Here is a 60,948-nt window from a genome sequence, read left to right as displayed (position 1 = left end):
GAGGGCTCCTCACAAGGAGAGGAGGGGACTTTCGCAGCCCCCTAAGTGGGAAGAGAGGCGTGGCATCCGGGGGTGATGCTGAGCCTGATGACCCTCTTTCCCAGAACAGACCCCATTTCAGGTATTCTGAGTGTTGATAAAGGGCAACCTGTGTTCAAGTGCCATTTCTGCGCATAAGAAGAGCCTCAAAAAGACCCCCAAGAGGGCTTCCCTGGTGGCGCAGTGGTTGAGAGTCCGCCTGCCGATGCAGGGGACACGGGTTCGTGCCCCGGTCCGGGAAGATCCCACATGCCGTGGAGCAGCTGGGCCCGTGAGCCATGGCCGCTGAGCCTGCGCGTCCGGAGCCTGTGCTCCGCAACGGGAGAGGCCACAACAGTGAGAGGCCCGCGTACCGCAAAAAAAAAAAAAAGAAGACCCCCAAGAAACACCCCCCAGATCCCTTACAACTTCTTTCCTTCCCACCATTTCAAGTCCCCAGGCCTTAGTCCACCCCCCAGGACCCCTGACTGAGGAAGCCCAGTCAGGCAGTCCCATAGCGTCTGGGAGGGCAGTGCTGCCTATCTAGGGAGTGCCAGTTGCAGCTCATGGGGAGACGATGGGTTGACACAGCCGGGGCAGTGCATCCATAGCTGAGCCCCGGGGTCCAGAAACCTTCCCCAGCTACCAGTGAGGAAGGGACATAAACTGCCCAGGGGCACCAGGCTCTGGCCCTCGGCACACCTGGGGCCAGGAGCAGCCAGAGGGATTCAGGTCGGACCCCAAAGGCAGCCTCTGCTACGCAGAGGGAAAAGGGTCATTGTTGGGGTAGGGGTGTAAACGGCTGTCAAGCCCAGTTTGGGGTCCCCCAGGTCCCTGCAGCCCCCTCCCAGCACGCCGGCAGCTCTGCCTCCTTCCCTCCCCCACTGGCGCTCAGCAGATCAATGCTGCCTTTGCTGACAGCTGAGAATCGAGCTCGCCTTCCCACCCCGTCCCCCGCCCCTCCCGCTCTGCTCCGTCCCCCGAGATCCTCCCGGAGGAACCGGGAAGAGTTTGCTGCGGAAGCGCTTCACCCTGGGGCAGGGCCTGCGGGGGGAGCGGCTGGTGTGGCCGAAGCTTTCGTCAGGGGACGAGGGAAGGAGGATCGGGAAACCCATATGACCACCGTGGGCTGGGCCAAGAGGGCTAAGGGGAACGAAAAGGCCTCCCCCAAAGCTAGAGAGAGTAGGTCAGGCACCAGGAACTTTCCGGCTGGAGAGGGAGTGCCGTGGGGGAAAGTCTCGCCGCTTTTGGGTGCGATTCTGTGAGCCTTTGGGGAGGAGGCTGTCCGGCCTCCGCGCTGGTTCAGAGCTCACCTCCCAACACCTGTGTGCCCTGAACCTTGCCCTGCCCTGGAAGCGAGGCAAGGGCACGCTTCAGACTGGGCTGTTGCGGAGCAGGCCCCTCTGATCAGAGGAGACTCTTCTCTGGGGCAGAGTGGCCTAAGCGGAGGCTCTTCCCTCATCCTGAAGAAGGGACGCTCAGAGGCGGGGGTGGGGTGGGCAGAAAAGAAGACACACCTGAGGCCCACGGTGCTGCACACACAGGCCTTTCAGGCATGAGCGCACCCCGCCCCACGCGCACGGGGCACGGCCAGACGGGGCACACCTCGCTGACGCCGCCACCGCCAGCGGCCCGGACCCTGCACGCCCATCCACACCGCACCTCCTCACTCAATCTCACCATCACAGCCACCCACTGCGCCCACACAGCAGGCACTTCTGCATCCACTCACACTTAAACTCCGCGGGACCCGCGTCCCATCCGCGACGGCGGCCGCGACTCCTCGCCCCACTCGCCACAACCGCACATGAGGCATCCCGCCCCCAGCCCGGCCTTCGGGTCCACGCAGCCCCGCGCAGCCCGGCGCTCCGCTCGCACCAGCCGGGGGCCGCCGCCACGCGGTCCGGTCCCCGCCCCGACTCCGCGGCCCGCGCGGCGGGGGCGTCCTCCCGCCGCCTCTCCGCACGTCCCCTCCCTCCGCCCGGCCTCGCCGGCTCGCTCGCTCCCTCCCGATTTGGGAAGGCTGCCGCGGGGCGGGCGGGGGCGGCGGGGGAGGGGCGGGGCGGGGGAGGCTGACATGTGAGCGGCGCGCCGGCGGCAGGTGGAAAGGCGAGCGGCATGGAGCGCGTAATAAGAGAGTTGGAGTCGGAAAGAGCCGCCCCAGTCGCCGGGGAAGAGGGCGGTCAGCGCGGGCTCCGGCGGCCCCCCGGCTCTGAGCGCCCGCCCCCGGCCCCGGAGCGGCCCCGGCCCGGCCCCTAGCCCCCGCCGACCGCGCCCGCCTCGGGCCGCCCCGCCGGCCCTGGGTCCGAGACATGCGCCGCTGAGCGCCCCTCGCGCGCCCCAGCCCCGGACCGGACCCGGGCCCCGGCCCCCCCGCCTGGCGCCGCCCATGGCCGAGGCCCCCCCGCGCCGCCTCGGCCTAGCCCCCCTGCCCGCGGACGCCCCCCGCGCCGAGCTGGTGGCGCTCACGGCGGTGCAGAGCGAGCGGGGCGAGGCGGGCGGGGGCGGCTCCCCGCGCCGCCTGGGCCTCCTGGGCAGCCCCCTGCCGCCGGGCGCGCCCCTCCCAGGGCCGGGCTCGGGCTCGGGCTCCGCCTGCGGCCAGCGCTCCTCGGTCGCGTACAAGCGCTACCGACGCCTGCAGAACTGGGTCTACAACGTGCTGGAGCGACCCCGCGGCTGGGCCTTCGTCTACCACGTCTTCATGTGAGTTTGCTACCCCGAGCTCCCGACCGTGCCCTCGCGCTGCCGCCCCGCGTGGCCCCTGCCGGAGCCTGGGCTCCCGGGGGACGTCTGCCCCGCCTTGGCTCCGCCTCCTGCCCCCCAGCCCCCCGGTCGGCCGACCCTCATCGCTCTGCCCCCAGGCCTGAACCCGATTTCCGATCCCCCCTCCCCCCACAGCCTGCCCCTAAACCCCCCCCCCCCCGCTCTCCAAGTCCTGACCCCAGCTTGACCTGGCTTCTGACCTCCCCCACCTCAACTCCTGATTTCCATCCTGATCTCCAACCCCTGCTTCTCTGTCCCCTGTACGCCCCACGTCCAGCTTCTTGTCCCCCATCTCTCTCCAATCGGCAGCCACTAAAGTGCGGCTCCCTTTTCCTCTTCCTCACTTCTGTCTCCCTGTGTCCCAGACACAGAGGGCCCTTTGGCCCCCGCACACTTTCTGTCACCTTCTCCCCAGCTCTGTAGCTACAGTGGCCTCCCACCTGGACTCCCCTCGGAGATGTCCCTCTCCAGGGACGATCTCCCCTGCAGCCGAGGGCTGGTCCCCAATTATAGGTGTTTGGGGTCCCCTTGAGCCACCAGAGTTCTGACACTGGCGTGTGCTGTCTGACTTTGAGTTTTCACTCAGTCTTGCCATCCACCCTCAACTTCCCAGTGGCAGCAGTGGGCCCTGCCGCCTGCCCTGCAGGCTTGGCCAGCTAGCCTGCCCAGCTTGCTGGCCGCTGCACCAGGCCTGGCTCTGGGCACCCTGGGGAAAAAGAAAGAGGAGAGGAGTAAGTTTGGAAACACTCACGCTGCGGGCCCCCTCCTCCCCCTTGCCAGGCTCCTACAACTTTCAAAAACACTGACCCTTCTTGGATGTAAAGAGCGAATTTTGGCAGCTCAGAGCTCAGTCTTGGGGGACGGCCTGGCCCAGCCGGGAACATGAGAGGCCCCGCAGATATCAGTTGAAGGGCTGGGCCTGGCTCTCGGACGCTCGAAGGTGCCCGGGAGAGAGACCTCTGGTCCCTGGGAAATGTGCCGATATTAATCCCTTATTGCTGCCCCCAGAGAGGGCCCTCTAGTCTTGGGGTCTCCTGGGTGGTCCCCTTGCCTGTTCACCTGACTGTCCCACAGTCCTTTTGCCTGTCTGGCTGTTCCTCTGCCGGAGTGAGTTTCTGCCGGTGTGTGAGTTGTCCTGTCTCTGTCTCTCCAGCTATCCAACAGTCTTTCTGCTTGTCTGTTTCCATCCCTCTGTTGGCCTGTCCAGTTATCTGGGTGCCTGTCTGTCCATCTGTCTATCCACCTGTCCACCTGAATCTTACTCTTCTACTCGTCTGCTTCCACCTGTCTTTTGGTCTGTCTTCCTGCCTGACCCTCTGCTGTCTGCTTGCCTGCCTCTGCCCCATCCTAGCTGGCCCACAGAATTTCAGAGCGGAGGGGAGGAAAATGCTGGCAAAGGAGCCCCCTGACCACAGGGAGGGTAGCGGAAGGGAACTCTTTCAGCCTGTTTGCTCCTGAAGGTAGCAGCCACGATTCGGTGCAGAGACCTCCTGTGGCGGGCCGGGGTGGGGCGGGGGCAGAGAGTTGAGATGCTCTGGACGTGAGGTCGCACTTAGGGTCAGGGTCAATGGTTAGGAGTAGCCCAACCCCCAATGCCCATTGGCAGGGCCTGGATGAATCTTTTTCTCTGCAGAGAGGGCTGCTGGAGTGCTGCGGGTTCTCTGCTGGGGTAGCAGGGACGGTGGAGTTGGGGATGCGGGGCAGGGGACTGCTAATGAAGAGCCGCTGCGTTGAGGCGCCCTTGCCCACCCTGCAGCCTGGGTGCCCGTGGAGGCTGAGACACTTCGCAGGGAGCAGCTGCATCCTCCGCGGGCTCCTCTTGGGAGATGACTTTTCCGAGGCAAGGCTGGGCCTGGGGAAGCAATAGAGCTCTGAGGTGGAGGTCCTTAGTCCCCAGGCCTGGCCTCTCAGCCCCTATGAGGGTGAAGGACTTGCCTCGTGTCCTCTGGCCAGCACTGTCTTCACCTCCTCTGGAGGGGCCTCTCCTTCCTCTCCAGGAGCTAAATCCGCTAGTACCTTTGCCCCACATCCTGCCCTTTCTGGATGCCAGGAATGCCCTGGCCAGGGACATGGTTGTTCTGACCACTTGTCACCAGCATCCCAGGGCTGAGGCATCTCTCAGGAACTCTGGGAGAGGAAATGTGGTGTGAAAACGTCCAGACATTTGGGGATCTCGGGTCATTCATCTTAGAGGTCAGAGTGGGCTGAGGGGTCAGGAACCCCACCTCTTGCATGCTGTGCGATCTTGGGTTGATCACTGCGCCTCTCTGAGCTTCAGATCTCTAGGCCATCCAAGTGGGTAGAAACCCCAGCCTCGCGGGCCTCCCTTTTGGACGAGGTAATGGGTGGGAAAGAACTCAGTGAGCCTCAAGGGCCTGTGGGAGTGTGAGGGGTTGGTGTTATGATTGGACCTGGGGGAGGGGGCCGCACAGGAGGCCTCTCCTGTTCGTGAGGAGCTCCAGATGTGGGGCTCTGCAGTCACTCACTGCAGGGTCTTGGGCGAGCCAGGAAGTTCTTCCTGCTGCTGGAATTCTAGCCTGATTATTGCACTTTTGGTCAAATCCTTCCCCAGCCCCAATGACTCTCACAGGCAGCCCAAGTGAGGGGAGTCCAGTGTGCACAGGTAGCTAGGACCCCCTTCCCAGAGACTCAGGCCCTGGTGGGAGGGGCCCCAGAAGAAAAGCCTGCCAGAGAAGGACTCAGCAAGGAGGGAATTGAGGTGAGCCGGGTCCATTCACCCCAGGGGACACCTCCCTCACACCTGCCAGCCATGTCCCTCTGAGCCCCACCCAGAACCTGCACCTTCTCTGGCCCTGAGGTGTGGAACATCACCCAGAGGACCAGCCCCAGTTCTAGCGTTTTTGCCAGCAGCCGCAGGCCTCTGGGAAGTGGGAACCGCTGACTCCTGTCTTCTTCTCATTGAGACCCAGAAGGAAGGATTGCTGTCCCCTCTCCAAACTCTCCCTCGTCTCTTTAGGCCCTTGGTCCTGTCACCAAGCCCCTACTACACCCCCTGTGCCCCAGTCCCTGATTTCAGCCCTCAGCCCTTCACAGTCCCTGCTCCCTGAATTTTGAGAAACACCACAGCACTGCCCATCCTGCTTCTGAGCCTTTGGAACGGATGTTCGCCTCCTTGCTGCACCCTGTCAAAGGCCACCCTGGCCTCCCTTTTGAAGTCAGAGGGCTGAAAGGGGCAGGTACAGACCAAAGCCCCACCTCCCCTCATCTTCCCCACTCCGCCTGCCGCTGCTGTGAGACTCTTGCAGCTCCCAGCCCCCAGCTGCCCGGAGAACTTTCTCTAAGTGAAGGTTTATGCTCTGTAAACATCCTTCGTCAGCCTTGTCCCTGGGGTCAGAAGCTGTGGGAATGGGGAGGGGAGGAGGTAGCAGCAGCTCCTGGGCCCCTCAGGCTCCCAACCCCGGTGCCTCCCACCAAGCTCCCACCCTGACTGTCAGAAAGAACATCACCTGCGTTGGAAATAATCCCAGCAAAAGGTGCCCAGAGCCCCCAGGCAGGCACCCCTGCTAGGTGGGTCCACACATTTTGACAGCCCCATTTTGTTTATGGGAAAACTGAGGCTCTGGAGACTAACATCACACAGTGGATCAGTGGCAGATGCAGGCTCAGGCCGGAGACTCCTGATTCTCTGTCCAGGGCCTCCCCACTGCTCCCTGAGGCTGCCTGGGTTGGCCCTTGGAGTTTGAACTGAAATTGCTGGTCACACGTGGAGCGTCAGCCATGTGCCGGGCACCGTGCTGATGCCCTTTATAAACCGCTCTCATTGTGTCCTGTAGCAGCCCGGTAAGGCGGGTGCTGGGGGCCTCCTCATTTGCAGGTGAGGAAACTGAGGCTCAAGAGAGGTCCCCCGGTCAGCGTGGAGGAGCCTCAGCCCAGAGCTGGTGCTGCCTCGGTGCTGTCTTCCTCTTGCACCTCAGCTCCAGCCGGCACCCCAGCCCTGGGCTGCTCAGGAGCCACAGTCCTGCGTCATTGTCCCCCTGTCCCCCCAGGACACGGGCTGTTGGGGGAGTGGGCAGCGGCAGAATTTTGTGGAATCGGGTGGAAACTGCCCAGCCTCACCCAGTGCAGTCACACTTCTGTTGTGCACGGCTTTGCACACACACATCCCTGCTACATGCCCGTTGGTCTGTCTCATGCACGCACTCCTGGCCACTTGGAAACACCTGCCCAGGGGTGTCACAAGCGCACACACAGCATACATCCAATGCAAAGAAATCTAATGCACAGCTGCTCCCACCTCTTCTCTGCCTTCACAGACGCACACCTGGGCCTGCGCCCCAGGCCAGACCTCAGGGACGGAGCTGAGTTGGCCCCACCTCTTGCGTTTTCTGCCTCCACCTGTTCACAGCTACAGGTCTGCCCTTATGGATCTGTGTGTGTTTGTGCATCCGCCTTGGAGGGCAGCCCTAGACCCTTGTGGGAGTGTGTGGCTGGCTTCCTAGGACTTTGCTGGCCTTTGCTTCTCCTGAAGCTCCCTCCGAGGTCCTCTGTCCAGCCTTGCGATGCACTGCTGGGTTCACCAAGGCACAGAAAGGGGGCAGATACTAGTCCGAGGTCACATCCGATGAGTCGGTGGTAGAACTATGCCAGTAACCCAGGCCTTCTGCCTCCCAGATCAGGCCTTTAGATAGTATTTTTCCTTGCCCAGCCAATAGGGGAGACTGCTCCAAGAACTTGGCTTTGCGATGGAGAAAGTCTTGGGGTGTGACCCAAATTTTTCGTGCCACTATTTTTCAGTCCTGGTCCTTCTGTTTGGTCTTTGTAAGAAGGGCATAATGGAGAGACCATCCTGCCGGGCTTCTAGCCCTTATTCTATCTCTCTCCCTACCCCTTACACCCCCTTTGCTCCCTCCTTTCCACGTTCTCCTTTGGGGTCACTGGAGCAGGTTGGATTTCTCACTGTCTGCTACCCCACCCCAACTCCATGGTACATTCATTCCTTCCATCGATGAAGCCCTGCTGGTTGTCTAACTTCAATCCCTATTGCTGCAGAAGCCTATATTCTCAGAATGCCGGAGCCAGGAGAGTTTCAAGCGGTGATTATTCTTGGGCTGATGGCAGCAGTTTGAATGGGTGATTAATTTAAGGTTCTCTGAGCCAGTCAGGGGAGCTGAAATTGTCTGGGGAACAAGGAGAGAGGAAGGCTCTGCAGAGCGGGCCAAGGCCGTGTCCCCAGAGGAGGCTGTGCAGGGAACTTCCCCAGACTTGGAGAAGCCAGCTGGAGGTTTTCTCATCCCCCTTCCTCGCCTGCACCCATGTGGGTCTTTGGCCAGGGCCGACCCTCTTGTGGGCTAGGGGGCCCAGCGGGGAATTCTGAGTGTCTGACCTGTAGGCGGCCCCTTTGTTAAAGGCCCCTGTATGGGAGTTGTGGGCTGAGGTGGAGGAAGAGGGGCTACTTTTCATTTCTCCAGAGGCTGCCCCGCAGGGGGTTAAGAGCATGCGATCTGAGTCTGACAGATGTGGGTTCATCTCTGGTTCCACTCTTAGCAGTTATGTGTCCTTGGGCAAGTTATTTAACCTCTCTGAGCTTCCATTTTCTCATCTGAAAAGTAGGACTAATAATACCTGCCTCTGGAATTGTCAGGGCCAAGTGAGCTAAAGCACCTGACACCATGCTGGGCGCAAATAGTAGCCGTTATCTTATCACCGTTATTACTATATCGTTATTATCGTCATCGTCCTCCTTCCTGGAGAGAGGTTTGACGGATGTCCTTGTCAGCACGGTGAGTGTGTCTGGGTGTACCTGGGAGTGACCAAGAGCTGCGTTCGCCTGGGTTACGGGGTGAGCGGCTCTGCACCGGGAGCCTGAGGACGCGTTTCTGTGGACATCCGAGGAGCGCCTAGGATGCGCCGTGCCCTGCCTCTTCCCGGCATTCTCTCACTTAACCCTCACAGCCATTACATCAGGTGGGCACATAATAGTGGCACATATCCTCATTTCACACTTGAGGAAAGTGGGGCTGCTGAGGGGACATCACCCACTTGCCCAAGGTCACACAGCGAGTGTAATGGTGGCACCGGGACGTCAGCCTGGGTGCCTAGGATCTCACTGACTGTTCCTTCCTTCACTTGACAAACAGAGTTAAAGAGCATCAACTCTGTACCAGGTCTGGGGAGGCAGAGGGAGAGACAGACCACGCCTGCGCTCCGCCGGGAGTGCGGGGGGTGGGGGGCGGGGGTTGCCCAGTGAGGAGGCTGTAGAGGCTGCCTGGACCACTGGGCTCTCCTGCCTCCTCTCCCAGGGACTCGCAGAGACGGAGCAGGTGTGAGCGTGTCTGTGTGTGTACAGGGAGGATGGCGTATGTGAGGGTGTTGCTGTACGGCTGAGATGTGGGCCTCGTTATCAAACTCTGCAGCTAGTCTGGCCCCAGGCAGGTGGAAGTGAAGCCGTGGTGCCCAGGGGGACAGCCAGGGACTCCTGGGAGGGGAGGGCCATCCCCCACTCTCTCCTGAGCTTGTCGTTCTGGGGAATAGGGACAGGGAATCCCAAAGGAGACTTAGAAGTCCCAGTCCCGACACTTACTGGGAAGGTGCCCACCCCTGCTCTACCCCAGTCCCTGAGCCTCACTCTCCTCCTCTGTAAAATGGGGCTGAGCAGGAAAGTGGATCCTAAGGGCTGCCTGGCACAGAGGGACTCTGGATGCATGGGAGGAGCCGCTGTCTCAGACCTTGAGTTTTGTAGGGTGGGGGTAGGGGTAGGGTGCGGGGTGGTGGCAGTTCTTCTCCAGTACCTTCTTCCTGAGCTCCTCAGAGGACTGGGCAGCACTTAGAAGGGCACCGGGAAGGCTGCCTGCCCCCAGCGGGGACTCTGAGGGGCCGGGGAGAGGGTGCTGGTCATACTTCTGGGGCATCCGTAAAGCACTCCCCCCAGGACTCTAGGCTTTCTGGGCAACTTGTCCCTAGGGCAGGATCTGCGTGCCCTGGGGGTTGGCACCTGGGGAGGTGAGACTGGGAGGGGCAGCCCCAGGCAGCAGACTAATTGGGCAGTGCCTGAGGGAGGGAGGCAAGGGAGCAGGGAGCTCAGCGATTACTTCCTCTCAGAGATTTGGGGAACAGTGGGTGGAGCAGGGTCTCCGGCCCAGGGGCCCTCCACAATCCCTGCAGGGAAGTCTGGGGAACGCTTTCTCCTGAGACTCCTCAGACTTCTAGGCCAGGCAGGTGAGACAGGGGGAGAGCAGCTTGCTGGAGATAAATGGGCCCACTGAAGCAGGCGAGATAGAGGTCAGACAGGAGGAAGGACTGACTGCCCCAAACCAGGAGGTAGAGTGAGATTCCCTGGGGTACTTTTTCCAAAACTTGGGAACCCATGTCTAGCTGGCCTGGACAAGATTTACTCTGCCCATTGTGCCTATCAAGCAGGTGGCACCCAACCCTCCCAGCGTGATGGAAGGAGAGTGGATGGAGCTGCTCCCTTTGAGCCCCTCTATTGGTGGGGGGGGGCAGGGGGGATCAGATCAGGCACCCTTTCACTTTTTGTGGGGCGTGTGGTCATCTCCTCCATCCTTGCTTCCCTGCCACTCCGCCCTGGGAGCCTCGGGCCCGTCCAGGTCACTGCCTTCGGGTTTATTTTTTGCCGGGCTCGGCTGTCCCCTTGGAGGGGAGGGGTAGGGAGAGAGGAGGGGAGAAGGAACAGCTGTGTCAGCACAATCCTGGCACCTCTGCTTCTGCCCTCCTTGGTCCGGCTGCCACCCTCTTCTGGAGGGACCAGTCCCTGGGGACAATGGGGACCCAGACCCCTGTGGGACCTCCTCCCCTGGGGCAGGACCAGTAGGTCTGGATTAGGTCTTTCTCCCCTCACCCTTCCTCCGTTCGTCCTGCCGCAGAGCATCAGAGGCGGAAGGGCCTCCGAGCTCAAGCAGAGTCATGGCTTTGTTTCCCACGTGGGGAAACTGAGGCCGAGAGGAAGGACACAGCACACCTGGGGCCTTCTCCACCTCCCTTCCGCGATAGATGAGACTGGTGCTGGAGCTGCCGAGGACCGAGGAAAGCTGCCTCCCATTCTGCCCTCTACTCTGAGGGAGGGGGGCAGCCCCTGATTTCATTCGCTCATCTAATCTTCTGGCCTCCGGGGACTGGTGCCAGTCTGGTGGGAGAGACCTAGGATGGGGGCCGGGGGAACATGTGACCCAAGCCTCCCTCCATGCCCTTTATCTTCCTTTTTGTCGAAAAGTAAATTAGCCCCAGGTTACACATAGGGAAATTAAGGCCCAAAGTCAACATAGCTGATAAGTTGTAGAGACAGGATTTGAACCCAGACTGTGGCTCCTGGGCTGCTGCTGGGCTGCCTCCTGAGGGGCCCTTCCTTGCTTGCACACACCCTTCCCTTGACTCTCCTCAACCCGCCCCTGGCTCTTCCCTGGGTTCTGTCAGCAGCTCTGCCCCCTCCTTCTCCCCTTGAATGTTGGGTCTCCTGGGGACTCTGTCCTGGGCCTTCCTCTCCATGCACAGTTTCCATGTGTGTGCACATACTCCTAGACTTTGGGGGGTCACCTCTGTGATGACAGCCTCCCCCTCTGCAGTTTCATCCCTGAGCTTCCTGTGGACGCCTCACCTGCTCATGCCCTGGGCACCTCAACCTCAGCATCTGTCTCCAAACGTATCCACCTCCCCCCAAGAGTGACTCCTTCACCGGCAGTGCCCAAGTCAGGAACCCCTCTCTCGAGCATCCTTTGCTCCTCGCCTAAGAAACAGCCTAGAGCGTCCCCAGGTGTGCTTTTAATACTCCGATGCTTTTCCTTCCACCCCACAGTCCGTCCCCTCTCCCGCCCACCCCATCATCTAGCGAACTCCTATTTATCCTTCAGATCCCAGTTTGAGCACCACCTCTTCTTGGAATCGCTCCCTGCGCCCCCCACCCCTGGCTTGACTGGGGGCCCTGTGGAGCCCCCTGATCTCTACTCACCCTCCCTTGTGTATTCTGCGCTCTTCTGTATGGTGGGGTTGAGCACAGTGCGTGGTTGGTAATTAGTGAATGTTTGCCGAGCCAGGGAATGAAGGTGACATTGAGGCGGGTTGTTAGGATGAGAAGGGTTTTGCCGACTAGAGAGAAGTGGAAAAATGACCCCTGGGTCCTCTGGGTGCAGACAGTGAGCTGGAAGCCCTTGTGATTTTTGTCCTGAGTGCGCTCCACGTGGAGGCCACAGCTAGAGCAAAGGCTTTGAGGCAGGACTCTGTTATTCTACTCTCTTTGCCCCAGGATCTGCAGAGTCTGGTGTGTTCAGAGGGTCTGGCTACAGAGGTGGGCTTTACCCTGTGGACGACGGGGAGCCATAGGCAGCGTCAGGACAGGGAGGCGCCGCTGGCTGGGAGCCTGGGCTTCATTGATCTCGTCTCAGAACCAGTGCTCTGCAAACTCTAGACCACTTAGCTCTCCAGGTACCACTGTGTGGCAGCACTATTCATGTTCCCATTTTGTAGATTGGAAACTGAGGCTCAGAAAGGGGAAATAACGTGCACCAAATGACACAACTTGCCCGTGGTGGAATCAGGATTCAAACCCATGTCTGTGTGACTCCCAAACCGAAGCTGCAAAATGGTTCTCACACGCGTCAGCAGACCTGGGCTTTCTTCAGTGGCCTAAGGCAAAACTGAGAGAAGTAAGGACAACGTGGTGACTTGGCCACAAAGCTAAATTTATTTCATTTAAAGGACTGTCTTTTAGCCTGAGATTATGTCCTTTCTTTTATGAAATGACGGGCCTGGGAATTTTTTAAAAATGTCCTTACTTGGCGAAATAAAAAGCTGACAACTTCATGCAGTCCCTAAATTGTTTTTGAAAATTTTACCGGTGCGTGAAATCCCTGAGTCTGGGCGCCATCCTGCCTTCTCCCTCCTGAGCTCTGGGGCCAGAGCTGGGAGGGGTCCAGGTGGGGATGAAAGGATTAGAGGGGCTGGGGCAGCCATCAGTCTCCCCGGTCTATTCCTCCTGGGCCTCAGGGCCTGCCTGCCCTGGAGTGTGGTGAGGACCAGCCCACGGCTCTTGCCAAGATTGTTCTCGGGGCAGGGGTTGGGGGTTAGGTCACCCAGAATCAGGGCTTACCCCGCAGTTAAAGGAACATTGAACCAGATGTCAGCAGGCCGGGGTTTGGCTCCCACCTCTGTTTCTTAAAGGCTGTGTAACCCCAGGCAGGCGACTCAACCTCTCTGAGGCTCCAGCTTCCATTCATGTAGAATGACAATTATCATCTCCACCTGCCCACCTCCCAGGGCTGCTGCCTGCATCAGGTGCTTCATGAACTACAAAGTGCTTTGACGAGAAGAGGGCCTGTTGTGCGTTTACTCTCCCTGCTCCCCGGCCCGTGCTTCTTCTCTTGGGTCCTGGACCCCTCATCTCGCCCTGGCCTGCACTGGTTTCAGCCCTGAGGAAGGGATATTGTGGGGGAGGGTGGTTGGTATACAGGTCCTGTAAGAGCATATCGGCCAGACTGGCATTTGCTTTCCTCAGGGGCCCCCTGCGCAGCAGCCGGGGCTCTGTGACCACCTTACTGGGGGCTCAGAAGCTCAAGGGTTCTAACGGTTTTCACATAGTAATAAGTTTCATAGTCTAACCTATACGGGGTATGGTGCCAGATCTGGGGTGTTTTCCACATGCTACTTCATCTAATCCTTCTCAGAACCCTAGGAGGTAGGCACTGTCATTACCCCATTTACAGAAGAGGACACTGAAGTTTAAATGGTCAGCATAAGCCCTGTCCTGCAGCCACTAAGCGGTGAATGTCCAGGAGGATGGAAGTGAAGCCTGAGTGTGCAGGGACTCCGTGGAGTGAGCGGGTGGGAGCAGGTTTGCCGGGCCACCGTGGGCGGGCTGGCGTGGGGGGCACTTATAGTGTATGTGGGGTGTGTGGGTTAGGGTGGGAAAGCAAGAGACACCTTCCTGCTGGGTGGCCTTGGGCAGTCACCTCCGTCTCGGACGCTCAGCGTCCCCCGCTGCTATGGCTTTCAATAATAATAAAACAATAACAGGGCTTCCCTGGTGGCGCAGTGGTTGAGAGTCCGCCTGCCGATGCAGGGGACACGGGTTCGTGCCCCGGTCCGGGAAGATCCCACATGCCGCGGAGCGGCTGGGCCCGTGAACCATGGCCGCTGAGCCTGCGTGTCCGGAGCCTGTGCTCCACGACGGGAGAGGCCACAGCAGTGAGAGGCACGCGTACCGCAAAAAAATAATAATAATAAAGACAATAACAGCCGATGCTTATAGAGTGCCTGCTGTACGCCAGATGCTGCTCTGAGGACTTGCCCTTTTTCTCTCACTTTTTCCTCTCAACAGCCAGAGGAGGTAGCTACTACGGTTGTGCCCATTTTTCAGATGAGGAGGCTGAGGCACAGAGAGGTTGAGTAATTTGCCTGGGTGTAGGTAGTGGGGCCAGGATTCAAACCCCAGAAGTCCAGCTCTGGAGGCTGTCATCTTTTCCACCATATTATGCCTAACTGGCCCTGATGGGCCTGCCTGCTGGGAGGCTGCTGTGAGGACCAGTTGAGCCTTAAAGTTCAGGTCCTATCTCCACCCCAGTTCTACACTGAGGATTCATTCCTTCTTTCTTCCTTTCTCATTTGGGAAGCCTTGACTGGCAGTCCCCGGGGGCCAGGGCCTATCCCATGTGCTGGGGACAGAGCAATGAATCAGACCCTGCTGTGCTCCCCGGGTGGGGCAGGGGAGATGCACCAGGAGGCTGGCAGCTGTCTGGGTGGAGTCCTGTGGGGGCCGGCCCAGTCCCAAACTGGCGGTGGCTGGGAAGGCTTCCCAGAGGAAGAGGTTTCAGCTGAGACCTGAAACGTGAGTAGGAGTCAAGGCAAACAGGAGGAGGGAATAGCATTCCGGGCAGAGGGACTAGCATGGGCAGAGCCCAGAGGTGGGTCTGAACATGACATTTGTAAAGAACTGAAAGATGGCAGGAGAGTGGGAACCTAGACGGGGCAGGAGGTGTGCAGAGAAGGGGCTGGAACGTGAGCAAGGCCAGGCTGAGAACTCCAGGCTGAGGAGCTGTGGCTTCCTGGAGGAGGCTAGAGTTCAGGAAGGAACTGAGGACGGGAGTGCCATGGGCAGATTGGTAATTTAGAAACACCTCTCTGGGTCTGGCAAGGAGGATGGTTGTGGGGAGGCTCTAGCAGGGTGCCCTGGGGATGCCAGCCATTTGGCCTCTTTCTCCCTCCGCCTTCCCCTCACGGCCCAGCCCCCTGAGCGTCTCCTCTGGAGCTGCCCACGAACCCTGCCAGGGCCTGGCCAGACCTGGCCTGAAGCCCTCGGATTTTGCCTATATGGAAAGTTCAGCTGCTTATGCAAAGGCTGGCTTGGGGGAAGGTGTGTGTGAATGAGCTGAGGGAGGCCTTGGAGGCAGAGGGGGTGGATGCAGGCCCTGAGGCTACCTGCAAAGGGGGTCTGGGGTCTAAGGGGGTCCCCAGAACAGTGACCTTAGAGCAGCCCCATGAAAGCACCGGGTTAGGCCCAGCTGATGGCGGGAGTGCCCTGGGGAGGGGGCAGAGCCCAGGAGGCCCAGCCTGCCAATCTCCTTGCTCTGTCCCTGTCTGCCAGCTCAATAGGGTGTGGAAATCACGGATCCCACCCGGCCCCCTCACTCTACCGACGGGGAAACTGAGGCCCAGAACAGGGCATAGACCAAACTTAGGTCAGTGGCAGAGCCTAGGCTCAGCCCAAGAGTCTCAATTGTCCCTAACAACAATAAATAACAGTGAAAACCTCTCTGCAGAGCTGGCCTGGGCTCAGGTCCCCTGTGTGTTGTCTTGGGTAGGTCTCTTCACATCCCTGAGCCTCAGCCTCTGGGTCCAAAATGCTGCCTCATACTGGGAAGAACATCGCCTCTCCCGCTTGATGCTTTAAGGCATACCTGGCCCATTGTGGGGCTTAATTAATGTTTACTCGATGAATCCCATTGAATTCTCATAACGCTGGAGGAAGATATTTATTACGCTATTTTATACTGGGGCTCAGAAAGGAGAAATGACTTGCCCAAGGGCATTCAGCTGAGAAGTGGCTGATATGGGACTGGAGCCCAGGTGTCTAGGCACCTGTCTAGGACCCCTGATGGACACAGCTCCTATTTTGAGCTCTCAGTGAAAAGCAGCTGGTGTCCCAAGCAGGATCCATCAGTCGGTTGGGCAGAGAGAGAGAGAGAGAGAGAGAGTGTGTGTGTGTGTGTGTGTGTTTTAGGCTGGGCTGGCCTGCAGGCTGGAACTCAGCTCACATCAACCCCTGTGCTTCCGTGCTTGGGCCAGGCTGCAGCTGCTGCCCCATGGGGAAGGGGACCTTTCCACTTGCCCTCCTGCACTGAGGTTTTTTTCTCTTGGCCTGGCTAGCTGGGGAGAGGAGCTGGTCGTGGGATGACCAACAGGCACCTGCCAGCCCCTCCCACGATGGAGTCTGGCCATCTAATGCCCTGCACATGACAGGCATGGCGTGGTCACTGGGCTGGGGAAAGGGATTTGCACTTTCCTAATCTGGGGGCTGCAGCCCTCCTCTGTCTTGGCCAGGGCCGTGGGAGAGGTTTGTCTCTGCCCCCGTGCCCAGTGGCCCCAGCTCAGATCCCTGGCACACACCCAGCTACTCTGCTTGGGGCCTTCCCTTGCCCTGTTCACGCTCCCGCCACCCTCCATCCCCCCACTGATTTAGGCAGAGTTGGGACTTATGGGACCAAATGCTGGGGCATTTGTGGCTGGTGGAGATGCAGTGCCATGCAGGATTTGGGGCTGAAGGATGGGGGCAATGTCAGGGAGGTTTGGGGCCCATGTTGGGGCAGAGTTAGGGGGAAGACCTCATAGGGGTACAGAGCTGGAGTGTTTGGGGCTAATGCTGGGCCACCCCTTCCTGGAGAAATTTGGCTACAAGTCAGGGAGGCAAATGTGTGGGCTATGCCCCCCCTCGCTGGGCGGTAAACACAGCCGTCGCCCAGGAGACGAGCCCAAACATCTCAGCCCCCCACGGTTATTTATACCAGGACTCCCTCTCCTTCTTGGGCCTGGTCTGGCCTCTCAATCCACTCCTGAGCTGAGCGTCCCGAGTGGAGGGTCCAGCCCCCGTCAAGGCAGGAGTCCCCAGCAGCAGGCCTGCTTAAACCCCACTAGGGACTGGGCACTCACCACCTCCCAATGGCATGTCCATTGGAGGCACTGGGTCTTACTGATCAGAAATGTGCCCACGGAGGCCAGGGCCTGGCCAGGAAGCGGGAGCCCTGGGATCGAGCACTGGATTTGCTCTAAACTGCTGCATGACTGTGGTCCCTGTAACCTCAGCTTCCCCATTGTTCAGTAGGAGGGAAGGGTCCTGACTGCTGTTTTGCAAGCTTTTAAGCAGTAGATCTGGTTCTTTAAATGAAACGTGACACAGGAGCACAGGAGTGACACAGTATATAAAATACATTAAAGCAGGGCTGCTCTAGGTGAGTCAAAGGTGGGGTTCCAGAATTCTGCCCACTCACTCTATGGCCCTGCATACCACCAACCTGGAGCCTGTGCGCGGCCCTCCTTGTTCTAGAACACCTTCCAGGGGACCCTGGAGTTCCCACCCCATGGCTTGCACAGACCTCTTTGATGGTTCGCCATCCCAAGGGCCACTGTTGTGTGAGTGCTCCTAGGTCGAAGGGCAGCTGTTTGCAGCCAATGTGGATGAGAGCAGGCTGGGGGCAGCCACAGGAATGTAGCCAAGGCCCCCTCTGGTGAGGGATGATCCCAGTGTGGGAAGAGAAGAGGGCACACCATGGGCCAGAGACTGGAGGGTAGCAGGGGCTGGCTGTCCCCTCCCTGCCAGATTCCAACATGGGACTCCAAGGGATCCAAGATTTTAAATTCAGGCCTAGCCTTCCAGATCCTTATGAAGCTGTATGTGTCAGGAAGGGTAGGTCATATTTTATTTAACAGCTTGTTAGCTTGATTTAAGCTTTTAAATATTCAGACTTATAGTGTGTGCGTCTCCATTTGTCCTCTTTCCCAGCCCCACCAGGTAGGCTTGCATTGGCCCTCCCTCCACCCACCCACCCACCCACCCACCTCTGTAGCAACCCCAAGATGCCCTTGCTGAGAACTCTTGGGCTTCAGAGGACAGTGGGACATTCCTGACTCACTGATGCTTAAGGCCCTGGAGACCTGGACCTTCTTGTTGCCTCCCAGATACTGTCTGAGCATGTACTGGCCAGCCCGCGGGAAGTGGAGGAGTCAGAACTGGCTTTGCCTTTGATGGATGGATCCTAATGAGCTGGTGGGGGGTGGGGAGTGGACAGAGGTAGGAACTGTCTCAGCACAGAGAGGTCCTGGGGTGCCCAGAGGGGGCCAGGAATCCCAGCCAGGGGCTGGGGGAGCACTTCTCCTCAAAGCAGATCAGGGATTCTTGGGGAGGAAGGGGGAACATCCCAAGGAGAGGAGAGAGCACAAAAGTCACCAGGGTGGAAATAGACGGAGTATGGAGGGGTGGAGTGTGGCTGATGCCTAGTGTGTGCACAGCCTCAAGCTCTGGGCTGAGGACCTCAGGTTGTGAACCATGAGAAGCCACTGTAGGATTGTAAATGGGGGAGGGGTGCACAGACTGCAAGGTAAGTGGGCTGCGGGTGAGAATGAGGATGGTGCTGGAATCGTGGTGGTCAGTGAAGAGGTGCTGGAGGGAGGAGGAATGGGGCGAGTGCTTGACCGGGCAGGAGTGGGGGGCTGGGAAGAAAGAGCTGATCCCAACTTTGCCTTCTGGAGCCTCTTCGCTATCTCCTCCTTCGCTCTGTCTTGGTTCCTGCCTCTGTCTCCCACCATTCTGCTGCCCTGGGTCTCCATGCTGGGGAGAGGAGTTCCTCTTCCCAAACCCCCCTCCCCAACTAGATGGGGAGTGTGAGGCCACTGTATAAGCTGTATAAGAGGGGACCAGCTCATTCATTCATTCACTCAACAAATATTTATCGATAATCTGCTCTTGCACCAAGCCCTGTTTCAGGTGTAGGAGGGATAGTGGTGAACAAGATAGATAAGTCACTGCATTCATGGAGCTTACATTATGGGGGGCCAGGGGCCCAGAAACTGTATCTTTCCCTGGTGTCCACCCTCAGGCCCATACCTCTGGATACCCGGGAGCAGGGACTCTCTCTGATACCCACTCGTTCATCCCAGCTGCCCTGGTATCAGCACCCATCTTCAGAACATTGAGGAAGGGGGTCCAGTGCTCAGGGTCCCAACCCCAGGGACCACCCATCTCCATAAGACGAGCCCGGGGTGGGGGCAGGACCTGGGCTCAGGCCCTAGCCCTTTTCATTTCCATGTGACTCTGAGCCCCTTACAAGAACCTTCCTGGCCTCAGTTTCTTTATCTGTCAAGTGGGGCTTTGGGGAAGCCCAGAGGAAGTGAGGGGAGGGAAAGACCTGTCAACTCCAGTATTCCCCATTGGTGGACAGCTCCTTTGGCTGTGGGTGGAGGTGGAGGTGTGCCCAGGGCTCAATATCATCGTCATTATCAACCCAAGATAATAATAGCTACTATCCATTGTGTTCACTGTGGCCAGCCTCATGCATCTTCTCATTTAATTTATTCCCCACAACCAGCTCTGTGTGGTCGCTGTATCTTCCCTCCCCATATGCCAGGTGAGGAAACTGAGTCTCAGTAAGGTGAAATGACTTGTTTGAGTTCACATGCGAACCTACCTGACTCTGGGAGCCCTTAAGGACTGTGCAATGAGGGTGTTGCCTGGCACCTGCCCCTCCTGGGCACTCAGCCTCGAGAGTAGTAACCCAGCCCTAGTGCCTCCCCCCCGCCTCCCTCGGGGGCTGGCACCACCCCGAGTCTGGGCACTGGGTCCTACAACACTGGCCAGGGCAGTACCAGGGGCCGGATCAGGCCAGGACCCGATTTAGGGCCCTTGGCACCTCTGGGTCCGGGAGCGCTCAGTCCCCAGCACGCAGCGTTGATGGGTGGGCGAGCCGCGGGCAGTCGGGGTGTCGCGCCCCCATCTCCGCCCCCGTCCTCGGGGACGCGGCGGCACCTTCACACTTTCCGCTTGGCCCGCTGCTCGCCTTTCAGGCCGCCGCGTTTTCAATTGTTAATTTGGAAACGGAAAAAGAAGCCGGCGGGGCGGGGGAGGCAGCAGGGAGGTAACTGGAGCCGCAGCGCCGCCCGCGCCCCTCCCGCGAGCGGTGCCGGGTGTCGGCGACGCTCCGCCCCTCCCAGGGACAGCCCGGGGCCCCGCCCACCACCGCGTCCCGCCCCTTCCAGTATGTCCCTCCCCTTGCTGACAAGGCGGGGTCAGCCCCGAGGACCCCTGAGCGGGAAGGGGCAGAGGCCGTGCTGGGGGAGGAGTCCCCCAGGAGCCCTCCTCCCCAGGAACGTTTCCCTCTCCCCGAGGAACCCCGCCTGGTGTACACCTCCTCTGCGTCCCGAAGTGAACCCAAGCCTTTCTGCAACCCCTCAGCTCGGGGTTCATCGGGGCCAGACCCCTGCCTCCAGGCTGCCGCACTAGGGATCATTGGCCCCATTGGACAGATGGAGAAACTGAGTCCCAGAGAGGGACAGTTCCCTTGCTCAAGGTCATGCAGCCAAGGCTGAATTCTTGAGCCTGGCAGGGGTCAGGATTGGAGCTGAATTCAAGCCCTGTTCTTTTCGCTCTCAAACGTGTAGGGTTCTGTCTTCCTCAGAAGAGGAGGGGGCGTCAGGACCAGAGGTGCAATTTGTCCCCTTCCCCCGACCTCCAGCACTGTTTCTGTGGTTAATGAGCTATTGGAAGTCCCTCTTTGGTCTACCCTGACTCCTCCTTGCTATGATTATTCAATTATAGGGGAGTTTTGGAGGTAGAAGGAGGTCTCTCTAGACTTTCCACGCACAGGAGTGCCATGCCAATGAAATGTAAAAGACCTTCCACCTCCGGGAGACCCTAGAAGTCCCTCAGGACTGGCAGCTTCAGGAGCTGCCTCCTTCATTTCCCATTGGGAAGTCAAAATCATCAGTCCCAGATGGATCAGCAAAACATGGGGCTCTTGGAGACCCTTACTCAACCCCTTCCTCTCCCTGAGAAGTAAACTGTAACTCAGGGACAGCTTTCCAACCCCTCCTGAGTGGTGGCAGAGTCAGGATAGAGAGCCTGTTGATCCAGGTTCCTAGCTGTGTCCACATCCTGTGCCTCCCCGTCTGCTGCCCCCAACCCTGACACCTTTCTCAGAGCCACGAAGCAGGGCCTTGCCTTTCAAGGGACTCTGAATCAGGCGGAACCTCTCCCCCTAAAGGCCGAGGAAACTTGCGGGCGGAGATGTCTGCAGATGTGCTTCCAGCTTCCAGCCTAAGACCCTCCTCACCACCCCTCCACCTTGGCTGTGGAGCAGGCCAAGGTCACTCAGCAAGCCTTTCCCAGCTGTCAGGGCCCATTGGAGACAGTCTTGCTGAATTCAGTCTGGCTGGTCCTGGATTTGGGATTCCCATGGTGAGCAATGCTCTCAGGGCAGCTGTAGCCAACTGCCCCAGGTGTGGCCTGTGAGTTTGCATGATGCTTTGCTTGTTAATAGCAAATGCATCCAAACGCTCCTCCCCTGTCAATCCCCCTAAACCTCCCCCTGGGTGAGATCCTCCATGGCTGAGTCTGCAGGACTCCCAGGTGTCCTCCCTAGGGGGCCCGGCCCTCCCCAAGCTCCTGTTCCACCCTGCCAGCTCTTGGTGCCCTCTCTGCTCTGGGAGAACCAAGCTCTTTCCCCTCTTTTGACTCTTCCCTCCCTTCCCCCTTCCCCCTTTGCACAAGTTCTGCTGATTCAGAGGACAGAAGGCTTCTAAGAGGTGACCCTGACCCCTGCCAGGCTCAAGTAGCTGGAGGCCTGGGTAATCCTCGAACCCAGTGCCACCCTGACACATACAGCGAGAAGGGCAGGGGCGGGCCCCATTCTGCCGCCAGGATGAAGGAATTTTCAAGGTGGGCATGAGGGACAGGTGCCTGGGTCCTTCTACAGAAAGAGAAGTCAAAAAACATTACCTTAGGAATAGGGAAATCTGGGTGTCAGTCCCAGCTCTGCCACTGATCTCCTGTATCATCACAGGTAGGTCATGCCCCTCTCTGGGACTCAGTTTCCCAACCATAAAGAGAGGATTCATTGACCCTAAGGGACCTTTCAGTGCCAAAATATAGTCAGTATCTGCTCACCTCTTGCCACCTCTATTCCCGTTGTGCAAGTCACCATCACCTGTCGCTTGGATTAACCATTAGCGTGTCAACTCAAGACAGGGGTGAATGCCACTGCTTTCCCCATCCCCCCTCCGTGCCATAGTCTGTTCTCCACTCAACCTCCTGTGTGATCTTCTGCAAACATAAGTCGGATCCTGTTACTTTCTGCTCAAAACTCCCCATCTCACTTGGACTAAAAGCCCAAATCTTCACGCTAGCCAGTAGATGCTCTGCTTCCCACCTCCCTCCACTGCCTACTACTCTCCCCCTTCCTCACTCCGCTCTGGGAGCACTCCTTTGTTTGTTTGTTTGTTTTTTGTTTGTTTGTTTTTGCGGTACTGGGTCTCTCACTGCTGTGGCCTCTCCCGCCGCCGCGGAGCACAGGCTCCGGACACACAGGCCCAGCGGCCATGGCTCACGGGCCCAGCCGCTCTGCGGCATGTGGGACCCTCCCGGACTGGGGCACGAACCCGCGTCCCCTGCATCAGCAGGCGGACTCCCAACCACTGCGCCACCAGGGAAGCCCCGAGCACTCCTTTCTTGCTGGTTCTGGAATACACCAGGCACCCTCTGGCTCAGGTCTCAGGCACCTCTCTCATACCTCATTTCCTTCTGCCCAAATGTCACTTTCTCAATGCTGCTTTCCCTGACCACCCTCTATAGAATAGCTCCCGACTCCCATACCAGTGTTCTTTGTTCCCTTTTCCTGCTTTATTTTTCTCCATCATCATCTGACATTTTGAACATTGTCTTATTTATTGTCCATCTCCCCCCATGAGAACGTCAGCTCCATGAAGGCAGGGATGTTGTCGGTCTTTGTGCCTGGCTCACGGTGAGCACTCAGTAAATACGTACTTACTGAATGAGTGAGTGAATGCTCTGTGGCTCTGGACTGTGGGGTTCCTGGGTGTTGCTGCCCACCCCAGTTCCCTCATAATCCCGTCTGCTGCGGGGAGGGTTGAGGTGTGGAGCTGGGAGCGGCCAGCAGGGTGTGGGCACCCTGGGTACCAGTACCAGTCAGAGGTCCAGTGCTGGGTCGTCCCCTCTTTCAGGAAACTTTTACCCAGCTCCCATCCTGAGTTGGGAACAGGGCATTCCAGGTGAAAAGGACAGGACCTCAACGAGCTCTTGGTCTGGGGGAGGAGACTGGTACTCAAACAGTGCTTTTCACATGTTGAGGCAAATGCCATGATGGAGGTGAGTGTAGAGCTGGAGATGGGGGATTAAGGGAGCATAGAGTGGGGGCTCCCACCTAACCCAGCCGTATTGGAGGAGGGGCAGATACAGCATGAGCAAAGGTGAGGAGCAAAAAACAGAGCAAAAAAGCTCTGTTTGCTTTTTTTGGGGGGAACAGAGCTGTGACAATGGAGTATTTTGTGCCAGGTGGGGCACTGAGTGGTGGAGAGTCAGGTGGCGGGGTGAGTAAGGGCCTGCCTTGCAACCATGCTTAAGGTGCTTGGGCCTGAGCCTGCAAGTCTGTGGATTTCACACTTTAAACAAACAAACAAAAAGCAGCAAAGCTCTTTGTTCAAATGAAATCTTATGCCAAGCTCAGCATGTAAAACTGAGTCACCCAAATCCACACAAGCTGCTCAGGTAGAACCAGGGGGAAGTTTCCATTGGCCATCTTGTTTCAGTCTCCAGAATTCAGGCTGCCTGAATTCCACCCCTTAGTTTGCTTTCACTTTGCTGGCCTCCTGCTTGGGAGGGCACGCTCCCTGTTTATTTGAGGAGTCAGCGCTGCCTGGACAGCCCTGGACAGATGGATAGCCCCTGCCCCCTCCTCGTTGCCACCCTTGACATGTTGTTCGGCCCACTTACCTGGTGCACCAGGTAGTCTAGCTGTCATGGTACAGGGAAGCAGCAAGAACAAGTAGGAGGGTTTGGAGCTGGTTCAGGTGGGAGAGGACGAGGCTGTGACTCATAAAGCACCTTGCCGAGAAGACACCGCCTTCCACACCACACTGGGACCAAGACCATTCACACGGGCTCAAGAAAAATGGGCATGTGGAGGTGGAGAACACCTACCGGAAGGAGAGGGAAGAATTTGTAAGGCTTCATAGCAGGAAGCACATCTGGGCTTTGTGGAGTCGAGAGGGGGAGATGAGATTCTGGAGTGACAGTCTCATCTCCACTTCTCTCTGCACCTCCGCCAACGTGCTTCTATGGTTCTTTTTTTTTCCCTAAGTCATACATAATCTTTTATTCTTTTTTTCATTCATTCATGTATTATTTCTTTAAAAAAATTTTTTTTAACTTAAAAAAAAATTTATTTATTTTTATTTATTTATTTTCGGCCGTGTTGGGTCCTCGTTGCTACGTGCAGGCTTTCTCTAGTTGCGGCGAGCGGGGGCCACTCTTCGTTGCGGTGCGGGGGCTTCTCATTGCGGTGGCTTCTCTTGTTGCGGAGCACGGGCTCTAGGCATGAGGGCTTCAGTAGTTGTGGCTCGTGGGCTCCAGAGCGTAGGCTCAGTAGTTGTGCCGTGCGGGCTTAGTTGCTCCACGGACCGTGGGATCTTCCCAGACCAGGGCTTGAACCTGTGTCCCCTGCACTGGCAGGCAGATTCTTAACCACTGCGCCCCCAGGGAAGCCCTAAAAATTTTTAGTGGCATCTAGTTGATTTACAATGCTGTGTTAGTTTCAGGTACACAGCAAAAGGAATCAGTTATACACCTACAGATATCCACTCTTCTTTAGATTCTTTCCCTATATAGGCCATTACAGAATATTGAGTAGGCCTCTGTGGTAGGCCTTAATTCCATGCCTAAGACAAAGAATCTGATTGTCTCAGCCCAACCTATGTGTGTGTGGGGGTGCTTTCTTGGGTCAGCGTCCATCTCCCGGCAGCCAGGAGAGGGGCGCGGAGACACGTGGTACCACAAGGGGTTGGCCCTTCCAGGGCTGTGCTGGCTGTCAGGGCCATCTCCAGGGCCGCCCCATGTCCTGTGTGCCCTGTATGATGCAAAGGGCTGGGCCGAGAGGGTGAGTGGTGCCAAATGCAGCCTGTGCTTGAGGGTGGGTCAGGCCAGGGCAAGGGTTACCTGGTTCTAATGGGGTCATTTGGAAGGGTCAGTTTCTATCATTTTTCATGCTAAAGGGAATGCCTTTTCTAATTGGTCCTCCAGGAGGGTGCATTTTTTTCATAGTTTGTACTATGTACTGGCAGCTGCTGTCCCTCCAGGGACATCCTCAAAGAATCTGGAACTGAGCTGAAGGCCAGCCCTTTCCCTTCTGCCCCACGGCTGGAGAGCTGTAAGGCTAAAGGGACTTTAGCTGTTGCTGAGTTGTCCCCTACCTTCATGTTGCAGATGGGGAAACTGGGACTCCACTGAGATCTCACTCCTAGCCCTGAGCCCCAGCACAGGCCTCTGGCCCAGAGAAACGGCGGCCGCAGCAGCAGCCCTGGTGCGGGACCCTGGGTCACGTGCTTTTGCTCCCTTTGCCATATTTAGAATCGCTGGATCAGGGGAAACTTCTCGTCTCAGCCCCTGAGGATTCTTGGAAAGAGCCTCACTCTGAGGCCTGGCTGAGTGCCCCTACCCTTTATCCCCCTGCAAGAGAAAGTTCGAGCCTGTTCTCCCCAGAGGAGCCTGGGACCCTCTGGGCCACACCGCACCTCTGTCAGGAAGTGCCTCTCAGGTCTAGTTGAAGTTCCTTCGTCAGTATCAGCTCGGGTTTGGGGTTTAAGAAGCCCTTTTCTGCTGGAAGGTGGTGGGGGTCATGGCCTCTGTCCTCCAGGAACCTTGGCTGGATGGGGACAGACTGGCCCCAGGGTTCCATAGCCAAGGGAAGATAGAACCTTGCGTTTGGGGTCCTGGTCTGGGAGGCACGAAAGAGTCACTCTCCCAAGGCCAGATGCAGAAATGAGAGAGCCGGCTGGTGGCCAGGCCGGGGGCAGACCCTGGCAGGGCTCAGTGTGGGAGGAGGGACACTGGAGAGAAGGAAGGAAGGAAGGAGACCCAGTGGGAAGGAAGGGGCAGGGCCTGGAACTGCATTTACTTTGGCCTTGTGGGGAGCGGGGAGGTCCCCTCATCCCACACAGGCTCCTTCCTCCCTCAGAATCATCATGCTTTAAAAAGTAAAAAAAGCCAAACCAAAAATGCGTGTGTGGAGCACCTGCGATGTTCTAGGTCTTTTCTCCCATCCTCCCCTATGGGGATAACGGTCCTGTGTTCCCATTGGACCCCTCTCCAGGGCCTGGTCAGCTCACTTTCCCATTCTCCACACCTGCGGTTTCAAACCTCTTCAGACCCCCACCCACTCTGCTCCCTACTGCAAAGTAGATCTGGCCTCCTCTTCCCAGAGAAAGTCAAGTCCCCTGATGGGGACTCTCTAGGCTTCTCCCATCTGTCCCCCCAACTCCTCTCCCACCTGGTCTCTCCCTCTTCCCGCCTGTCACCATGGAAACTGCCGGGGTCCTCTCTGCTCAGCACCAGCCCTTCCCCTGCTCTGGATCCCAGCCTCCCAGCTGCCCTGGGGACTTCACTCCACTGATCACTCTGTCTCTCTCTCACATCTTCAACTTCTCCTTCTCTCCTGGCTCCTTCCACTCTGGCTCTCTCATCTTAAAACAACCACCACAACCACAAAAAGAACAATGGCTTATTCCCTGTGCTCCGTATCCTTCTCCAGCTACGGATCTCAGCCTCTACACTTTAAACTTCTTTAAATAGTTATACCTCCACTCAACTGTCTCCAGTTCCTCACGGCCCCTCTCCCTTTCTCATCCCATCTAGACCTGCTCCAGCCCCCGCCCCCCCCCCCCCGTGGCTGGCCTTGCCAAGGTACCCAGTGACCAACGTGTCACCAAATCCAGTGGACATTTTTCAGGCCTTGCTTGACCTCTCGGCAGCATTTGACACTGTCGTCCACACTCCCTCCTTGAAACACTTTCTGCTCCTGGCCTGGCACCTCTCTCTTCTGGTTTCTATCCCATCTCACTGGCTGCTCCTTCCCAGTCTGTGTAGAGGGTCTCTCCACCCTCTGCACCTCTGGGGTTCCATTGGTTCCTCCTCTAAATTTGCCTCATGCTCTCTGGACTGTCTCAGGCGCACCCATGGCCTCAGTCACCACCTCTCCCTCGATGTCCCCCAGATCCACATTTCCGGCTCAGGTTTCTATCTTCATACCCAGAGTGTTTGCCCAGCCCTCTCCATCTCAACACGTCCAAAACGGAGCTCATCACCCCCACACCCGCTCCTCCCCTGGGCTCTCCCATCTCAGTTCAGTCATGGCACCTTCATCCATCCAGTCCCCACACCAGAAATATGAGTTATTTTCTCTCATTGTCCCCATTTCCAATTAACCATCAAGTCCTACTTCCTAACACTTTCTAACACTTTCTCCAGTCCATTCACTTCTCTTTCGCGTTGCACTGTCATCTCTCATCTGAACTATTGTGGAGCTTCCTACTTGCTTTTCCTGATCAGTCTCTAATCCATGGTCCCCACTGCCCCTGAGTTGTGGTCGTGAAACACAAATCAGACCATATCATTCCCTCTGTTAAAACTCTTCAATGGCTCTCCATTGCCTTTAGGTAACGTTCTTAAGGTCTGAGGGTGCCTGATCTGGCCGTCTCTGGTTTCTCCTCTGCCCCTTCATTTTAGGCCCACACTTGCTAGAACTACCGGCTGCCCTGTGCTGCCTCCAGGCTCCCACATCTCTGTTGCTTGCACACACATCCTGCTTCCTCTGCTTGGGGCACCCCACCCCTGTCCTCGTCACCTCCACCTCTTCACTGATCCCTCTACTTTGACTCTGCTAAAGCCATCTTGGGGTTCCCCCCAGCCTCTGGGTACACTGTTATCACTTCATCCATCATATCACCACTGTGTTACACTTGTTAGTTTCTTGGGGACCTGTATGATTAATTGCTGGCTTTACAATAAAACTGGCTGAGTGTGGATGGCAATGAACAATTTCTTTTTTTATTATTATTATTTATTTATTTTTGGCTGTGTTGGGTCTTCACTGCTGCCCACGGGCTTTCTCTAGTTGCGGTGAGTGGGGGCCACTCTTCCTTGTGGTGTGCGGGCGTCTCATTGCGGTGGCTTCTATTGTTGTGGAGCACGGGTGCTATGCACGCCGGCTTCAGTAGTTGTGGCGTGTGGGCTCAGTAGTTGTGGCTCGCGGGCTCTAGAGCACAGGCTCAGTAGTTGTGGCACATGGGCTTAGTTGTTCCGCGGTATGTGGGATCTTCCCGGGCCAGGGATCGAACCCGTACCCCCTGCATTGGCAGGCGGATTCTCAACCACTGCGCCACCAGGGAAGTCCCTGCAATGAACATTTCTTAAGTGAATGTGGGTCAGAGAGGTTAGGCGATAACCTCTTTTCTGCTGCCTAATCCACCCTACCCCAGCCCTCTTGTCTTTCATATCCCCATCTCTCCAGCCTTCAAGCATCTGTCTCTCCAGGGACATCCCCAAAGAGTGTGGAGCTGAGCTCATGGCTCACCCTTCCCTTCTACCCCACTGCTGGGTAGTCGTAAGGCTGACACTCCCCACCTCATATTGCAGACAGGGAAACCTGAGGCCCAGAGAGGCACTATGCCTTGGTGGTCCAGGTGGACTTGGGTTCAGGTCCTGGCCCTATGGCTTTGGACAACCTAGTATGCCTTTCTTTCTATCTTTTTTTATTCCGTTTTTTTTTTTTTTTTTTTTTTTTTTGCGGTACGCAGGCCTCTCACTGTTGTGGCCTCTCCCGTTGCGGAGCACAGGCTCCGGACTCGCAGCCCCAGCGGCCATGGCTCACGGGCCCAGCCGCTCCACGGCATGTGGGATCTTCCCGGACCGGGGCACGAACCCGTGTCCCCTGCATCGGCAGGCGAACTCTCAACCACGGCGCCACCAGGGAAGCCCTGGAGTGATTTTAGAGGGCCCAAGCCAGCCAGCTCCTGTGTACCATCTATACTTTGTAGATGGGGAAACTGAAGCCTCAGAAGGGGCCAGAGACAATCCTTAGACAATCCTTATTTGTTGTATGAATGAAGTCACACACTGGTTCTGGCAGACATGACCAGATCCCAGCTCAGGGCTCCTTCTCCCTGTCCCCTCCATCCCTAAGCTCCAGACATGATCTCTCTCTGCTGTCCCAAGAACGGGTGTCTGTGTGAGGACCTCTCAGGAGGGCCAAGGCAGCTTGGGCCCTAGCTCTGCCATGGATTCACTGAGTGATCTGCAGCAAGTCTGCCCCTCCCTGGGCCCATTTCCTCAACTGGAAGATGGGGATAATTATTCAGCTGCCTGGAACACAAGATGTTCTCTGACAAACTAAGTATATCTTTCAGCTGTATTGAGCATCTAACCCCTAGCCCGTGTATGAAGGCTGGAGGAGGCGAAGTTCAGGCGTTTTTTAAAGTGTCTACCAAATAGAGCTGGTCAGGGTTGGAGACTTGCCTTCTCTTCACTTCTCAGGAAGGCTGCTGGGGGGCCCAACGGGTCAGGGATGGATGTGCTTGGAACTTTGGGAGCCTCTGCAGTGCGTACAAACTGGGGGCTTTGGTGACATGATGTTTTGAGGTTTGTTTAAGGTGAATTTCTGCTGTTCGTTTACTCAGTCTATGAAAAAATAAATAAAGCAGATTCAGGGGAGAGAGAGCGGGGATGGGGCCATTACTTTGGAGAGGGGGTGGCTGGGGAAGGCCTCTCCAAGGAAGTGATGTTTGAACAGAGTTCTGGATGAGTACGGGAGCAAAAAATAGGCAGAGGAAACAGCAAAGCAAGTGCAAAGCCTGGAGATGGAAAAACTTTTGATGTGTTCCAGGAATGGCAGGGAGGTAGAATGGCTGGAGCACAATGATGGAGGGGCTGGAGAGAAGCAGATCAAGTTCAAGGGCTGGGTGGGACCGGATCTCACAGGGCCTTGCTGGACATGCTGAGGAATTTGACTGCCGCTCTCTAAGTGCCATAGGAAATCAGAGGAGAGTTCTGTGGAGAGTCCTGGTTTCCAGGTTTGCTTTGTAGGAAAATCACACTGATTGCTTTGAAGAGGGTTCCTGTTGGGCCAGAGTGGAGGCAGGGAGACCAGTCGGGGTGAGATCATGGGGGTTAGTCTGTCCAGGGCTACATTCTGTAGTTAGAGCCAATAGAAATTGCTAAGGGACGGGATGTGGAGGGGGAGGGAAAGGAAGAGTCGAGGGTCACTCTTAGATACTTGGCCTGAGCCCCTGGATGGAAGGGGGCGCCATTCCTGAGATGGGGCAACCGGAGAGGAGAGAGATTTTAGGGCAAATTGAGAGTTTGTTTTCGGACACGTTGGGTTTGAGGGGCCCCTGGACAACTGAGAAGAGATGTTGAGCAGGCCGTTGACAGGTGAACTGGACTCGGGGAGAGGCTGCCACACCCTCACACCTGCTAAATGGCCAAGGCTGGGGGCGTCCCTGGTGGCACAGTGGTTAAGAATCCGCCTGCCAATGCAGGGGACATGGGTTCGATCCCTGGTCCGGGAAGATCCCACATGCCATGGAGCAACTAAGCCCGTACGCCACAACTACTGAGCCCATGTGCCACAACTACTGAAGCCCATGTGCCTAGAGCCCGTCCTCCGCAACAAGAGAAGCCACTGCAATGAGAAGCCTGTGCACCGCAATGAAGAGTAGCCCCCGCTCACCGCAACTAGAGAAAGCCTGCACACAGCAACAAAGACCCAACGCAGCTAAAAATAAATAAATAAATAAACAAATAAATAAATAAATAAATTTATTTTAAAAAAGTGGCCAGGGCTCTTGTGGTAAAGGGGTGGGGACAGAATTTAAAGGTTCCCCCCCCCGTTTGTATTTTTAAGGAAATACATTTTAAAATTGATGTTAGTTTGTTATTACCCAAGCAGCACATGTTTATTCTTTAAAAATACTAAGAAATGAGCTTCCCTGGTGGCGCAGTGGTTGAGAGTCTGCCTGCCGATGCAGGGGACACGGGTTCGTGCCCCGGTCCGGGAAGATCCCACATGCCGCGGAGCGGCTGGGCCCGTGAGCCATGGCCGCTGAGCCTGCACATCCGGAGCCTGTGCTCCGCAACGGGAGAGGCCACAACAGTGAGAGGCCCGCGTACCGAAAAAAAAACCCAAAAAACTAAGAAATGAAGATAAGCAAAAAGCAAAACAAATGCCAAATCATTCTTAATTTTGCTACCCAGAGATCAGCCCTGCTGACTCTTGGTATGTGTACACAAAAAATCTATATTTTAAAAGTTGGAATCACATTGCTTTAAGGTTTCATAATCTGCTTTTTTCACGTAACCTATTGTGAAGTGGACATTTTAGAGATGTGTACCTATCGACATGGAAAGAATAGTGGTGAGAAAAAAAAAATCTTGAAACACTCAGCAGGAAGCCCCAAACGTGACCCATTTCCCTGAGGTTCTGAGGTCAGCTGAGCAGTGGGATTAAAGGGTTTCTGTCCAGGGCTGGGGTGAAGGCCCATCAGAATTTGGCTGCAGGCCTCCCAGAGGAGGGGGCCGGATGGAATAACCTCAGGAGTACCCTTCCGCCCCGAGCCCTGTGTCGGTGGTGGTCCCCATTCCTGGTGGATGCGGCACTGGGTTTGCTGCGTTTGCTGTGGTTAATTATTGAACATGAGGAGCTGGTGTTCTCCCCAACCTCTCCCTGTGCCTTACGTCTTTGCTGACTCAGCTCCTGCCTGGAACTGGCACAGGAGGCCTCCTCTTCCTCACTCATTCAACCAAAACTTTTTACTGACATTTACCACCTACGTCCTCCCCCCGCCTGGGGCATGTGCTGGGCTGCAGCCCTATACCTGCCCTCCACGCAGGCTGGGAGCCCTGTCCAGGGAGGTGTAAGTGGGCCAGGGTGGAGCCACGCCCTTCCCATGTCCCACCCCATCCCCCCGTCAGCCCCCACTTTACGGATGCCGAGACTGGCTCAGAGAAGGTAGGTGACTTTTCCAGGGTCACACACACAGCAGGGCCGGAATTTGAACCCGGGTCTCTCTGACTCGGAGCCCATGCCCCTGCCGCGATGAAATGTGAACACAAATAAAGCGCCATAGACAGTGACTTGGGAGGCGAGCACTGGGAGGGGCGTTCTGAGGGAACAGTGGGATGGGGACATCCCAGCAGGAGCGCTGGGGAGAGGGGAGCGTGAACAGCATCTCATCAGGCTCCAGTGGTGAGTCGTTTCAGGCAGAATGCAGTGTCAACAGTCCCAGGTGGGGACACTCTGGGAACACTTTGGAGAGGCTGTAGGTCTGTGCGTTTCCGGAGAAGCCCATGCCCTCTGGAGTCTCTTCCAGGAGCAACACCCCCATCAAAAGGAGGAGTGCTTCCGGGAGGCCAGCATCGTTCCCTTTTGCCGCATCTGCAGCCTGTGCCCCACATCCTGTCTTCCCTCACATATTCACATTCTCCCTGAGTCCAGCAGCTTCTCTCCTCACGCCCTTTCCCCTCTTCCCATCCACTGGGGAGTTGGAAACCCTGGCTCTAATCTCACCCCTGTCCTGGACATCCTGGGTGACCTTGGGTGAATCCCTTTCCTCCTCTGGGCCTCAGTTTCCTCATGTGTGCAATTAGGGTTGAGGGGAGTATCAGATGAGTTGGTTTCTAAAGTTCCTTCCATTTCTAACCATCTGGTTCTGAGCCACTCAGTAGCTTTCCACTGCCCTCCGGGAAGTTCCAGGGAAGTTCCAGGCCTCGATGGGCATGGCTCCCTGCTGCCTGATTGCCCTCCCACACCCTCTCCCCCTCTGCATGTTCCCTCCCTATCTGTCTTCTCCAATCCCCTTTCCTTCCCTAGCTGTCTCAGTATTTAATTCCATGAGAACTCACGAAGGCAGAGGCGATTGTCCTCATTCTGCAGGTGAAACCATGCTTCTGCCATCTTGGAATTCATAGGGAAGGGGGGATTCCTGGGTCCCTCCCTCGGCCAGCCCAGACAGACCTACCACCCACAGCTCAGTGACCACCTCTGTGAGCGGCAGCTGCCTCAAGGGCAACTGAGAGGGCTGTAAGGTGTCTGTGAGCTCAGCAGCCTCCTGGAGCTCGGGGGCTTCTCCCTTTGGTGTCCAGCACCAAGCCACAGCTCCAGGGAACTCTGATTCTTAGTCTGCTTTCCAGATTATTCTTCCCAAATGAAGCTTCCCTCCTCCTCCTTCTCCTCTGACTCTGCAGCCCCCTGCCAGAGGCTCCTTGGCTGCCCTGTCCATCCAGCAGTCTAACCCTCTCCTTCATGCTGCTATTGCAGATTTTTGCTGGTCTTCAGCTGCCTGGTGCTGTCCGTGCTGTCCACTATCCCGGAGCACCAGGAAATTGCCAACGAGTGTCTCCTTATCTTGGTGAGTGCTGGAGTCTGGGTCTGAGGGAGGCTGTGTCGGGGTGGCACCTCTGGTCTGAGGGTGAAGGTGGAGTGAGGCTTCTCATACCATGGCTCAGAGAGTGGCTTGCTGTGCTGTGTTCTCTGACCTGGTGGCTGCCCCTCTCTGGGCTTCATCCCTTGCTTTATAGCAGGTGTTGGGAGAGCTCCCGCCTCTATGCCAGGGCTTATGATGGGCCCAGAGGAGAGCCACTCCTTCTCAGGATCAAAACTGCTAACACCACCCCTGGTGTGATGGGGGTTTTCCCCCTAACGGGAAGCACCTTGGAGGGTCACAGTGACAGACCACCAACCACCTCTATGTCACCTGGTCAGGGTTACAGAGGCTGGGATGGCTGGGAGGGGGAGGGTGGGATGAGGAGAAGAAAAACCCAGACAGCTCATGGGGACAGCAAGGGAGGATAAATTTGGGCTTTCAGTCTCTTTGGAAGACATGGAAGAAGCCACTTCCTTCTGGAATCCTCCTCAGGTCCATCCAGGTGTAAGAACCTCCAGGAGAGGTGGTCTGAGGAAATCCTAGTACCCCTAACCCAGGGACTCCGGGCTGGGTGGGTGCCGTGTGACCTAGACCCCGGTCCTGAAGAGTGGGGACCAGAACTCAGGCCCCTGGTCCCACAGGAATTCGTGATGATCGTGGTGTTTGGTCTGGAGTACATCATCCGCATCTGGTCCGCGGGATGCTGCTGCCGCTACCGAGGATGGCAGGGCCGTTTCCGCTTTGCCAGAAAACCCTTCTGTGTCATCGGTAATGGGCCTACCCAGCCCCGCCTGACTCTTGACCCCCAAGCCCCAGGGTTAACACCCTGACCCCAGGACCCTGGCTGCTGACACAGACTCAACAGACCTTCCCAATCGCCCCCTCGGCCCCAGGAACCCCCAACCTCGGGTCCAGGCACAGGGTAGGTTGGCTCCCCGGCGCTGGCCATGACCTCGCCCGCTCTCCGCCCCTGCAGACTTCATCGTGTTCGTGGCCTCGGTGGCCGTCATCGCCGCCGGCACGCAGGGCAACATCTTTGCCACGTCTGCGTTGCGGAGCATGCGCTTCCTGCAGATCCTGCGCATGGTGCGCATGGACCGCCGCGGCGGCACCTGGAAGCTGCTGGGCTCGGTGGTTCTCGCTCACAGCAAGGTGAGGCCGGGCGTGTCCGGGGGCGCGTCCGGGGCGGAGCTGGTGCGGCAGCTGGAGGGGCGGGGCCGAGCGGAGGCGGGGCCGTGGTAGGGGAGACCAGGGACCCAGCGCGGGCGAGGCCACAGGGGCTACCTCGGGGGGCGGGGCAAGGGCGGGGTCTGGAGGGGAGGTCAGGACCAGGCCAGGAGGCGGGGCCTGAAGGGCAGGGCTTGAGAGTCTCAATTGGAAGCTTCCGGGTTTGGGGGTCTACGCTTACAGGGAAGTGGGGAGCTGGAGCGGGGTCTGAGGGTGGGGCTGGGGCGGGACAGGATGTGGGGCGGGATGGAAGCCTGAAAGTGGGGCTTGGGGGGCGGTGCAAGATGGGCTTGTGGGCGGAGGTCTGAGCGTGGAACCTGGAGGGTCAAGGGCAGGGCCGGGGCGTGCTCTGAGGTTTTGTGAGGGCCTCGCTCTTCCTTGAAGGCGGGGCAGGGTCTCCTTGAAGGGAGTTGCTGAGAAAGAAAGGCAGGCAGAGCCACCTCCAGGGACTTCCGAGAGGTGGGTACTCTTATCCCCTTTCAGAACGCCTCCCATAGGCCATTCTGGGAGCCGTCCACCTCCCCACCTGTGCCAGGTGTATGGTCTCATCCCTTGCTGACCCCACAGGAGCTGATCACCGCCTGGTACATCGGGTTTCTGGTGCTCATCTTCGCCTCCTTCCTGGTCTATCTGGCTGAGAAGGACGCCAACTCCGACTTCTCCTCCTACGCCGACTCGCTCTGGTGGGGGACGGTGCGTGAGGGTCTGTGCAGGGCCGCCCTTCTCCCTGGGACCCTCCCCGGCCTGATCATCGTGACCCCGACCTAGGGGCCTGTCCCGGTCCTCTCGACTAAGGCTGGGACCTTCGTGACCAGCCTCTGTGTTAATCCTCCAGTGGACCACCATGTGACCCCATCTAGTTCCCTACATCAAGCCCTTGTGACCTGTACCCCTCTCCTCCACCAGCACGGGGGTGGCGGAGAATCCACTTATGCCTCTAACCAGCCCCTGTGACAAGTCCTTGTGACCAGTCCCTGTGGGCAACCATGGAGGCCCCCTCCCTTGTGATCAGGCTCCCACCTGCCTGGGACCCAACAAGCTCCTGTGGGTGGCCCCCGTAACCAGCCCTGCAGGTAACCTGTTTGCGTTCCCAGATTACACTGACGACCATTGGCTATGGTGACAAGACACCACACACGTGGCTGGGCAGGGTCCTGGCTGCTGGCTTCGCCTTACTAGGCGTCTCCTTCTTTGCCTTGCCTGCCGTGAGTCCCCCTCCACTTAGGATGGCCCAGCCCTGGGCGGGGGCGTCCTGGGGACAGATCCTGCTTAAGCCCCGTCCAGCATTTGCATGAGTGGTGGTGGGCACCTCAGATGGGCAGAGGTGGGGGCACCTTTGCTGCCTTTTGTTGTCCCCACCATCACCATATTCCGCGAACCATGCCTATCCTCCTAGGGCATCCTTGGCTCCGGCTTTGCCCTGAAGGTGCAGGAGCAGCACCGGCAGAAGCACTTTGAGAAGCGGAGGATGCCAGCAGCCAACCTCATCCAGGTACAGGACGCCCAGGAAGCCCCTGAACTGAATTGGTGTGTCAGCTCTGTATGATGACCCTCGTGTCCCAGCTTCACAACTATGACTCCACTTTGAAGCTCAGAGAGATGTGACTTTTCTGGGGTCACATGCCAAGTCAGGGACAGAGCTAGGACGCTGGCTAAGATTTTCAGAAATTTCTCCCTGCACCACATGCCCAGTTCAGGGCTAGCCAGAGCTGTCCCACTGACCCACTGCAACCCCAACTCTACATGGCCTGAAGTGGAGTGGAGACTGGACAAGAGGCCCTAGGTCCCTAGTGGAAACCCAGTCCTGCCACCCATCAGCTGTGCAGTCATCAGTAAGCCTGTTCTACTCCCGACACCTTAATTCACCCCGCAAGCACTCCCACAAGTGAATGTTGTAGCTACAAACCGAGAGAAACACGTTGAAAGAAAGAAATGGTTCTCTGAAGAGCGTTTTACAGGGGACCTGGCCTGATCTGACCTTAAAGGGGAACTCAGGGATGACTACACTGGGAAACTGACACTTGAGCAGAGAGCTGGAGGATGGGTAGGAGTTAACTAGGTGAAGAGGTGAAGGGGGAAGCCTTCGAGGTAAGGGAACAGCGTGTGCAACGGTCCCGTGGTGAAAGGGAGCAGGGTGTGTTTGATGAACAGGAAGGAAGCTAGTTGAGACGGGAACAGAAAGCTCAAGTGGAAGGGTTTGGATAAGTGGGCGAGGCCTAGACCTGAGGGCCAGAGAGAGGAATTTAACAGTTTCCTAAGAACAATGAGGATCCATTAACAGGTACGGGGCAGGAGGAGGGGGTGACATGATCAGATATGTGTTCTGAAAGGTGGTGAGTGGATTGGAGGGTGACCTGCGTGTGTGGAGGGAGCAGATAAGAGGCTCTGGGAACAGTCTGGGTGAGGCGGGGTGGCGGGTGACTTGGACTAGGGTAGCAACAGATGAGATGGAAGGAAATAGGCAGATGCTACGTATTTAGGAGGTGAAATTGGTGACATCAGGAGTGAGGGAGAGGGAGATGGCAGGGTGACTGGCTTGCCTGACTGGATGGTGGAGGACCCTCCTCACTGGAGGGGGACCAGACTTGGGGACATGAAGAGTGTGAGTTTGGCTGGGGCACGCAGAGTCTGAGGGGCCTCTGAGCCCCCGAGGGGGGATGTTGAGGAGGTCACTGATGTACTGGTGTGCAGCCGAGGTGAGGAATGTGCTGGGCCTTGTGTGCGGATGGTAGTGAAGTGCTTGCCCAGTGGGGAGAGGACAGAAGGAGAAGAGAAGATGGTCCAGAGCTGGGCTTTAAGGAACCTCAGCACTTCGTGGCTGGGTGGTCAGAGTTGAGCCAGCCAAGGAGGCAGAGGAGGAACAGCCAGACGGGTGGGAAAAAAGCAGGAGTGTGTGGGCTCAGTTTCCCCCACTGTCTGAGGCATTCCGACAGGGCACGGGCTGAGGCAAGACTCTGATTTTTTTGTGACTCCGTGACTCAGCCTTGTGCAAGAGGAACCTCGGCGAGAAATAGTTCAGGGCACCTATGCACAGCCTGCCTCGGCCTGCTCCCCAGCTGGCCATGCTCTGACCCCCCAGCCCAGGTCTGACTCAAGGCCCCCCTTATCTTTCCTCCCCAGGGTGGAACCCCCCCTCCCATCTCTACTATCTCCGGCCACCAGCCCAACCTTTCCTTCTTAGCATCCCTTGGGGCACAATGGCTGCTGTTCCCTGGGAGCTGGCCTTCCGAGGGGCATTGTAGGGGCAGGCGGCTGGCACTGGCCGGGCCGAGAGACAGCTGGTATTGTGGTGCCCATAATTAATGAGACAGCTCTGGCAGCTGCTCCCCAGCCCAAGCCAGGGGCCTAGGCAAGCAGGAAGTAAAAATATTCCTGTCTTGGGAGGGTGCCTGGCCAGTGAGGTCAGCAGTGGGCCGTCCCTTAAGGACAAGAGGCACCCGAAGAAGGGACCAGTTCTGCTTCCTCCTGCCCAGCACCTCCCGAGCCTTCTTGCCCTCACCGATTACCCCACTCACAGTCCCTACCTGGCTCTTCTCTTTACCTGGGGGGAGAGGGACTGTCCTTCCTCTTGTCTGATCGTCATCCCTCCTGCCGCAGAGGAAACCCTGCAACTTCATGGGTGCTGAGGGGTTGGTAGGTGATGCTGTTTCCTCCCCTCGTCAATCCCATGGGCAGTGACAGGCAGCTGGGAAGGAGGGGGTGGGGTTATTATTAGTAACAACGGTTTATTCAGTCAGTGTTCATTCCCCAGACACTTGCAGTGCACCCATCAGGTGCCAGAGGATACAGTGCTGACCAAGACACAGCTTACAGTCTAAGGAGAGAGAAAGACATTAATCAAATACACAATGAATAGATATTTATCAGCTGTGGTAACAGGATAACAGGAGTGTTTAAAGGGGGAACTTGGTCACTTTGTTATAAAGCAGAAACTGGAACTTGGTCACTTTGTTATAAAGCAGAAACTAACACACCATTGTGAAGCAATTATACTCCAATAAAGATGTTTAAAAAAAGGGGGGGAACTATGTATTAAGTGCCTGCTATGTGCCATGCACTGCGCTTGGCATTTAATATACATTTGCCCATTTAGTCCTCACAACACTCTGTTAGGTAAGTAGTATTATGTCCGTTTCACAGATGAGGAACCTGAGGCTCTGCACATTTACTTAATTTGCCCACATGAGTAGGTGGCAAAGCTGGGATTGGAAACCCACTTCTACCTGATGACAAAACCGCAGCTCTTAACTCCCACGCTCCAAGGCCTCTGGCTCTGATGCTGACTGTGCGTCACCTTGGGGCAGTCTTTTCTCTCCAGGCCTCCTTCTAGCCCTGCTGGTGGCTATGGAGTTGGAACTGGCCTCTGGCTCTGAGTACCCTTCAACTGGCCTGAGGACTGGGTTCTTTTAGGGGCAGAGGGCTGGTGGGGGGCTGAGAGGCCTCTCTGATGCCTTGTGCCCCACCACCTCCTTCCCGTTTCTTCCACACCACCAGGCTGCATGGCGCCTGTACTCCACCGACACGAGCCGGGCCTACCTGACAGCCACTTGGTACTACTATGACAGCATCCTCCCGTCCTTCAAGTAGGTCCTACTGCAGGGGGAAGGGGAGGTGGGTGGCTGGTAGTAATGCCCCTTGGGGACAAATGGCTGGGACTCAACCCTGGTGGGGGGGCAAAGGGGTGACAGCTCCCATGGGAGCATCTGGGGCTGGCCCTGTAGATCTTATGTCACCCAGAGCCTGGAACGTCCTCTCTCCCACTCTGCTATGCCAGGGAATGCGGTGACACTGGACACAGGGCATGGGGTGGAACCCTGCACTGCTGGCTGAGCCCTGGGTCCTGGGGTGTTAGCAGGCCACATGCTTACCCAGAGTTGTTGCCACTCAGGGCAGTGGCCCAGGCAGCTCACTCCCCACGGTCTGAGTTGGGGGCAGTGTTAGCGCTCGCCAGCCTGGCGTATTGCAGCTGGGTAGGGACAGCGTGGCGTGGGCAAGAACGTGTGTGCCATGTTGGGTACAAGCACCCACCCCAGCACCCCCATGCGTAACTGATTTTACTGTCCCAGGCAGCAGCCTTAGGGCCCAGAAGTGGGTTCGCCCCACTGGCCCAGGCTGGGGTAAGACTGCATGGGGGTGGCTCCACACAGGGGATCATTAATAGCATCACCAAGGTTCGTGTGGCCAGGTGCCTGGCCAGGCCCTGAGGCAGGAATGAAGACCTTGGAGAGCGGCTCAGTCCCGTGGGCAGGCGGGCAGTGAGCAAGGCGGGGCCAGGCTGCTGCGCTCAGCGTTTCTGCCGGTGCCTTTTTTGCCTCATTAGTTCTCCAAGAGCAGCTGTTGCGTGATCCCACTCACCCCTACACCTGGCTGCCCCCATCCCCGCTCCCTCTCAGCCCCAGGGGCCTTCCAGGGGAGGAGCAGGAGAGAAGGGGCTGGGAAGGAAGGGCTCCCAGAATCACACTGGTTCCCCCCATCTCTCCACCTGGCAGAGGCAAGCTCCCACCTTAGAGACAGGGATGCTGGTTAGATTAGAAGGAGTCATCCTTTCTAGAAGCAGTCCTAAGGACTCAAGGCCAGGCCTTGGGGAGTGGGACAGGGGCTGGTTTGTTAGAAATATGATGTGTGTGATGGGGAGGAAAGATTTGGGAAGGTGGTCTTGGGTCCTCTGGAAAGAGGAACAGAGCTTGGTTTGGAAATTCTGGGTCCACTGATCCTCCTTTTCCCTGGACCTCGGTTTCCTCATCCATACAATAGACAAAGAGGACAAAGAGAGGAGATATAATTCTTGGGTTATAGAAACAAGAAAGTTTGTTATAGAAACAAGAAAGCCTGAGAGTTAAGAAGAAGCTGAGCCCTCAATCTGGTCTCCAAGAGCCCAGTGGCAAGAGTGAATGCTGCAGGAGGAGGAAGCTGGGCTGCACTATCAAGTCTCCCTCCTCAGCCTCAGTTTCCCCCTAAAATCCAGTCGCATCTGGAGGGCGAGGATTTCAGGGCTGCCGCTGGCCTCCGGGTGGGCACAGCTCCACGTCCAGGAGCTCGGCTTGCTGAGCAGAGAGTGAGGTGGATTTGAGCTCCCACCTGCCCCCTTGGGAGGGCGCCCTCGAGTGGCGCCCACCCTGCACTGTCATACTTGGCACCCTTGAGGGTTTCCCGGGAGCTGAGTATAGAGAGAGAGGGGGGAAGGCTAGTCTCCCACCCCCACCCCTGCCCACGCGGGCCTGGGGTGTTTGCCGAGCACCTCCAGAGAGGCAGGGCCTGGCAAGATCTGTCAGGAGCTCAGTGCCCTTGGGTGAGGGGGCGGTGCCAAGGCCCTGCCTGCTGCTGACGGTGCCCTGTCCTGCAGAGAGCTGGCCCTCTTGTTTGAGCACGTGCAACGGGCCCGCAACGGGGGCCTACGGCCCCTGGAGGTGCGGCGGGCGCCAGTACCCGACGGAGCGCCCTCCCGTTACCCGCCCGTTGCCACCTGCCACCGGCCGGGCAGCACCTACTTCTGCCCTGGGGAAAGGTAGGGGCCCCCCGGGGCTGCCACCTCCTCTTGCTTTTCCTCCTCTTCTTCCATTCTTTGTCTCATCCTCTCTCAGACCTGCCTCCAGCCACTATGTGGGTGTCTGGGCCTGTGCTGGGGACTCCCAGGCCTTGTCATGAGGCCTGGACCAGTTGTCATCAGAGGGTCAGACAGGTACAGAACGAGGGTCTCTCTGGAGAGGCCAGAGTGGACTCATCGTTTTGTCACCTTGGGTTCCAAGGGTCTGAGTGGGGGAGATGTCCACACCATCCTTTCCCATCACCTCCTCCATTCATTCCATTGTCCTCTTTCTTTCTCTGTTTCCACGTCCCCCTCACTCTTCCATCCCTGCACTCCCATCCCTCCCGGGAAGCTGGAGAGAGGAGGAGGCCGCTGGCCACAGGTGCTTACAGCTCAGGTAATCGTGGACACCATACTGGGGTGTGAGGGCAGGGGCCCCCCCCTCCCCCAGCATGTTCCTCTAGAAGGGGCTTGACGCTGAACTCGCCTCTCGGGAACGAGATGCCACCTGGAAAGAGAGCTCTGTGACTAAGAACTGCTGTAGGGCCTATGTAAACTCAACCAATGACTAATGCTCTTGTCTTGTGCAAGCCTTGTCCACAGCTTTGCTAATCCCAGAGGGTCCTCCTGGGATTCTCCCACAACGTCTTTCTTCCTTACAGAGGGACATTTTGCTGTCCCAACAGTCTCTTTCCCCTTGACCTGCCTCTCCTGGAGCTTTTGCATCTTGAAAGAAGAACAAAGAAAGAACAATGCTTACCCTCACGTAAATGTTCATAAATAGTGGAATTTCAGGCATATTTGGGTAAGGGAGGCCCACTAACTCACAATATGGGAAAGCGGCTTCTCCTGTAGAGGTGTAGTTTTGAGGTCAAGGATTCAATCCCCCCGCCACCACAATCACCCCGTTGCCTACCCATCTCTTTGTTTTGTCTCATCTTTACATATCATCCCTGAATCAGCCAGGTGGACATCTGGTCCTTGAGCCTCAGGTGTGATTCTGAGTCCCAGGCCCAGAACAAGGGAGGGGAGAAGAGGTGAGCCACTCGGGGATCAGAAGGCGGAGGTGCCCTGAAAGCCTCCGCCGCCTGGTGCCGCGTGTCCTTGAGAAAGTCATCAAGCTACTCTGAGCCTCTGGGTTCTGGGCAGAAAACCAGCAGTTTTTAGGCTGATCAGGGGCTCTGGGTTTCTGGGCTAAAAGGGCCTGGGGAACAGGGAGGAGGGGGTTCTGGTGCAGAGGATGCTGGGAGCAGAATTCCTTTTCCGGTCTCAGTGAGGGCACTTCTGGCCAGGGGCTGAACAGGAAGTGGGTAGAGAGGGAGAGCCCCTCCAGGTCTCTGGGAGGAAGGGAAGCATGATTGGCCAGGGTAGGCTGGGAGTTCACTGGAAGAGGGTCCACGGTGCAGCCCCACTTGTATCCTTTGTCACTATCTGAATGTCCTACAGTGTTATCCCCACACCCACCCAACCGCAGCTGACAGGTAGAAACTCAGAAGTTTTGGCATTTGAGCACCACGGCCCACGCCCTGCGCCAGGGCTCTCTGTAGCTTCAGTTCGCTCTCGTCTCACTCTGCCTGAGTAGGAAGACACTGAAAATGGAGATTATCCTGGACTCCAGTACTGGTACCACCCCCCGCAGCTGCTCTGGGTCTCTGGCCCCTCGAGGCCTAGGAACAGATGACTGCTGAGAGTTCGGCCATCACTAACTTCCGGCCTGTGTCTGTCTGCCCTGCAGTGTCTGTGTGGCTGGGGCTTATGGTGCTGGTGCTGGAGTGTCCCTTCTTCCCAGGGACGCCAGGGGGCTGAGCTGGGACTTCTAGGAGATCAGGCACCAGCCTCAGGCCAAATGGCCATATCCTTAATCTTGGCTCTCTGGGCCCTGTGGGGTGGGTGCGCAAGACAGGACCCCCTTCCCCAACACACACACACCCCTGGTTGGCCACACCTTTAGTGGTGCTTGTGGGTGGATCCAGGCTGAGTACATTCCCAGGGCTACACGGAGCAGGACTTCCTGAGGGGTGGCATTGCAGGGCCAGCACCTCTCTCTATGGGTTTTGTGATGAGGTGCTAAGACAGTGGTTCTCAAAGCATGGTCTACTGACTCCCTGCGTCTGCATCCCATGGGACATTTGTTCAAAATGCAGAGATACTGGACCTCTCCCCAAGCCCACGGAATGAGCATCTCTGGAGAAGAGGCACAGAATTCTGCATATTTAACGTGCTCCCCATGAGATCCTTATGCAAAGCTGGAGAACCTCTGCATTCTGGGCACGTGGGCTGAAGGATGATTTGAGCTGGGGGGTCCTTCTCTCCCACCAGCCACGGGAGGCCAGCCCCATCCTGGCAGCTCCCCATGCTGTGCCCACCTGCCTCCTTCCCACTAACCTCTGTTTGTGTCTTGTTCTCAACTTTCCAGCCAGATGTTTAGTAATAAACGGAGTTTCTTTCGGATCCACGCCAGCTGGAGACCGAGGTACCCCCTCGCCTTCTCCTGTTGCCGTTCCTCCTTGCCCCACCCAGTTCTGGGGCTGGAGAGGCGGACAGGATGGGCCAGAGACAAGGTGCATGTGCCTGCCGCCTGCCATCTGCCTTGGGGCCCTGATGAGCCCCTCGCTTTCCTGGGGATGCCTCTGCCAGGTCTGGTGCCCAGTCTTCCAGGGCCTGGTGCCCAGTCTGCCAGGTCTGGTGCCCAGTCTGCCAGGAGGGACACGTACAGGAGCCTTGGGATGAGTTCTGGCTCTGCCGCTGACCCCCCTGCGTGATCTTGGCCGAATTGCTTCCCTTCTCTGGACCTCAGTTTCCCATCTATGGAATGGGCAGATTGCACTAGAGGCTCTCTGAGGGTCCTTCCCACTCTGACCTTTGCCGGGCCTTTAGCTCCCTGGCTCCCCGCTGAGCACCTAGATCCTAGCAGACGCCTGAAGGAGCTGGGATTGGCACCTCCTTCGCTAACTCCAGAGCCCATTTCTTTAGCTGCCTCATTTAGCCACTACATCCCTTGGTACCTGCCCTGTGCCAGCCCTGCACTAGGAACACAATGATGAATAAAACATTGTGCCTAGAGAGTTGCAAAGAGTAACTGCTCTTCGGTGTGATGAGCACAACTAAAGGCAGAAGCAGGGGGCTTGTGGAGCTTGGGTCAGGCATTTCACCCGGAGAAGGCCCCCAAAGGAGTGGGTGTGAGGGAGGGCCTTCCAGGCCAAGGAAGCGACGCGCACCAAGGGGAGAGGGTGAGAGAGAGCGCGGCTTTGGCAAAGAACAGGCAGCCCAGCGTGGCGGTCGGGAGCCGAGGCTGGGTCACGAAGAAGCCAAGGGCCCCGTGTGAGCTTTATACTGTTGGCACTGCCTGGCAGCTTGGGCTTACTGAGTCCTGGGTTTCCCAAAGTGCATCAGGAGCCTTGTGGGTCAGGGCACCCATGAGGAGGAGATGGGTGACGGAGCTCCTGGCTGCTCTACCAAGAAGCAGTGTTTCTTAGAAACATGGGTCCTGGATCGGAGCCTGACTAGGGGACCTCGGGCCTAAGCCCTCTGTGCCTCCATTTCCTCCCATGTAAAATGCGGACGATCGTAGGGTCTGCTTCCGTTCAGACTGTGCCTGGCTCAGAGGAAGTGCTATATAAATGTCGGCCTCATGCAGTTTGGTATGTTATGATATGAGCTTGGAAACCATGGCTGTAGGACACGGGCACGTGCTGGAGGATAAAGCCGAGGAGTCTCTGGGGCAGATCTGCCCCTTTGCAAGATTCCTCGGGATGTGTGGGTGTGGTGGGCAGGAAGGGCGAGGCCAGCCACGTGCTGTTTCCCAGTCCTGAAGAGGGGCTGTATGCAGCACCAGTAGGGGTAGGCTGCCTCCCGCCACGGCTCCACCGCTGAGCTTGGCCTTCGGCAGGCAGATGGAGTCCTTAAAGAAATCCCTGTGGGAGTGAGCACAGGGGTTGGGTCCAGCAGAGCAGTCAGAGGGTAGCCAGTGCCCCGAGGTTACCCTCTCGCACAGGGAAGCCCCAGTCAAGCCCACACATCTATCCCCCCAACACCAACAGACGCTGCAATCAGTTTCTCACTGGCGCCATTGATGTCTTGGGTCAGAAAATTCTTTATTGTTGGGGGCTGTCACATGCATTGTTCAGCATGTGCGTTCCTGGCCTCTACCTGGATGCTAGGAGCACCCCCCCAGAGTGACGACCAAAAATGTCTCCAGCCAAATGTCCCCTGGTGAGCAAAACAGCCCCCACCTGAGCATCACTGCCCGAGACCCTATCCTGGCGGCTTGCCCCAGGGAAAGAACACAGTCTCTGCGGTCACAGAAAACTGGGTTCCAGGCCTCGTTCCATCCAGAGGAGCTCTATGACCTGGAAGCCGAGTCACCCCCTTCCATATCTGTAAAATAGGGGTCGTAACACTGGAGCCCGCCACCTGAAGTGGCTGAGAGCTGAAAAGGCTCAGGCAGTCAGAGTGGACCTTGTGTGTTCTGAGGAGCCAGGGAGGGAAGGAGCTCTTTCGATGTCCACTGTGTGCCAGGTTTCTTTCCATTTTCTTTGAGCTTTTAGGCTTCAAAGAGGCTGACATGAGTCGTTTTCTGGGTGCTGCCCAAGGAGCTGGAATCCAGGGCCGCCCCTGGGAAAACAGTGCCTTGTTACCTTGAAGAGGAGTCCAGGGTCTCTGGCTGGCTGGAAGGTTACAGAACCCCACAAACCACGCTGGAAGCTCCTTCAACCATCACAGAATCAGAGCTGGAGAGGGACCTTTCAAGACCTCTAGGGCAAGCCCCCACCCCCTTCCTTTATCCGTCCTGCTGAGTGCAAACTCAGTCTTGCACACTTCTCGTGACAGGGAGCTCACCCCCTTCCCCCGGAACACCATTGGAGTGATGTGCCGGTCACAGAGGTCCAGAGTTCTGGGCCCTTGGCTGAGTGTCAGGGCCTTCTCCGCCCCCCTCTCTTCCTCTGCCCCTTGGAAGAGTGGAGGACAGAAGGAGGGGCTGCACGGACGGGGTTGGGGGGTGCTTGCCAGCATGAAGAGAGCCTGAAGTAACAGCTCGGTGGAGGAAAGTTTGGGAGAGCCAACCTCAAACTTTGGTTGGAATCTTTGGGATGTGCTGAGGGGGTCCTGGGCCAGCAAACAGCATGCTGGATTGCAGGGGCCGCCCTGTCCTCATATCCTCAGGGCTCGCATCCTTGACCTGTAACCTCTCCCCTCCGGGCAGAGGTTCCTACCCCTAAGGATGGCCCTACATCCCAGTTGCCTTCCTGAAGGCACCTGCTGAAGGTGCCCCTGGTTTCGAGGTCTCCCTCACCTTAGCACCTCGGCTCTATACTCTGTCCCCCATGCCCTGGGCATGGAGGACCATAGCTCCCACTCTGCCCTGAAACCAGAGTCTGTCCTCTCCTCAACCCTGGATCTGAAAGTCCCAGAGACCAGGTGACACAGTGTCCTCCCCCAGCCCCGGGCCCATCTCAGAATTCCTCCCAGACTGGCTGGTGCTCTCCTGAGCCAGGGCCCTGGACGTCTGGGGTGGAAGGGCCCCAGACGTGTCTGAAGGGGGCCCTTCAAGTGGCAAGCCACAGCAGGGAGGCAGTGGTGACACCACAGGCCATGGGATGGGGATGTTTGCATAGGTCCTATTCCGACAGCGACAACATGGTCCTTGAACCTCTTGGACACAGAGTTACTCTACCAGGTATTGGTTAAGCAGGGCCTGTCGCGGGGAACCTGAGGCCTCCCCTCACCTGTCTTCCTCCAAGATTTGGGGAATGGGTGAGGAGTTCGGGTGCGGGAAGGGAAGTCTGAGTACACACACAGATACACATGTATGTTCACACGTACACGGAGATGTAGATGCTGTTGAACTGCAGACTCAGGAGGCTGGGGGGGTCACGTAAGCAGGACGTCAGTCTGGGTGGGCAGAGCTCAGGCAGGGGAGACCACAGAAGAACAGGTTATAGACCATCACTAGGAGGAGGGGCACCAGGCATGGCCTGGGCATACTTGTGGGCCCATGCTGGGCCAAGAGCCCCAGCAGGCCAGTGTACTGCACACCTCCAGGAGCACCATTCTCACTGAAGTCTGAGTGATGGAGACTTTGGAATTTTGCAGTGCACTGCCTGTACAACTGTACCATGTCCTAAAGCCCTGACCTGACCAGTGTGGGGTCAGATAGCTCCAGCGGTGGGCAAAGGAGGAAAATATAAATTGACACGTGTATACACATGCCGACGTAGGTATACACACTGGCACCTGTGTGCATGCAAGCACACACCCTACACATGCACATGCCCTCAACTCCACGCAGCCTGCCCCTGTGTACAGGGAGGAGCTGGGGGCCTAACTCAGTGTGCGTGGCCAGGTGAGCTTCTCCATCCCTCAGCAGCCTGTCTGTCCCCAGAGGGGTCACCACCTCCACCCCCCCACCTGCCTGGGCCAGGCCCAGCTCCCCAGTCCCCGTGTCTGTCTCTGACTCCCTTCTTGGGTTTCTGTCACTCTTTCCACTCTGACATCTGTCTCCTGTGCACCCCTTATCTGTCTGGGCAACAAGGGGTGGGAGGTCGGAGTGGGGAGGGGAGGGGAGCTGTTCAGACTGACCCTGGATCAGCTTCTCATAGGAGTCAGGGCCCCCCTCACCACACCCTTGTCCCATCCCAGGAAGTCTCCCCTTGGTGGAGAATCAGCCCCAGTAGCTGTCCCCAAGCCCTAAGTCAGCAGTGTCCCCACTCGCACTGGCCCCCAGCTCCGGCTAACTTGGCTCTCTCCCCCACCCGACCTGCTGTGCCAGCAGGCGGATGGGTATCAAAGACCGCATCCGCATGGGCAGCTCCCAGCGACGGACAGGCCCCTCCAAGCAGCACCTAGCACCTCCACCGATGCCCACTTCCCCGAGCAGTGAGCAGGAGGGGGAGGCCAGCAGCCCCACCAAGGTGCAGAAGAGCTGGAGCTTCAACGACCGCACCCGCTTCCGGGCCTCCCTGAGACTCAAACCCCGTGCCTCCGCTGAGGGTGAGCCCCTGCGGGTCTGGGGCCAGGACCTGCTGAGGGTGGCAGGGCGGACACAGAGTCTGGGCTGGGGGTGGAAAGAACTTGGTTCTAGCCCCAGCTTTGCAGCAGGTTGACTATCTTTGGGCACCAGTCTTCTGGTCTGTAAAATGGGCATCATAATACCTGCTTTGCTGATGCTCCAGACAGTTTGAGAATCAGAGGAGAATGGTGGCATTTGGTAGTGGTTAGGAGCTCAGACTTTAGAGCCAGGCTGCCTGGGTTTGAATCCTGGCATTGTCACTTATCTTGGGCAGGTAACCTAATCTCCCTGGGCCTCATTTTCCACATCTATAAAATGGGGACAAGAAGCATATCTACTTCATAGGATTGTTGTGAGGATTAAATGAGATTATCCACAGTAGGTGAGCAGAAGAGTTCTGGAATATAGTAAGTGCCCAACAAAAGCTAGAAGTATTATAAACATGCTCTGGAAGGAGCAGGAAGCCATCCTTGCTGAACTGAGCCCTGACTGTTGGGGGCTGGATTATCTCGTTTACTTCTCTCAACAACCCTGGGAAGTAGGGTCTGTCTCTATCCCCATTTTATGGATGTGGAGACTGAGCTCTCTCAGCTAGTGAGTGGTAGAGCTGGTATCCCCAGCCACGTCTGTCCAGCTCCATGGCCCACACTCCCCACCCTGGCCCTCTTTGCCAGCCCAGCCTGGGGATGTGAGGCTGTGAACCTGGTGGGGTTGCTTTTAACTGGTTAGAGAGGTCACTTTTTTGAGTTCGAGCTCTGCTCCTGACTTGCACTGTGACCTAGGTAGGATACTGCCCCTTTCTGTGCCTCGGTGTCTTCTTCTGGAAAACAAGAGGGTTGGACCAAGTCCCCTGGAAGACTTCTCCCAGCTTTGACCTGCTTCAGGGCCCTGGGTGGGAAAAGGAGTCGGGGGGGTAGACAAGGATGGAGGTGGGGGACGGGAACCTCGGAGGGAGGGGACCCAGCCATGCTGCCTCTGTCCGTGCTGTATCAGCCCCCAACATGCTGCTGGCTGACCACTCAGACAGCCCTTTCCTGGAAAGTTACAGAACCCCACAAACCAGTCTTTGGGAGGTGCTGGAAGTCTGGGCATGGCTGGTGCCCGGGGCCTCCTCTTCCCTGCCAAGAAGCTGCCTGGCCTCCTGCCCCTCCTGCCCCTGTGAGGCCAGGATAGCATTACCTGTCTGTGCAGTGCAGGGCACCAGCCTCGGAGAAGCTGTTTCTCTCGTGGGGGCGGGAGGGAGAATGACTTGGTTCAGAGGCTGCGTCAGTAGCAGAGCTGGGGGGTGGGACCCAGTCCCTTGATGCGCTCCTGGCTGAAGGATGAGGCTGTGTGCGCAGTTATGTGCAGAGGCCTCAAGCCCCTCGTCTTTGGCGCTCACTGGCCTGCGTGGTGGGACGGGTGGGACTTCCTCTAGGGCTGTGTGCAGTTTACCCCGGGCCAGGCCAGATGTGCCCTAAAGCAGCTCCTGCGCGCCAGCCAGCAGGCAGATGTTTACACAGGGCAGACGGGCATGCAGCAAACTGAGGTTTTCACTCTGGGCAGGACAGCCAGGGGGGCAGGAACCTGGTCTGCTCTGTGCCCCCAGGAAGGTTCTGGGCCCTTTCTGAGGCTCTGTCTCCCTCTCCGTACCTCTAAGGGTGGTGGTAGGGGTTGGGAATGGCCCCTTCTGCTGCCACCACCTGTCCCCCTGCCCCCGACTTTTCAGAGGGCCCCTCAGAGGAAGTGGCAGAGGAGAAGAGCTACCAGTGTGAACTCACAGTGGACGATGTCATGCCTGCCGTGAAGACGGTCATCCGCTCTGTCAGGTGAGACTGAGGCTGGAGGTGGGCCACCCACTGCTGCTCCCCGTCTGGGGCCCGCCCTCATGGCCAGGCCTGGCCTAGCATCCAGCACGCCAGCTGCCGCCTGCCTGGTCCTCTCAGTGGAAGGCGGGGGGGGGGGGGGGGGGGTGGGGTGGAGAGGAGGCATACGGCTCCCAGCAGGGTTTGCGCAGACTCATCGTGTCTGGAGGGCTGGCCGGGTGGGGCGGTGGGCACCGCTGCCCATCATGGTCCCTCTGCTCACACCTGCGGTGTCCTCTCTGCTTCTCTCCCCTTCCTCTCTCTTACTTTATGTCAGGCTCTCTTCTCTTTATTTCTCTCTCCCTAGCTGGTATCGGCATCTGCTTGTTTCTCCCTGGGTCTCTGTCTTACAGGCAGTTTTGCTCCATCTCTGTGTCTCAGTCTCATCCTCCTCTTGCCTCTGTGACTCAGACTTACTGTCTCTCCTTGGGTGTCTTGACCTCTGCCTGTCTGTCTTCCCCAGGACTTCCTCCAGAGCAGTATTTTTCAAACCACAGGTCACAACATTTTGAAATCAACTTAGTGAAATCAATTTAGTGGGCCATGGTCAACATTAAAAAAAAAAGAATAGAAAGTATCAGAGTGCATCCCTCATAGTAAGAATAAAAATGTTGATGAAACTTCTGTTTCAGTTGTGTGTGTGCGTGTGCGTGTGTGTGTGTGCGCGCGCGTGTGTGTGTATACTAGCTTCAGTAAACTGTATTTCTTATGGTGGGTCTTGGTCAAAAAGTTTGAAGGCCCCTGCCCTACTGGCTTTACTGGCTGTCTCCCTCAACAATTCAGGGGGGGCCAGCGTCTCCTGAGCCCTTTAGCCATCCAGCCAGGGATCTGGCCCCACGCTCCTTGGAATGGAGTTCTGGCCTAGTCTCTGTCTCCACACTGCCGCTCCAGCTTCACCCCTAGGCCTTCTAGACTTACCCCTTCTCCTCCCTGCCTCATGCACCTGCCTAACCCTTTTAAATCAGAGTCAGCTGGGCACCCTCCTCCCAGAGAGTCTGAGGCCTCTCCCCACCCGCTTTTTACACATCCTGTCTCTCCCCTCCAAGTGCCCAGCTTCTGGAACACAGCGCCCGAGCTGCCCCCTGGCTCAGGTCAGCTCTCCTTGACGCCTCACATGCAGCATGCCCCAATCCTGTTCCTCCTCCCATGTCCTCATGTCAGGCAGTGCCACCGCCATCCACCCGGTGCCCAAGCCATGGGAGTCATGCTGGACTCAGACTCAGAAGCCTTTCGGTCCTCTCTCCTGCACTGCTCAGGGCTGTCCTGTGTCTCCACCCCACTGCCCTCTCCCAGCTCTTCCCCTGCAGTGGGTCTTCCCACCCGGGACTCTGCCCGTCCGGGGCGTCCTCCACACAGGCCTGCAGAGGATGGTTATGCTGAAGCAGAGGAAGCCACACGGCCATCCCCGCTGCCCCGACCTCCCAGAGCCCAGTCGCTGCCGGGGATTCAGAGCTCTTCAGAGTACCCCCGTCAGCTCCACCACACATACACACACCTCCCCTGCCTCCCAGGGATTAACCCTTTTCCTTCACATCCTGTTCCAGCTACTCTGAACTGACTCTCACTCACACATCTCCTTGCCCATCTGTGTCCAGAAAGCCTCCCTTCATTCCCCACCTCTTGCCCTGGGACTGCAAAGTATCACTCTTAAGACTTGTCCCCTGACCTCCCCACCCGAGCTCTCCCTGCTCATGGTCCCCAGTCTTCTTTCTCCATTCCTTGACATGACCCTTGTCACCCCATAATTGTCTGTGTCCTCTCCTTCTCCCACCCCAGACCAGTGTTCCTGAGGCCAGGGATTGGATCTGATGCCCTTTTGGGTGCCCAGGGTCCAGCACAGCAGTGCTAACAGGCATATGCAAAAATGTCTTTCCCTAAACTGTCATCAGCAACAGTGTTCACAGATGCCTACCTTGTGTTCCACCCAGCAGAGAGAAACCAGGCCCAGTCCCTGCCCTCCCAGCTGACTGAAGATACAGGCACATTAAAGAATACCAAACAAACTTAGGGGGCCGGGGCAGGAGCGCGGCGGGTATGTAGGCAGGCTGGACACCCAGCAGTGGCTGTTTGCGGTGGCCCAAGCAGGAGCTGCCCTCGTGCTGGACAAAGTAGCAAAGGACGGAGTGGGGGCTGGAAAAGAATCCCTGTCCTCTGAGACCCCCCTCCCCCGACAGGATCCTGAAGTTCCTGGTAGCCAAAAGGAAATTCAAGGAGACGCTACGACCATACGACGTGAAGGACGTCATCGAGCAGTACTCAGCAGGGCACCTGGACATGCTGGGCCGGATCAAGAGTCTGCAGGGCCGGTGGGTGAGCCGGCCTCCGAAGGGGGAGGGGGGCAGGGCGGCCGCGGCACCAACCCCCGCACGAGGTCCGCTGGAGCCTCTCTGCCGGCTCCCGAACGGAGCCCCGAGCGCCGCCTAGGGCCCTCTGCGGGAGCTGGAGTCTCTGGCCTGCAGCGCTCTGCAGCCAGAGCCCGCACCTGTTGTTGAACCTGAAGAAACGCCAAGCCGCAGGTCCTCCCTGCGAACCTACTGACCTGCTTGCCTCGGGAACGTCTTTAGATGACTGTTTTCTCGTCCTGAAGTAACAGGCTTAAGATAATCAGTGACTTCCCATCTCCTAAGGGAATAGGCAAATTGTCCTCAACGCTGCTCACCTCTTGCTTCTGGAACCCTCCAGCACCTCTTCTCTCCACCCAGCGTATAGGTAGATTCTCACGTCAAGACCCCAATCACCTACAACTTGCCCTTTTCCTCTTGTGGCTTGCATTCTCACTGCCCATTCATTTGTTCTCTCAAGAAATAGTTATTGGGTATTTATTTGTTACTTACCAGAGAGTGGGGATACGGTAGAAAGCAAATGGCCCCTCCCTCATGGAGCTTTCATGCCAGCTGAAGGAGAACAGATGATAGTAAGTGAAACTAGAATATGTCAGATGATGATAAAGGCTAAGGAGAAAAACAAGGGTTAGGGTGTTGGGATTTGTGATTTTTAAATAGGCGAGAAGGTGACATTTGAGAAAAAAAAAAATTGAAGGTGAGGCAAACAGTCCCATGGTTGTTGTTTAAATAGTTTCCAAAAGGAACAGCAGGTGCAAAGGGTTTGAGATGGGCAGGTGCCTGGGGTGATGATTTAGGAACAGCAAGCAGGCCAGTGCGCCTGTCCTGGCATGAGGGAAGCAGGAGATGAGGTTAGAAAGCTAATGGCACTTAGACTATATAAAGCCCTGTAGGCCACTGCAAAGATGTTGGCGTTCATCAGAGTAAGATGCAAGCACTGGAGGGCCTTGAGCAAAGGACTGATGAAATCTGAGGTATATTTTAAAAGGATCACCCTGGATGCTGTGTTGAGAATGGCCTATAAGGGGCTAGGATGGAAGCAGGGAGACCAGTGAGGGAGCTACTTCAGACATCCAGGCAAGAGATGCTGGGGACTTGGACCAGGTGGCAGCAGTTGAGGTGGGGAGAAATGGTCATATTCTCGACATATTTTGAAGGTAGAGCTGACAGGGTTTTTGGAAGGGGTGTAAGAGAAAAAAAGAGAGAGAGAGGGAGAGAATCAAGGATAAAGCTAAGGTTTTGGCTTGAGCAAGAGGAAAAAAGTTGCTGTTTATTGGCATGTGGGGGGTCAATGAGTGGAGCAAGTTTTTTTTTTTTTTTTTTTTGCGGTACGCGGGCCTCTCACTGCTGTGGCCTCTCCCGTTGCGGAGCACAGGCTCCGGATGCGCAGGCTCAGCGGCCATGGCTCACGGGCCCAGCCGCTCCGCGGCACGTGGGATCTTCCCAGACCGGGGCACGAACCCGTGTCCCCTGCATCGGCAGGCGGACTCTCAACCACTGCGCCACCAGGGAAGCCCGAGTGGAGCAAGTTTCGCTCAGGAAAGTTGGGACGTGTTGGGTTTGTGATGTCCATCAGACATCTAAATGCAGTGTTGATCTGGCAGCGGAGTGTGGAGTTGGGAGGAGAGGTGTAGGCTGGAGATACAGATTTGGTGTCAACAGTGTATAGAGGAATTGAAAATCTGGAACTGAAGACATCAGTTAGCGAGTGAGAGTAAATAGAAATAAAGAAGTCCCAGGAATGAGCCTTGGGTCCTGCAATGTTTAGAGATTGTGGAGATAAAGGAGGAACCAGCAAAGGAGACTGAGAAGGAGCAGTGAGTGAGGTAGGAGGAGAACTGGGCGAGGCTGATGTTTGGGAGTCCAGATGAAGAACATGCAGGAAGAAGGGGTGATCAGATGTGCTGAGCACTGCTAACAGGTCAAGTATAATGAGAATCAAATTTAACAACGTGGAGGTCGTTTGGGAACTTGACAACAGTGGTTTTGGTGAAATGGTGGGAATGAAAGCCTGATTGGGGAGGTTTTGGAGAGGAAGGGAGGAGAGAAACTGAAGATAGAGGGTAGAGATAACGCTTTCAAGAATTTTGCTATATAGAGGAGTAGAAAAATAACGTGCATCCAGTTCCAGCCTTGTCCTCCTTATAACTCACATTCCCACTTTTGTCTCTCCCTCTACCCAGTCCACCGTTGCCTGCCTGTCCTCCCATCAGGCAGCTGTTTTACTTGTCATGCTTGCGTGTGGTGCCTTTGCTCTCCTGTTTGGAAAACCCTCAAAGCAGCGGCTGGGTACCTCCGTTTAACTCGGCCTCCATTTGGCAGATCAAACTGGCCCCTCCCTCAGATTGCCTGCTCCCACCTTGCAGGATGTCTCTCTCCCCTTTCAGCAGGCAAACTCAAATTCTTGTAGGAGAGAGTTGTGGCGAGTGCCTGGGCCCTTTGACAGTTCCCTTGCCCCACAGGGTGGACCAGATTGTCGGCCGGGGCCCCGGGGACCGGAAGTCCCGGGAGAAGGGCGACAAAGGGCCCTCCGACACGGAGGCGGTGGATGAAATCAGTATGATGGGACGCGTGGTCAAGGTGGAGAAGCAGGTGAGTGTCGGAGGGAGTTTCGCTGGTGTGGTGGAGCTAGTCGTCGACCGAGAAGCTCTGGAAGGCCCCCGGGTCAAGCCCAAGGGGAGGGTGCGTTTCTCAGAGCAGCCCAGAGCACCCGCGGGGCAGGCATCCCCTGCCCGACCGACCCCGCCCCACAGATAAGCCCCGCCTCCCAGGAGGCCCGCCCACTCCTGCTAAACGACCCCGATAAACCCACCCTCTCCAGCCAAGCCCCGCCCTAGGTTGCTAGCGTCTCAGATAAGCCCGTCGAAGTCCCACCTGCTTCATTTGACCCCCTCCTCACTTGTCTCTGTCGATCACCCGGACTATCCCAACCAATCACAACTAAATTTCGTTCGTGGGGGGCGGGGCGGGGAATAAACCCCAGGTTCCCAGCTTCGTTCCGCCCTCCGGCCAAGCTCCGCCTTTCCTGTCGCACCCCCCCTCCCGGAGGAGCCGCGTCTCCCAGATGTCACCCTCCCCGGGAAAGCCCCGCCTCCCAGCCGCGTCCCGCCCCCAAGTCCCGCCTCCAGTCCCGGCCAGGCCCCGCTTCCAGCCGCGCCCCGCCCTCAGGTGCAGTCCATCGAGCACAAGCTGGACCTGCTGTTGGGCTTCTACTCGCGCTGCCTGCGCTCTGGCACCGTGCAAGTGCCGCTCTTCGACCCCGACATCACCTCCGACTACCAAAGCCCTGTGGACCACGAGGACATCTCCGTCTCCGCACAGACTCTCAGCACCTCCCGCTCGGTCAGCACCAACATGGACTGAGGGGCTTCTCAGGGGCGGGGTAGCACACGGCCAGCCCCTCGGCCTGGCACTCGGACCCGCCCTCTGAGGCCTCCGGACTCCTCTCTTACTTGAACTCGCTCCCTCGTGGGGAGAGAGGCCACACGCAGTATTGAGCTGCCTGGGTGGGCGAGATACCCGATGTGGGTGCCAGCGACCCGCCCCACCTCAGGAGCGTGAGATGCCAGGCCGTACGGAGGGCAGCAGCGGCGGCTGTCCCGCGGCCTCTGGGCCCCCCCAGTGCCCTGCCCGTTCCATCAAGGCCCGACACGGCCCGCCGGGCAGGGGCACTGCTCCGGGAGTGGGAGTGGGGCGCTGGGGCCCTGGGCCCTGACTCAGCTTCCAGCTATGCAAGGTGAGGTCTTTGGCCTGCCCTTTGGACAGAGCAGGGAAGCCTTCCGGCCAAGTCCCCGCCCCACTTGGGGGTGGGCCCACGGTGCCCATACAGGTACCCACAAGCACAGGACCCTGCCGCAAGGCAGGTGGGCACCATATATGCAAACTATGTTAAATATGCAACTTTGGGGACCCCCATGGGGTCCCTCTGCCCCTCCCCCACTGGGAGATGGGCCCCCAGCAGTAGCTGGTCTCAGGCTGCTTGGCTATGACCCCCATCCCTGTTCTTTGGCTTATCAACTGCTCACCTCCCAGCATGGGGCCTCTTTCTCCCTTGCCTCCCAAAGGGCAGTGTCTGGGCCTTTCTTCCCATTTGCAGGTGTCCGCTCCCAGGGGCTCCCTCTTCCTGCCAATGTTCACTCCCCTCTGGCCCTAGACACCTTTGACAACACAAGTTTCTGTGTTCTCCCCCCAACCTCCCGTAGACAATGCTCCCACCGTCACACAAACATGTCCCTACAGTTTCCCCAGACATGCAGGAAGTCTCTCACACTCGCGCTGACACACACAGTCACCCACACTTGGAGACTTGAGCACAGAGCCACTCAGCCTTTCCTGGGCCTCTGCAGCTGAGGCCAGTGGACTGGCCTTGCAGGGCAATGTCCACTCCTACCAACTACGTCCAGGCAGGAGAGGGAGCTCTGACGTGACTCCAGGTCTCCAGAACTTTACCAGCTCCCCTTTCTCAAGAAGATCTACTCTGCACAGGTCCAGGAGCCCTAACTGCTGCCTCTGCCTGCCCCCGAGGGCCCTCCTTAGCGTCCCCACAGCACAACTCAGGCCTAGGCCTCTGGGGCCTGGACAGCACTGGAAAGACCACAGGCCCTTCCACAGGGTGGTTATGAGGCCCACTTCCGTCTAGGCTTGCCCTCTTCCTAGTTACTCTAACTCACTCCCAGAGAGAATAATAAGGAATCTAGCGAGTACCATTTGTCAGGCACCAACTGCATATGGCGCTCACATGCACTGTTTCCCCTCCTTCCATACTCCACTTTTCACTTCAGTTGGCAGCCCCCATACCGCATAAGCCCCCATCCGCTCCAGGCCCCCAGCACCTCTTTGGTATCCCTACCCCTTTGTCCCTCTTCTGCAAAGCCAGTGCAGGTGGCAGGAGGGTGATGGGTAGTGGACCAATGGTGACCCTTTGTGGGGCACCAGGGAATAAGGGGTTCAGGCCCAGCTGCCTGCATCTCATGACTGGGGACCTGCATGCACCAGCGCCAGGGCTGGGGTTGGATCTTCCTCAGCCCCATGGTGCCCAGCCTCTGCCCCCACGCGCCCTCTGCATGTGACCGTCATGCCCTGGATGGAGCCTATCCTGGCTCTCCTCACCTGCACTGCACTGTCCCCAGAGAGCCACGCCTCCGCCCCCTGAGAGACAGAGCTGTGGAGAGGGGCAGGAGAATGGGATTACCCTATGACCAAAGGAGACTTGGGAAGAAGCCCTTCCTGCTTCCACGATCAAGGTTCCCCACCAACCCGGTTCTCGGATATGCAAGTACCTCACTTTGTTAACTTATTAACTTATTGATTTCATTAAAGTTTTCAGCAGGAGGTGGTTGGTCTTGGTTGTTCAGTGCCTGTGGAGTGGGGCATCTGGTCTGGGGGTGGGGATGAGGAGATTTGGGAGGCAGCTATGCTCACCACTATACCACCAACGCTGCACAGGAGGACGAGGAGATTTGGATTAGTCAGGACTCTTTTGGTTGTAAACAACAGAAATGAAACACGATATGCCTTAAGTGGAAGGAAGGAAGGAAGGAAGGAAGGGGAGGGAGGGAGAAATTTATTGGCCCAGATAACTAAAAAGTCCAGGGGATAGATTTGGCTTCATGCACAGCTAGATCTAGGTGCTTAAATGTGTCAGGGATCTGTCTTCTGTCTCAGCTCTCCTCTTAGGCAGGCTGACCTCTCAAGATGACCTCCGGCACTTCCAAATTTACTTTCTTTTGGTTTAGTGCCCCAGTGAAAAGTGAGCACCACTTTTCTAATAGTTTGTATCAGTCAGGGTCCAGTCAGAAAAACAGAAACTACACTAGGTTTTTCAACACAAAGGCTTTACTATAGGGAATGGGTTACACTGATGTAAGTAGACGGTAAGAACAAACAGAACCACTGCAGGAAGCAGCTCCCACTCCTAAGGCAGGAGTACGGGGAAGAGGTTGGGACTAACAGAACCTACAGGCTTGATTGGGGGAACCCTAAAGTGCTAGGGCTCAGAGGTCTGGAGAGGGGGTGCTGTCTGGCTGATGCTAGTACCTCCTAGGGGACACAGTGAAGCTTGTCTGGGAGTACAGAAAAGTAGCTGAGGGCTGGGAGCGGCTGTGGCTACCAGGCTGTTGCCGATGAGGTTGGTAAGCAAAGAAGGAAAATCTCCACTCCTTCTGCCTTCCAGTGTTTCCCCAGTGTCCCTAGTTGTCAAAACTAGCTGACAAAGCTGATGTGGTTTGCAGAGTCCCAGCTCCAGCTTCACAGAGCAGATTACAGAAGGCTGAATCTGGAACAAAAAGACAGTAGCTTCATAACTCGCACCGCCCACCCCTTTGGACACTCAGTATCCACACACGTCAATCCACACGTTTGAACATCCATCTAACAACTATCCTGCATACAAATGAAGAGACTCTAACTCACTCCCCGGAAAGAGAAAAACAAGTAGTCCCGACATCCAATTGATGTATCCAGCTCCAGGAGTTAGTCACTGAATCCATATTAGAGTGACGTTAATTACTCTAATTCAGTCACAGTTGCACCTACAACTGAAGAGTAAAGTTAGCAATCGCTTACAATCTTAAACTAATAAGGGAAGGGCTTCCCTAGTGGCGCAGTGGTTGAGAGTCCGCCTGCCGATGCAGGGGACACGGGTTCGTGCCCCAGTCTGGGAAGATCCCACATGCTGCGGAGCGGCTGGGCCCGTGAGCCATGGCCGCTGGGCCTGCGCGTCCGGAGCCTGTGCTCCGCAACGGAGAGGCCACAACAGTGAGAGGCCCGCATACTGCAAAAAAAAAAAATAATAATAATAATAAGGGAAAAGGAGAGGAGAGGGAAAAAAATCACTTAATATCACACACACACACACACACACACACACACACCACACACACACACACCAAGCAAAGAACATATACATAGCTGCAGTAGACCTCCTTCTGGTAACTGATCACAGTGCCATAGTTGTTAGATGCATAGATAGATACATAGATACATTTAATTGAGTAAATGTTTCTCTTTATATATCATATATATTTCACTAATTGAGTGAATAAACTTCTTTCTTCCACTGTCATTCTATGTTCCCTTTGCCCTCGCCAGGATCTCAGCTAGTTGGAGTTTGTTACATGGTGGAGTGACCCAAATAATCATTCCTGAAGGGTCTGAAGCTTCAGTGGTCCTGCACAGTTTTGGGTGCCATAGCTTTTTTTTTTTTTTTTTTTTTTTGCGGTACGCGGTCCTTTCACTGTCGTGGCCTCTCCCCTTGCGGAGCACAGGCTCCGGACGCGCAGGCTCAGCGGCCGTGGCTCACGGGCCCAGCCGCTCCACAGCATGTTGGATCCTCCTGGACCAGGACACGAACCCGTGTCCCCTGCATCGGCAGGCGGACTCTTAACCACTGCGCCACCAGGGAAGCCCTGGGTGCCATAGCTTTTTAAAATTGTTATTAATTAAGTTACTTTTGGCTGCGTTGGGTCTTCGTTTCTGTGCGAGGGCTTTCTCTAGTTGCGGCGAGCGGGGGCCACTCTTCATTGCGGTGCGTGGGCCTCTCACTGTTGTGGCCTCCCTTGTTGCAGAGCACAGGCTCCAGACGCGCAGGCTCAGTAGTTATGGCACGCAGGCTCAGTAGTTGTGGCTCGTGGGCTCTAGAACGCAGGCTCAGTAGTTGTGGTGCACGGGCCTAGTTGCTCCACGGCATGTGGGATCTTCCCAGACCAAGGCTCGAACCCGTGTCCCCTGCATTGGCAGGCAGATTCTCAACCACTGCGCCACCAGGGAAGCCCCAAGTGCCATTGCTTTTTGTTAACTTCTGTACATGGAAGTACTAAGAGGACCCACAAGAATCCCCTGGGTCCCTTCCTTGCCCTTGCTGTATATCGGCACCCTAATTTCCCTTTGGCAGTGAGGATCAGTCTGGCAAGCCAGCATGTCAACTCTTTCTTTGCCTGCTGTTTGAGTGGCATGAGAAGCCCAAAATAGCCAGTTAGAAGTTTCAGCTTCCAATTCAACGAGAACTGTGTTGCTTCCCTTCTTCCCTTGATAACTGAGACCTCCAAACTATCGGAGGCCAGTGTCGTGGGGACACGAAGCAAAAGCTTCACGAGCGGCTGTAGTAACCTGAATAATGACCACCCAAAGATATTAGGTCCTAATCTCTGGAATTTGTAAAATGTTACCTTATAAGGAAAAAGGATTTTTGCAGATGTGATTAAGTTAATGATCTTGACATGGGGAGCTTATCCTGGATTATCCAGGGGCCCTAAATCCAATTGCCAGTGTCCTTTTAAGAAAGAGGCAGAGGGACTTCCCTGGTGGTGCAGTGGTTAAGAATCCACCTGCCAAAGCAGGGGACATGGGTTCGAGCCCTGGTCCGGGAAGATCCCACATGCCACGGAGCAGCTAAGCCCGTGTGCCACAACTACTGAGCCTGCACTCTAGAGCCCACGAGCCACAACTACTGAGCCTGTGTGCCACAACTACTGAGCCCACGCGCCACAACTACTGAGCCCGCCTGCCTGGAGCCCGTGCTCCACAGCAAGAGAAACCACCACAATGAGAAGTCTGCGCACCTCAACAAAGAGTAGCTCCCGCTCACCACAACTAGAGAAAGCCTGCGCGCAGCAGTGAAGACCCAATGCAGCCAAAAATAAATAAATAACTTTATTTAAAAAAAATAATAATAAAGAGGCAGAGGGAGATCTCACACATGCAGAAGAGGAGGAGACAATATGAAGACAGAAGCAGAGATTGGAGTAATGTGGCCTCGGCAAAGGAATGCCAGCAGCCACCAAAAGC

At 56.9% G+C, this 60,948-nt stretch overlaps 1 protein-coding gene across 4 annotated transcripts; it reads left to right on the top strand.

The window, feature by feature from the left end:
* Positions 1 to 2,407: 2,407 nt before the first annotated feature.
* On the top strand, positions 2,408 to 55,527 carry KCNQ4 (potassium voltage-gated channel subfamily Q member 4; the record flags this gene model as incomplete). Of its 4 annotated transcripts, none has more annotated exons than XM_082865645.1 (14): positions 2,408 to 2,721; positions 33,111 to 33,201; positions 33,858 to 33,984; positions 34,193 to 34,368; positions 35,011 to 35,136; positions 35,538 to 35,648; positions 35,840 to 35,935; positions 38,938 to 39,026; positions 43,386 to 43,442; positions 47,739 to 47,959; positions 49,687 to 49,786; positions 51,997 to 52,128; positions 54,627 to 54,756; positions 55,333 to 55,527. In XM_082865645.1, 14 exons carry the CDS (start codon positions 2,408 to 2,410, stop codon positions 55,525 to 55,527), a joined length of 1,965 nt encoding a protein of 654 aa, XP_082721771.1. The 4 variants fall into 4 exon arrangements, with proteins under 4 accessions (XP_082721771.1, XP_082721770.1, XP_082721772.1 ...); XM_082865644.1 differs by lacking the exon at positions 43,386 to 43,442 and adding an exon at positions 40,787 to 40,948; XM_082865646.1 differs by lacking the exon at positions 43,386 to 43,442.
* Positions 55,528 to 60,948: the final 5,421 nt, after the last annotated feature.

Source organism: Leucopleurus acutus (assembly GCF_964270905.1).
Source record: "Leucopleurus acutus genome assembly, chromosome: 2".
Lineage (NCBI taxonomy): Eukaryota > Metazoa > Chordata > Mammalia > Artiodactyla > Delphinidae > Leucopleurus > Leucopleurus acutus.
Note: the sequence above shows the minus strand (reverse complement) of the source record. Positions and strands in the feature narration are given on the sequence as shown.